Below are 60,948 nucleotides of genomic sequence, written 5' to 3'. Positions count from 1 at the left end.
GCTGTTTCAAACTTGGGAATTGTTGGAATTGCCAACGACTTCTTCGAACACGAATATTTTTTTGTATGGTGGGACGTTTTCTATCCCAAGATACATTGGAATTTGGCTTGGGATAAAAATATACTGCCAATGAAATACAATTTAACTTTTTGTGTGAAAAATTACAAATATTAGCCATTGAATAACAGTTCCTTGTAAACACAACAGGGTAAAGCAGCCAGCCCATCAGTGGTCCTCATTACCAAGGTGAAAACAGAAAATAGCATATCTGTGCCACAACGTCACTTCCAGGGAAAACCATGGTGTTTCCTGACATTCCTAAAGCCACCCGACATCCCTTCCAGGTTTCTCCTGGAAGTAATGCCCTGGTACAGATAATTATGCACACAATCCCCATGTCCCTCCCTTAAAGCTCCTGCTGGTTCCCATTTCAAATATTATGCATTTCTGATCCAGAATGTAACATAATTCAGTTTAACAAATATACTAATAACAATTATATTCAACCATTTTGTGTATTTATTTGTTATTTGCAATCTGCCTCCCTCACATCTACACGCACAAAGAAGTGCAATTAAAGGAATTAAATAACCAATTTGAAATAGCCAATACCAATGGCTTATGAAAATGAAAGCACGAAATGTTTGAAGGTTGAATACCCACCCCAGGGCCACTCCTCCATTGAGTATCCCATCCTCCCAAGTCTCCAGCACAGACAACCCACAAACCAGAGAATTGCAGAGAAGTCACTTTAACTACTCTCTCACCCTGTATCACAGCCAACTCTTGCCATGATCAGTCCTGCTCGAGCCAAAAGGCCCATTCTCCCATTTCCTCCACTCCTGCTTCAACTCGGGCTCAAGAGCTGTTTCAGGCAGAGCCCCTTCCCATGGTCCTTTCCAGCAGTTTCCAGCCACTGCCCCTTTCCTGCACAGGGATGCCTCGAGGAGGCCGGTGTCCCAAGGTCCTTGGAGAGGCTACTGACTGTATATCTGGGCAGGGATCCTACCTCTCAGGTCTCACACAGCTTATACTTCTTTCAGGATGCAAGGACTCCCAGCCTGCCCTGACTGGCTGGTTTACTACAATCCCTCCTGCTCCATCCTTTTATCCTTCCTTTAGTCTAGCAGTTTCCAACTCCTGCCTTCTTTTACTGATTCTGGAGGAGACCCTTTCTCCCAAGGAGTCCTCTACAGCAGATGTGGCTGACAGGGGCATTCAGGCTGGAGAATTCGGGGACTGGGGGAAGCAATTTGGAGCAACTAAGATATTCAACATTGCTTCTGGTGTGAAATAGAAAGTGACATCATTGCGTCAGAGCAGTGTTCTGCAAAACACCCCAAGCCCTATCAAACATCAGCCCGGAACAAGGATTCAAGGCCAGAAAGTCCCCTGCTTTATTCTGTCAAACTTCTTGAGACATTCTGGCTCAATGAAAGAGCCTTCTTGTGCGTGTGTTGTGCCATCAAGTCGCTTCAGACTCATGGTGACCCTATGAATCCATGTCTTCCAAAACGTCCTATTGTTAACAGCCTTGCTCAGGTCTTGCAAATTGAGGGCCACGGCTTCCTTTATAGAGTCAATCCATCTCATCTCATGGGTCTTCCTTTTTTCCTACCTTTAACTTTTCCTAGCATTATTGTCTTTTCCAGTTACTGTTGTCTCCTCATAATGTGACCAAAATACAATAGCCACAGTAGAGTCATTTTAGCTTCTAGGGACAGTTCAGGCTTGATTTGATCTAGAACCTAGAGTGTGATGCAATCGTTAAGAGTGGTGGACTCTAATCTGGAGAATTGGGTTTGATTCCTTGTACCTCCACATGAGCGGCGGACTCTAATCTGGAGGACCAGATTTCATTCCCCACTCCTCCACATGAAGCCTGCTGGGACACCTTGTCCTTTTTTTCAGATGAGGGTCTTCACTGCTCATTAATAAGAATGAAATCACCATTTCTATGTAACGCCTCCGAATCTGTAATAGGGTATTCAAAGCCACAATATGGAAATTTAATCCACAATATGGCACCGCTCCAGTGTTGCAGGCTTTGACATATTAGAGCACATGAACATGGTATTAGTGTTGTACATATGCAGAACCATTCAATGTAAACCTACACATATTCAATGAAAAACCCAAGCTACGCATACACACTGCAAGGTACGCATATACAAACTGCTAAAGGTATAAAGCAGAGGTTTAATTTCCTTTTAGTTTCCTTTTAAAAGTAAGGAGAATAGTCTTTGCTAGAGGCTTCTGCTTTTATTATTCTGTCAAAAGCTGTCAGTAATTTTCCAGTAACACAGTCTGTTTATTTTGTCTAAGACCTTACCCAGCTGCTCTCTCCCAGCTGTTCAATAGAAAGAAACCGTTTCTTAAAATAAGATACCGTTTCTTAAGACACAGAATTGAATGCTTGATTCTTATTCTCACAATACCTTTAAGTATAGATATGCTGACTATGCTATAATGATGTAATGTAAACAATATACTGTATTTTATGATTTAAACATGAACGCGTGATGCTATAAATTCAATCTCATCATATTTTTCGAAGGATGAGAATGATACTAAAATTGAGCATGTAGAGTGCTAGTAAAGCTCAAAACTGATTGTTTATAGTTTAGCAAAGTAGCCTCCAGGAAAAGGATGTCCATATTTGGTAATGCAAAGAGAGGCCACTGAGCATGTGCAGTAAAAAATGCTGACTGCTAGAGAATTACAAATGCTGACTGCATAAGATTTAGTTTCTTCCTTAGCTGAAATTAAAGGTGCCTGAAACAGTATAAATACAGGCACAGAAAGGCTAGAACTTCAGACCTCTCTCAGAGGTTCTCAGAAGAAAGGTGTTGGTATATATGGCTTTGCAAATATATTATTCTAGATATTGTGAATTAGATACTTAGAACTAAATCAAACTTCTTTAACTGTTGTATTTTAAGTGTTGGATTTTAAAACTGAATAGCTTGCTTTACTGTATACATTGTTACTATACATTGTTACTGAATATTAAGACTTTGTAATACTTGCATATACATATATATATATATATATATATATACACACACAATTACACTGGAGTACATCATAAAAAGACTTACTTTTTAAAGTGAGTAAAGTAGTTGAGTCTTCCTTAGCAGGTGACTATCTGAATAAGATAACATACCACTTCTCAGGAAGGAGTCAATTCTAAGAGTATAGTCACACGAAAGGCACTGACCCGCTTCACCAGAATGTTCTAAATCCACGCTGGAAAAGAACATCACTCTTCCATTTTGTAAGAGGTAATATAAGGTATTAATCAATCTCAATTCCTTAATAAGTAACCCATTAACATGACAGGATTTTACAGAGAAAATAGTAGGAGGGTGAAAAAGAGGTAGATGTTGCTCAGTAGGGAGCGCTACATATATTAGGTTAAGGAGAAGGCAGGGGGATAGAAAGGAGGGAAGTGGGCATAGAGATGGGTCTTGTTCAGAGCAGCTACCATAAGATAGGTCAGGTCTACATCCTGGCAGGTCAGCCACTTCAACTGGTATCCTGCATCCTAAGTTTGATTGGATGGCTCTTTGCTTGTGTGACTCTTCTGGTGTAAGATAACACTTCAACTCTGACTGAACCTTTTCCCACACTTCAAGCTTTCATATGGTTTCTCACTTGTGTGAACCTTTTGATGTTTAGCTAGGTGGGCATTTTGAGAGAAGCATTTTCCACATTCCAAGCATTTATATGGCTTCTCCCCTGTATGAACCCTTTCATGTGAAGTTACTTGGCAATTACGAGAGAAGCATTTCGCACAGTCCAAGCATTTATATGACTTCTCCCCTGTATGGATTTTTTTATGGGCAGTCAAGGAGACATTCTGAGAGAAGCACTTTCCACAGTCCAAGAATTTATATGGCTTCTCCCCTGTGTGAACCCTTTGATGTATTCTTAGGTAGGCATTTCGAGAGAAGTACTTTCCACATTCCAAGCAATTATATGGCTTCTCCTCTGTATGGATTTTTTTTATGTACAGTTAAGGAGACATTCTGAGAGAAGCACTTTCCACACTCCAAGAATTTATATGGCTTCTCCCCTGTGTGAATCCTTTGATGTATTCTTAGGTGAGCATTTTGAGAGAAGCACTTTCCACATTCCAAGCAGTTATATGGCTTCCCCTCTGAATGGATTTTTTTATGTACAGTTAAGGAGACATTCTGAGAGAAGCACTTTCCACACTCCAAGCATTTATATGGCTTCTCCCCTGTGTGAACCCTTTGATGTATTTTTAGGTGGGGATGCTGAGCAAAGCATTTTCCACACTCCAAGCATTTATATGGCGTCTCCCCTGTATGGATTTTTTCATGGGCAGTTAAGGAGGCATTCCAAGAGAAGCACTCTCCACAGTCCTGGCATTCAAATGGCTTCTCCCTTGTATGAACCGTTTGATGCGCAGTTAGTTTGCCATTCCTAGAGAAGCACTTTCCACACTGCAAACATTTATATGGCGTCTCCCCTGTGTGAAACTTTTGATGATCAGTTAGGTACTCCAAGCATTTATATGGTTTCTCCCCTGTGTGAACCCTTTGATGTCTAGTTAGGTTGCTATTATTAGAAAAGCACTTTCCACATTCCAAGCATTTATAGGGCTTCTCCCCTGTGTGAACCCTTTGATGTGCAGTTAGGCTGCTATTCCGAGAGAAGCACTTTCCACACGCCAAGCATTTATAGGGCTTCTCCCCTGATTGTATCCTTTCATGTTCTTTTTGTGCACAAATCCTGCTAAAGCTCTTTCTGTATTCCAAGCCTTCACATTTTTTCCAGCAGGTTTTAACATTATATGTTTTAACACTTAATTCGCAGCTGAGTCCTTTCCGATTCATGGGACCAGTATGCCTTCTCTTCCTCTTACATATTACATTTTGGGCTGAGGCCTCAGGTTGATTTCTGCTGTGACAGACAACCAAATCCTTCCTCGCCTTTTTCCCTTCCTTTTCCCTTCTGCGCTCTCGCACTGGTACCGCTTGATCTCCAGATTTTGCTTCCACCTGCAGATTGTTGTCTTTTTCCACAATTCTCCTTCCGGATGCCATCTCACACACCATCTCCCTCACATCTGCAACTGAAAGAGAGAGGCAGAAATCAAATAAGAATGAAAATGTGCAAATACTAGTCAGCACACGGGTGTCAAACATATGGCCCGTGGGCCAGATCTGGCCCACGAGCCAGCTGAGACAGCTCCTCACAACACTGGGCTGGCAAGCATCTCTTGACTCCCACGTTAGCTCCCCACAACACTACAGCCTTGTCACTCTTTGCAGAGGCAATAGTGGTGCCTGCTCATGTGACCACCTCATCTTTTTTCTCCCTCGGTGGGGTCTCTTTGTCTCCCTCCAATCCTGTGTTTCAAAAGCTGCACCTGTACTTCCCACGCATTTAGCTTGGGGTTTCTGCTAGGGCTCTGGCAGGGGCTAGGGATTAAAAGCAGTTGTATTTTTTCCTCTGTATTCCTCAGTGCAATATGCGATTATTAGAGCATTTCTCTTTCTCTCACAATTGCAGGAAGTATCCAAGGAAACTGGAGGGTGGCGGAGTGGCACAGACGGAATCTAAAGCCGCCTCGCACCCTTCCTCTTTTATGGGAACTGGGTTGGACACAAAGGGTTAAGCAGGCCACTTTCCCAATTTCCCACCACGCTTAAGCCACCACAAATCCTGTAGCAACTGAGGAGCTGAAAACACAATTGTTATTCTGGGCCCAGTGAAAGGAAGGAGGTGGTAAAAGAAGGAGTTGAAACAGCTTTTTCCTATCATTCCCTCATTGTTCTGAGGGCTGAAGATGAAACTGCAGAAGACTGAAATTGGTCACTTGCATGGAGATTATGATTTGCATCCACTGCCGTAGAGCCTGTTTGGTAGTGTTTAGATCTGGACAGCAACTTTCCTCCTGGGATTGCCCCAGCTCCCAGTACAATAGTGGGATCATCGTGGCAGGTGTGTAGCTTCCTTGTGCCTTGAAAAGAAAATGCTGAAGTAGGACTTGGCCTTAGTAGGAAGTGAAATATAAAAATGATGTGTCTATTACAAAGCAAAACAAAAACAAAAACCAAGAGCAAGAATGTATGGGACTTACTAAAAGGAATGAAAGGATTTCCCACTGGAAACAATGAGAGAGCCTTAAAGGCCCATTAGAGAGAAGTGGAACCCAGGAATGCCAATTGACTTGAATCTGGGACTAGAATTACAGGTCACAGAGTGGAATGACGGTCCCTAGCAACAGAATCAGGGCTCTGGGACTACAATGACAGGTCACAGAGAGGAATGGGGGTTCCTGGCAATTGGCTCAGTACTGGCCTCACCAAACTTCCACTGCCCCCTTCTTACTATCTTGTGGGGGCTTAGTCGTATGCTCGCCCAGCTGTATTATGCTGCAATCTGGGGGGCACCATCAGACACTTTTTGTCCTTTACTTACTGATTTTATAGGGCTGTTTTAATTGTTGTTTGGAAATGTTTTTATTTTGTCTTACTGTATGTTGTAATACTATGTGAGTCGCTCTGAGCCCGGCCTTGACTGGGGAGGGCAGGGCAGAAATTTAATACATAAAAAAATAGTTATTCTGGGCCCACTGAAAGGGGGGGAGAGGGGGGCCAAACAGCTGTTTCCTATCCTGTCCCCATTGTTCTGAGGGCTGCAGATAGAACTGTGGGAGACTGAGGTTGGTCAGTGGCGAGGAGATGTCTCTTACAGCCCGTTCTTATACAGAATGACTCCAATCGAAGCCCACAATGGGTTTTAGATGGGAGTAACCCTGCATAGGATTGCATCAACTGCAGTGGAGCCTGTTTGGTAGCGTTTAAACCTGGGCAGCCACTTTTCTCCTGGGATTCCCACAGCTCCCAGTGGAATTGGTGGGATTCATGGTGGTAGGCATGTGGCTTCCTTTGCCCTTGTGCCTTGAAAGCAACGTGATTGAAGTAGGACTTGGCATTAGTAGGAAATGGAGTATAGAAATTATGTGCCTATTAAAAAGCAAAACAAAACAACAGAGCAGAATGTATGGGATGTACTAAAAGGAATGACAGGATTGCCAGGATTGGAAACAATTGGAGAAGCTTGAAGGCCCACTAGAGAGAAGGGGAGCCAGGAATGCCAATTGAATTGCATGGGCTCCATTGAAATACATTACAGCACAAAAAAAGTTGGGAAGAAAATGCGGAATGGATTTTTCATTAAGGTGTCTGGAATTGCAACGACAGCCCCCAGAGTGGGATGACAGTCCCTAGCAATAGAATCAGGGCTGCAATGACAGGTCACAGAGAGGAATGGGGGTCCCTGGGAATAGGCTCAGTGCTCTGTGACTGGAATGCAAGGTCAGTGAGTATGCTGGCCCACCAGGGCGTGGTGCTGCTGTAGCAGCCCGGTGCTCTGAAGAGGCCTGCAGCGGGTGGGGCAAAGTTTGGGGTTTCTGAAGCCGAGGCTTCTACAGCTGGCAGCTGTACTAATTGGGAATGGGTGTAGTAGACAAAGTCCAGTAACAGTCGAAAGGTCAGTCAGGGTGAAAGGCAATCTGTCAGAGCAAGAGGCAGAGTCGAGGTCGGGCCGGTCCAAGGTCAGGCAGGGAACATAAGAAAGGCCCTGCTGGATCAGACCAAGGCCCATCACGTCCAGCAGTCTGTTCACACCGTGGCCAACCGGGTGCCTCTAGGAAGCCACAAACAAGACAACTGCAGCAGCAGCATCCTGCCTGTGTTCCTCCACACCCAAAATAATAGGCATGATCCTCTGATACTAGAGAGAATAGGTATGCAGTATGACTAGTATCCATTCTAACTAATGGCCATGATTACCCCTCTCCTCCATGAATATGCCCTCTTAAAGCCCTCCAAGCCAGCAGCAATCACCACATTCTGGGGCAGGGAGTTCCACAATTTAACTATGCGTTGTGTGAAAAAATACTTCCTTTTATCTGTTTTGAATCTCTCACCCTCCAGCTTTAGCAGATGACCCCGTGTTCTAGTATTATGGGAGAGGGAGGAAAACTTCTCCCTGTCCACTCTCTCCAAACCATGCATAATTTTATAGACCTCTATCATGTCTCCCCTCAGCCGCCTTCTTTCCAAGCTAAACAGCCCTAAGCGTCTTAACCGCTCCCCATAGGACAGTTGCTCTAGTCCCCTAATCATTTTGGTTGCTCTTTTCTGCACCTTCTCAAACTCTGACATATCCTTTTTTGGGTGTGGTGACCAGAACTGTACACAGTATTCCAAGTGTGATCTCACCATAGATTTGTACAAGGGCAGTATGCTATCAGCAGTTTGATTCTCTATTCCTCGTCTAATTATGGCCAGCATGGAATTTGCCTTTTTTACAGCAGCCGCACACTGGGTTGACATCTGCATTGAGCCAGGGAGTCCAGAAGAGTCCAGAAGAATTCAAGGTTGAGAAAACAGTCCGAGTCGATACACCATCAGCCAGAGTGGAGTGTCGCAGGTTCTCCATGCGTTGCTTCCACAGCTTCTGCTGACTCAGCCCTCCTAAATACTTGCAGCTGTCAAGGGGAGGCAGCTTCTGTAAAGACTCACTCACTATCTCCATTGCTGTCCTGGTTCCTTCTTTGTTGCTCCAGCCAGCATTGTTCTGCCAGGGCCCAGCCCATTTTCCTCCGACGAGTCCCAGGAGACATCTGTTCCTCATGGTCTCCCGGCTCCCTTGCCAGCTTCCTCGATGTTCCTGGGTCGGCCGGCGTCTCGTTTTCCTTAGGCTGCTCTTTAGCCGGTGACTTTAAGGTTTGTCTTGGCAATACATCCTCATCAGCTGTTTTCTCTGTCAGTGTGGGTGGGGAAGGAGGACTCTGCCCTTGGACCTGGTCTTCTCAGAGTCTGAATCTGTTGTCAGGTAGCCTCTGACAGTGAGTGGAATGACAGCACTGAGGAGTAGCAGAAGTGTTCTCGGAGTGGAATGACAGCCCCTGGGAATAGACTCAGTGTTCTGAGACTGGAATGAAAGCTCCAAAGTGACAGTCCCTAGGAACAGAATCTGGGCTCTGTGCCTGGAATGATAGATCCCTGACCAGGCCCTATGAGAGGAGGGTTCAGCAGGTGCATCCCACTGGGGCCTTGGGGCCCAGAGAAGGTCCAAAGGGAGCCCAAAGGGGCTCAAGAGTTTCCTGGAGTCCATAAGAAGTTTGCACATGAAGACTAGTATTTATATCTTACTTTGGCCTACATAGCATAGTTTTATATATCCTTGTTGTTACATTACATTCGCAAGGTCTTCCATCAGGGGCAGAATGTACCAGTCAGAATGTTTAGGCCGGTGGCCACTGTTGTAGTGGAAGGGCTGGTGCGCTAGTACATTAAAAAACCATCTTTAAAGAGCAAATTTGGACAGTTAAGTGGAAGGTATGTTCTAATCCTTCTCTTTAATCACTTTAGTGACATTAGGCTACATTTTCACAGATTCATTCACTTTAAAATTTTGTAAGATTAGGCTCAGGATTTTTTGAAGCAATATGGCAATGATCAGAGCTGGTCAGGAATAAAATTTTCCTTTTTTAGATATAAAAGAAGAAATTATAAATCATCCATCGAAAATGTCCTCACAAATCAGAAGTTCAGAAAGGAAAAGAAAGAACGAGAGGAACATGAAAAAGGGGGCAATGAAAGATCGTTCAAGTTGGATTAAGGGCGCCTTCAAAAAAATTCTCATTCAAGCCACCTATAGAACTAGAACAAGAAAAAACTCTTGAACATCTTATCTCCAAACAAGGAGCAGCTGATTTGGGTAACAATGAACAGGATTTTGAAAAGGAGACATGCAGAAAATGACAAAAATGAGCTGAAAGAAACAGAAATGCAGTCTCAGGTGGAAGTGAGTTTGGAAAATGAGAAGAATACTCTAGGCCTTGACATTAGTTGCATCACTACTGCGATTCCTTCTCAAAACGAAATAGAAAAGTATGTTACCAATGGTCGCATCTCATTGCCTAAAGTATTCCCAAAGGTTTGTGTCAGTTTACGAATTCTTTTAACAATTCCAGCAACGGTAGCTTTTGCAGAGAAATCATTTAGCAAACTCAAGCTGATTAAGAACTTTTTTAAGGTCTACAGTGTATCAAGAGAGTCTTGTCACTTTGGCCAAGCTGAGTATTGAACCAAACATTGCCAGAACGATTAGTTTTGATGCTGCCATTAGACATTTTTCACAAAAAAAGGCAAGGAAAGCTCATTTTTAAGTAAATACAAAGTCTGCTTTGTTTCTCTTTTGATTTAGAATTCTTTCATCTTATGCACATTGCATAACTGTAGTATAAATAAAAGGATGTTCAAATGTGAATTTTTCTCCTGATCTGCATTGAAGCATCTCAAGATGTTCAAATGTGCATTCTTCTGACTCTCTTTTCACTCTTTATTATGTAGGAGGAAGCATAGGGGCAGAAGGCCTCAAACGTCGAAAATCAGTGACACACTCCATTCTCACCTTGTATAAAAAGGATTTTAAAAAGATGCCTAATGGAGCACCTAATGAGGCACCACCTCATAAAATTCCTCTCAGAGGCCCTGCCCCTGACCTAGAGTGTGTCACGGTCTCTGACATAATTATGGTATTTTGTGTACATGTGCAGAATTAATTCCATGTAGAGCCTGAACACAACATACAAAACTGAACCACAAACTGCAGAGGTTTGTGTAATGAAAAGTCTGGCAACAGCTTACAAAATGCAAATATCCTTAGAACAGGCTGACTGAATTCTCTCAAGGTCTGAATTTTTCAGGAGCTAACTAACTTACCCTGGTCTTGTCCTTGAAGGGAGAAGAACAGAGTCACCCTTCACTATCTTGTCCTTGAAGGGAGAAGAACAGAGTCACCCTTCACTATCTGCCAGAAAGGTGTATCTGAAATTACCCTTTCTGATTCATCTGCCAGCTGTCAGCTGCTCATATCTCAAGAGCAGAAAAGTCCTGCTATTATATAACCTCAGGGCTATAGGTGCAGTAAGGTTCCTGCTCTCTGTAAGTGCAGTAAAATTCTTGCTTTCTGTGACCTTGCTGAAGGTTTCCTACTGACCAGATGGTTACATGTTACAATGTAAGCAATAATTGTGTTTTATGATTTATATAGTTCTATATTGTATTGTAGATTTATAGTCTCATTTAATGTGTATTGTATTGAATATGAGAATGGTATGAAAATTGAGTATGTGGCGTGATCATGGAGCTCAGAAATGATTGTTTATACTTTAAGCAAAATAGACTGAAAGGAAAGGAAGCCCATCTTTGGTCATGGGGAGAAGCTAATAACCTGAACAGCTGCAACTAAGACATTATTGCACTGCTCATGTTATCTGAAAGTGGGGATAAAGATGTCCCTCCTGATGGTAAAATTAACACTCCTTCCAAAGGCTCTCAAGAAAAGGCTGACTGGTATGTATGGCTTAAATACATTATTCTAGCCTTCGACAATACATTATTCTAGACTTGATGAATTAGATACTTTGAACTGAATCAGAATAATTTGACTGTTATATTTTAGAAGTTGGATTTTGAAACTGAATAGTATGTAAGACTTGCTTGCTTTTACTTCATACATTGTAAATACAATGTACTTTGACAAGAGGTTTTATAGAAGTGTTAAAGACTTGATAATCTGCATTTATACATATTGTACTAGAAGTACGTCAATAAAAAGACTTGCTTTTTAAAAGTAAGTAAAGTTGTTGAGTCCTGCTTACTCAATGACTGCCTAAGATTACTTCACTTCTCAGTAAGTGATACATTCTAAGGGCCGGTCATCTGAACAGCATGACCCGCTTCAAGTGCAGGATGGGATTTTCCACAGAGAGACTATGGAGGGGGAGCTCTGGGTCAGCGATCAACAGAGCGGGCAAAAGTGTGCAGAGAACTCCGGCAGGGTGTGACACGTAACGGGAACATGGAAGTCAGGAAGGCAGCAGAACCGGATGGTGGATCTGGAAGGGGGACAAGAGCAAGAACTCAGAAATCAATTCCAAGGAAGGTTTTCGGCCTTCAGAAACCTACACAGAGATTTTGGAATTTTCCATCCTCCATTTTCGGTGGATGTCCATGAGGTTCCAGAGGAGCTCCAGATGGAAATAACTGATGTGCAGTGTGATGCTGTGCTTAAAGATACATTTTCTGAAATTGGCATTAACAAATTTTACTAGTTTTTGGGCCCTAATTACCCCAAGCTTAAGGCTTTTGCTGCTAAAATTCTGTTTATGGTTGGGACAACATCTACGTGTGCACAGCTCTTCTCTGTAATGAACATCAATAAATCAAAAGCACATTTTCTACTTGCAGAGACACACCTGACCAGCATACTCAAAATTGCTACAGCACAGACTTTGACTCCAGATTTTGATGCAGTAGTTCAGACCAAGATGTGTCTGTAAGAGTGTTTTTGTTTTAAGCATGTTTGTATTTTAAGGAAAAAAATAATATTGCCTGGTCCAACCAAATGACCAAAGGAAGAGGGAAGGAATTTCTTGCTTCTGTTGCAGAAAGGTGCTCAAGACCACATTAAGTGTCATACGTTTTCTGGTGTATATGTCGGGAACATACAAAAACAGAATAGGAAAAGAAATGTTTTTTAAAAAACCTTGGATTTTATTAAAATAATTTTTGTTCAAAAATGATTAAAATATGAAGAAGCGTTGGGTTTTATATGCCGACTTTCTCCACCACTTAAGAAATAATATTCCAGCTTGCAATCACCTTCCCCTTCCCACAACAGACACCTTGTGAGGTAGGTGGGGCTGAGACAGCTTGACTAGCCCAAGGTCACCCAGCTGGCTTCATGTGTAGGAGCAGTTTTTTTGGAACTGTTTTTTTCCAACCTCTGGCAAGTGGAATATACTGAAAGTCTCCAAGAAATACCAGTTCATAAAATTGAACAGAACTCGCCTTCTCTTGGTCAAGTCCAATAAAATGAAAAAACAAACCAAAACAACTCCTATTTGATGGTATACTGGGTTCAACAACTGAACTACCTTGCATATGTAACTGCCAACTTCTCTGTATGAATCCTTCCATGTCTACCTAGGTGGCTATTATGAGAGAAGCATTTCCCACACTCCAAGCATTTCTATAGCTTCTCCCCTGTATGAATCCTTCCATGTCTAGTTAGGTGGCAATTACGAGAGAAGCATTTTCCACACTCCAAGCATTTATATGGCTTCTTCCCTGTGTGAACCCTTTGATGTACTCTTAGGTGGGCATTTTGAGAGAAGCATTTCCCACACTCCAAGCATTTATATGGCTTCTCCCCTGTATGGATTTTTTTATGGGCAGTTAAGGAGACATTCCAAGAGAAGCACTTTCCACAGTCCAGGCATTTATATGGCTTCTCCCCTGTATGAACCCTTTCATGTGAAGTTAGGTTGCCATTATGAAAGAAGCATTTCCCACACTCCAAGCATTTATATGGCTTCTCCCCAGTGTGAACCCTTTGATGTATTTTTAGGTGGTCATTTTGAGAGAAGCATTTCCCACACTCCAAACATTTATATGGCTTCTCCCCTGTATGAATCCTTTCATGTTTAGTTAGCTTGCTATTATGACGGAAGCACTTTCCACATTCCAAGCATTTATATGGCTTCTCCCCTGTATGAATCCTTTCATGTGAAGTTAGGTGGCTATTATGAAAGAAGCATTTCCCACACTCCAAGCATTTATATGGCTTCTCCCCAGTGTGAACCCTTTGATGTATTCTTAGGTGGGAATTTTGAGAGAAGCATTTCCCACACTCCAAGCATTTATATGGCTTCTCCCCTGTATGCATCCTTTCATGTGAAGTTAAGTGGCTATTATAAAAGAAGCATTTTCCACATTCCAAGCATTTATATGGCTTCTTCCCTGTATGAATCTTTCCATGTGTAGTTAGGTGGCTATTACGAGTGAAGCATTTCCCACACTCCAAGCATTTATATGGCTTCTCCCCTGTATGAATCCTTTCATGTGAAGTTAGGTCGCTATTTTGAGAGAAACATTTCCCACACTCCAAGCATTTATATGGCTTTTCCCCTGTGTGAACCCTTTGATGTATTCTTAGGTGGGCATTTTGGGAGAAGCATTTCCCACACTCCAAGCATTTATATGGCTTCTCCCCTGTATGGATTTTTTTATGTGCAGTTAAGGAGAAATTCCAAGAGAAGCACTTTCCACAGTCCAGGCATTTACATGGCTTCTCCCCTGTGTGAACCCTTTGATGTATTCTTAGGTGGGCATTTTGAGAGAAGCATTTTCCACATTCCAAGCATTTATATGGCTTTTTGTCTTTTTCCACAATTCTCCTTTCAGATGCCATCTCACACACCATCTCCCTCACATCTGCAACTGAAAGAGAGAGGCAGAAATCAAATAAGAATGAAAATGTGCAAATACTAGTTAGCACATGGGTGTTAAACATATTGACTGTGGGCCAACTCCGGTCCACGAGCCAGCTGAGACAGTTACCCACGACACTGGGCTGGCAAGCGTCCCTGAGTGATGTACTAAAAGGAATGACAGGATTGCCAATTGGAAACAATTGGAGAGGCTTGAAGGCCCGCTAGAGAGAAGAGGAGCCAGGAATGCCAACTGAACTGCATGGGCTCCATTGAAATACATTACAGCACAGGAATCATGTGTAGGAAATAAATCTAGTTCACCAGATTAGCCTCCGTGATTTTAGGAGCAGAAATCACGCATAGGAAACAAATCTAGTTCACCAGATTAGCCACCGCCGCTCATGTGGAGGAGTGGGGAATCAAACCCATTTCTCCAAATCAGAGCCTACTGCTCCATATTGAAGTGTGTTCAGAAATTCAAGAGGGCCAAAGGAAGCTGCCACCCCCTCCGTTCTCTTCTGTGTTCATAATAAAAGGGAAAAAGGTCCTTACCCAGAGAGGCCACTGTCTCGTAATTTTCCTTCATCACATCCCAGTAGAGTTTCCTTTGACCTGGATCCAGGAGAGTCCATTCTTCCTCCGTGAAGAACACGGCTACCTCCGTAAATGACACTGGAGATCTCTGAAAAGAGGGAAATATGGCCTAGTTTATCACTGATTCCTGCCCCCAACATTCAGGAAAGAAAGAAGGATCCCATCAGACACCCAGTTGATTAAAAGAATGCAATACATTAAAGCAAGAGCAAGGCAAATTGCATTCGTTTTTTGAGCCTCTGACAAGTATAATACACTGAAAGTTTCCACGAAAGAGAAATTCAGGAAATTGCAGAGAACTGGGCTTCTCTTGGCCAAGTCCAATTAAATGTTTAAAGAATACCATATTTGACTGACTACCGCTGTTTACTATCTTGCACATTTAACCTCTGAAACACAGAGAAATTATGTTTCCAGAGACGTTTTCTGCTTTGAACATTTTTGTCCGCAGAGGCAGTCCATGTTACTTTAAAGCTTGCCTCCGACTCTCTAAACATAAACTGGTTTAATTAAGGCCATTGTGTCTTTTGCTCTGTTTTGTCCCTAAACGAACCCAAACCCCATTCACTCTGTGGGGCTTGGTGGGGGAAGAGATGCCGGCACGAAACACCCAGCACAAACCTGCAGCCTCAGAGACCTTTCCAGATACCTGTGAATGGTGGAATGGCTGCAGCTTGTACAACACACCCTTCAACTGCAAGCAACCTAAATCATCTAAATGATTTTGGGATTTCACACTCAAGCAATGGTATACAACAACAAAAAATCTTGTAGAAAAATTAGTAAGTGGAAGGATATTTTTATCTATAATAAAATGAAAAGTAGGAGCACCAAAACTGGCATGAGATTCAGGATGACTGTGGGAGTTGTGATGCCAGAAATTATGGAAATCACAATATGCTGGCCCAGATTACCTCCACAATATCCCTGTGTTATTAGGAGCGGAAGCAACACTTGCCAGAAGTCAGGAAGAAGGAGGGCAGAACAGACAGGGAGGGTGAATTAGATCCTCTCCGTTACAAAACAAACCGTCAGATCAGCTGCCTGTTCAGAGGTCTTCTTGAGGATGATGCTTGTGGGAATCACATTCCAGAGGACACAACAATTGGGACTTAAAACGCTTCCACTAGAGGAGTAAAATATGTTTGGGGGTTAGCCTGTGCAGCGTGCAAAAAGCACTATTGTAAGCGTAACGACCTACAGGGGCCAAAAAGAACAGAAAATGAACCCTGCTGGATCAGACCAGGGGACTATCTAGCGATTAACAATCAAATCAACCCAGGCTGGTTGCACAGAACAAATTCAAGGGAGTGAAAACACAAGCACACTCACCATGCACAGATCCTGCCTGGGAAGCCGCTCTCTCAGTGCTCCCTCTTTCTCTTTCCCTCCCATTCACACAGACTTCCCCTCCCCTAGTCATGATGTTGATGAAATCCTCAGCTCACCTTTCTTGCAGAGATGCAGGAGCCAAATTCTCCCTCCAGCCGGAGGAAATGAGAAAGAAGAGAGGCCCCGTGGAACTCCATATTCCACACACTTCTTTCTCTGCCTCCTGGAAAAACCAACCCATGGGTACCTAGGAAAGGCAAGGTTGACTTCTCTGGCGCATGCAAGTCCTTCTGGGAAATGTAGTTCCCTGCAATAAAACCCAAAACGACTAAAAAAACCCAAAGTATCGGGGAAAGCGGAAGAAAAGGTGTCGTTGTACGTTTGTGGCTCTGTAAGGCAGCTTCACATGTATATCAATAAATAAATCTTTGCTGTTTTATGAAACTACCCTGCTGTCCAAGTCCCTGAGGGGAAGGTTTATACCACAAGAACAAAAAGGAAAGAGTGTGGAACAGGGAAGACAGTAATAATGTGCCCTCCCCGCCCCCCCAAAAAGTCAGGACAAACATGGAAGGAACTGGAAAATCCGGGACTACCGAATCCCCAGACCCCACCCCCGGCCAAGTGCTTTTGGCACTGGAAGCGAGGGTTGATGGTGGAGGGCAACACCCATCAGAAAAGAAAGCCAGGAGGGGTCTCCAAACGGGACCCTCGCTTCAGGATGACGATGCGACTTGCAGGGCCAAAAAGGAACGGACTCAGACCATCCTGGCAAAGAGCAGCTCCAGAACATCCCTCCGCTATTTGCCAGGAAAGCAAAGGTTTACTCGCGAGAAGCCAAGAAACTGTCAGTGGTAGAGATGCGAGGGTGGAAAATCTCTACTCTCAGAAAAAACACGGGGAGGGGGGAGGGGGTAAAAATGTCCCTTGGAGCCAGTTAGGTTTAGTGGGTAGACTGTGGGAGAAGGATCTCGGAGGCCCAGGGCCAGATGCCACTTTGCCAATGAAAGCTGCTGGCTGACCTGGGGTCTGGCCCACGTTCTCAGCCTAACCTACCTCACAGGGTTGTGGTGAAGATAAAGTGGATAAAACAACAAATTAAGCCACTCTGGCTAACCACAAGGAGGAAAGGTGGTATGACATTTGTTTTTGTTTTGTTTTGTTATTTTATTTGTATTATAGAGGGTACCGGAAAAAAAAAAGGAAGGGGTAAATGTTATCATTATAAAAACAATACAGTCTTGTTAAATGATTTCTGATAGTGCATAATTACAGAGTATCTTTGGTTTGTCATACTTGCATCAAACTGCTTTCTAATGTTTTAAACATTCTTTTTCTGCTTGGCAGTTGGTTAAAATAGAAAGATATAGTACAAAGTTCGTAGTAATGTTTGAGCTTAGTTCGTTTAAATTAGCCGCATTTCATATGTATAAAAAGATGCCCACTTCTCATCGAATTGCTCAGTAGATTCACTAAGTTTGGGGTTTAATTCAAAAGTCATTTTGGCCATAGTTGCATATTCCAAAAGTTTTTCGTTCCAGTCATCAATTTCAGGTATGTGAGGTTGTTTCCAGGTTCTTGCTAAAGTTGTTCTGGCAGCTGTTGTAGCATATTTGAAGACATCATGCAATTTCAAAGGTAAATTTGACGGCACTATACTGAGTAGATAAAATTTTGAATCAAATGTAAACTTAACATCTAAGATCGTCTGTAATTCCCGATGAATTCTTTTCCAATATAGTTGTAGTTTTGGACACGTCCACCATACATGAAAGTAAGAGCCGTCTGACTCTTGACATTTCCAACATGCACCTTTTTTCCCTGGAGTTGTCATCTGGAAAAGCATATTAGGGGTCAAGTACCATCTGTAGAAGGTTTTATACCAATTTTCTTTCACTTCTTGACAGACAGTATATTTCAATTCGGAAAGACAAAGTTTTTCCCATAGGTCCATGTTGATCATTTCTCCAAAATTTTGCATCCACTTTATCATATTTGTTTTCACTTGTTCTTCTTCTGTATCATATTTCAGGAGAAGCTTGTATATTTTTCCTAAGACGTGTGATTCATTTTTGGATACTAACTGCTCAAATTCTGTTAATTCACGAAATGGTTGTGGGTATAAACAATCTTTTTGCAGATTGGACCTCAATTGTAGATATGTTAGCCGTGGTATGACATTTGTTATACATCTGATTTGGCCTACAGTTTGCCAGGAAAGAGAGCCAGCATGGTGTAATGGTTAAGAGTGATGGTTTGGAGCGATGGAGTCTGATCTGGAGAACCGGGTTTGATTCCTCACTCCTTCCTCATGAGTGGCGGAGGCTAATCTGGTGAACTGGGTTGGTTTCCCCACTCCTCCACACGAAGCCAGCTAGGTGATCTTGGGCTAGTCACAACTCTCTCAGCCCCACCTACCTCACGGGGTGTCTGTTGTGGGGAGGGAAGACAATTGCAAGCCGGTCTGATTCTGCCTTAAGCGGTAGAGAAAGTCGACATATAAAAACCAACTCTTCTTCATCTCTGAGACTGTTCCTTAGTACAGTCTTGCTCCACCTCTTTTGTCGGAAGGCAAAGCGAGACATGTAAACAGCGGGCTGAAAAATTCCTGGAGATCTGAGGTGCAGCCTAGGGAAAGGGGGCAGGGGAGGGGCCTCAGCAGAGTCTTAGGGCGTAGAGTCCAGCTTCCACATCAGCCATTTTTGCCAGGGATAGTGATCTGTGTAGTCTGGAGATCACTGTAATTCAGGATGAGCTCGGAGATCTCCAGGCCTCATCTGGAGGATGGCATCCCTAGAAAGAGCTGCTCAATCAGTATGAAAATTACCATTCAAAATCGCAAGCATGGGTCTAGTAATATAAAATGGTAACTGCAGCGAAATATGAGGTTGGGAAGCGTAGTGAGAAGGGGTGGGTTCCCATCGATACTAACTGGAAACTGGGCAGGGGTTCTTGGGAGGCCACCTGGGCCAGGATAACCTGGCCAGCGAAGAAGTCTTCTTGAGCACGATTGACAGTGGAACCATCCTGTACAGGAAGCATCTCGAGGAGGAAATTGCACTGAAAATACCATTACAGGACAAAAATATAGCTTAGCTAAACAGGACTTCAGCTGTTAACTCACGGAGGGCACAGTGGCCTTTACCCTATGAAGAAATACTGTGAGTGCAGCAAGCTTTGGGTTGGTGAAGGGAGTGAGCGGGTGGGGTCAAGTCTATATCAATAAAGCAGGGGTGGGGAACCTTTTTTCCGCCAGGGCCCATTTGGATATTTATAACATCATTCGCGGGCCATAAAAAATTATCAACTTAAAAATTAGCCGACCAATGCGTTTCTCCATGGCCTGGGTGGGAAAGGGTTAACACAGTTTCTTGGGTGGTCCTAGCAGCTCCATAGCTAATGACTCTTCTGCAAGGGCGGGGGGGAAGGTTCCTTTTCTCGATGAAGAAATACTGCAAGTGCAGCAAGCTTTGGGGTTGGTGAAGGGAGTGAGCGGGTAGGGTCAAGTCTATATCAATGAAGGGAACGGCCTTGCCAGTCTTTTTGTGGCGGCCATACCTCCTCAGGAAACAAGGCTAGGCTCTGGAAACGTGGCCACCAGCTTTGGGATGATTTTGGGAGGACAAAGTTCACTTCCTCTTTCTTCCAAATTTCCAGAGAAAGATTCCCTGAACTGCACAGCTGATATCAGAGAAGGGATCCCCCCCCACAAAAAAAAATCCTCGTTGGTCTCAGTTAACGATATTAAATTGTGGGCCTGATCCATGCCTGAGACTGCTCTGAGCTGGCCAAAGGAGAGCAGAACATTATGAAGAGAAGCATAGAATGATAGAGGTCATCTAGTCATCATACAAGCTATCTAGTCCAACCCCCTGCTCAGTGCAGGATCAGCCTAGAGCAGTTGACTCCCAAGTCCCCAATCATCACCTGGCACTTGGCTGCTTCGTCTTTTGCCTGGCTTCTCTTCTCCCACATACCACCTTCCTTCCTCACCATCTTTCTCACAAAATAGAACTGCTCATGATGACTCCCGTTTTCCCTCTGCCAAGATTTTGCCTGCAACTTTCCAGGAAGCCCAGCCAATTCCACCCCAAAGGGTGGTGCCTCAGGAGGGTCTCAGGCAGGAGCCTTTCCCAGCCCTGCCAACCAACATCTTCCTGCCTTAACCCTAAATGCCAGCACTAAACTCCAGACTTTTGAGATGCAGGACAGGAGCTCTGCCACTGAGCGAGGGCCCCTCCTCTGGCCTAGTCAAATCAACAAGGCCATTCCTCCTCTCCTCCCATTAGCCTCAGCCCCTGAAACATGGAAAAGACAGAGAAGAAAACAGGAGTCATAGAGACGTGTTAGGAGGAACATGACTCTCCCACTCAGAAACCTCTTTATCAACAAATTTCTCTTTACAGTATGAAATGTTGATGCTTTCTTTTTCAGATGCTGTTAAATTCCCAGATGTGGGACCTCTGCCCGTTCCTCTGTGGCAAACACAACTGTGTCCAGAAATTCAAGAGGGCCAAAGGAAGCTGCTACCCCTCCCTTCTCTTATGCGTTCATAGTAAAAAGGAAAAGATCCTTACCCAGAGAGGCCACGGTCTCATAATTTTCCTCCATAACTTCCCAGAAGAGTTTTCTTTGGCCTGGATCAAGCAGAGCCCATTCCTCCTCCGTGAAGAACACGGCCACCTCCTCAAGAGACACTGGGGATCTCTGCAAGAGGAAAAGATGGCCCAGTTGAACATCGATTCCTGTCCCCAAGTACTCAAGAAAGAAGAATCCCATTGGTCAGTCAAACTGAGAGCAATCAAAAGTGGAACCGGTTTTTCCCAACTTCTGGCAAGTGGAATATACTGAAAGTCTCCAAGAAATACCAATTCATAAAATTGCACAGACCTCTCCTTCTCTTGGTCAAGTCCAATAAAATGAAAAAACAAACCCAAACAACTCCTATTTGATGGTATACTGGGTTCAACAACTGAACTACCTTGCATATGCAACGGCCAACTTCAGAAGAGGCGTTCTGTGTTACTCATAAGCTTACATCCAGCTCTGCAAACATAAAATGGCGTAGTGGTTAAGAGCAACTGGTTGGAGCGGTGGATTCTGATCTGGAGAACTGGGTTTGATCTGGAGAACTGGGTTTGATCCCCCATTCCTCCCCGTGAGCGGAGAAGGCTAATCTGGGGAACTGGATTGTTTCCCCACTCCTCCACATGAAGCCGGCTGGGTGACTTTGGGCTAATCACAGCTCTCTCAGCCCCACCTACCTCACAGAGTGTCTGTTGCTAGGAGGGGAAGGGAAGGTGATTGTAAGCCGGTTTGATTCTTCCTTAAGTGGTAGGGAAAGTCCATGTGAGCGGAGGACGCTAATCTAGGGAACTGGAGTTTCCCACTCCTCCACATGAAGCCAGCTGGGTGACCTTGGGCTAGTCACAGCTCTCTCGGCCCCACCTATCTCACAGGGCGTCTGTTGTTAGGAGGGGAAGGGAAGGTGATTGTAAGCCGGTTTGATTCTTCCTTAAGTGGTAGGGAAAGTTGGCATATAAAAACCAACATTTCTTCTAATGAAATCCATCCTGCCTTCTGTTCTCTTTTTCCCCTAACAATCCCAGGCCATGTGATCCTTCAGGGATGGGAAGGGGAAAGATGCAGGGTAAAGAACATCCAGCACAAACTACCTGAGAGACCGTTTCAGATATTTGCGCACTGCGGAATCACTGCCTTTTTTGGAAGGGCACCTTTCAACTGCAAGCCGGTTACTGCATCGTCTCAACAGATTTAGAATTTCATATAACAGAAACAGTTTCAGGCAATGATTACCATACTGCAGAAGATTTACAAAATGGGAGGGGATTACCGGTATTTTTACATATACCAACAAAATGAACATTGGGAATATCAAAATGGCACCAGAATCATATTGATTGTAGGAGTTGCAATGCAAAAACGCAAGGAACGGAAGAAGAACAAGAAGAAAAAGAGTTGGATTTTATATGCCGACTTTCTCTACCACTTAAGGGAGAATCAAACCGGCTTACAATCACCTTCCCTTCCCCTCAACAGACACTCTGTGAGGCAGGTGGGGCTGAGAGAGCCCTAAGAGAGCTGTGACTGGCCCAAGGACACCCAGCTGGCTTCATGTGTAGGAGTGGGGAAACCAACCCGGTTCACCAGATCAGAGTCCACTGCTCCAAACCACCGCTCTTCACCACGACACCAGGCTGGCTCAGAGAAAAGAAAATCCATCCAATACTCTGCAGTGGAGGCGATGGTTGACTCTCCAGAGGCCGGATAGGCAGGGAGCGGGAATTAGATCCACTCTTCTCACAAACCAGCTGCCAGTTCGGAGGTCTCCTGGAGGATGATGCTCGTGGGGATCCTGCACCGGAGAAAGCAACGCTGTGCACGGAAAATGCAATGAGCAAAATATGTTGGCCAAACGCCAGAGCCACCGGGGTGGGGGGCAGTGAGGGTCCAGGAGCCCTGCTGGGTCAGATCCAGGGTCCGTCCAGCTGCTGACCCTGAAATAAACTCAGGCTGGTTGCAGGAAACATCTCCAAGGGGGAGGGAAACTAGACTCCCCCCACCCCATGCCCAGATCCTGCCCGGGGAAGGCTCTCGGTGCTCCCTCCGGCCCCCTCTCCCTCTTTTCCTCCGGTTCACACGTGTCTTCTCTCCCCTCCCTTCTTCTTGCCCAAGATCTTTGATGCATGAAACCCTCCACTGACTCACCTCCCCTGCAGACGTGCAAAAGCCAGATCCTCCCTCCAGCCTGCGGGAGCCAGAAAGGAGAGAGACCCCGAGGGGCTCCATTGCCCACAATGGTCCTCCTCCCTCTCTGAGAAGAGCCGCCCCATCCAACACGTGGGAATGGCAGGGTTGAGATCAATGGTGCTCGCAAGGCCTTGTGGGAAATGTAGTTCCCTGCAACAACCAGACCTAGAGGGAGGAACAGAACAGAAGTCTTTGGAAAGAGGGGGAGCAGCTTCCTCTGACGGCCCCACTGCATAAGAGACCAGCTGGAGAGATGCTGAAATCCTTTCCCCCCCAAAGTCTTTAGGGTTTGTTGCAGCACTTTGTTGCAGCTCTGGCTGGGGGACCCAGGAAGACACACGAAGCTGCCTTCGACTGAATCAGACCCTCTTTGGTCCATCAAAGTCAGCATTGTCTACTACTCAGACTGGCAGCGACTCTCCAGGGTCTCAGGCAGAGAGGGGTCTTTCACATCACCTACTTGCTTCGTCCCTTTGACTGGAGATGCTGGGGATTGAACCTGGGACCTTCTGCATGTCGAGCAGATTCTCTACCACTGAGCCACAGCCCCCCAACCCACCCCCCTGGCTCTTCTGGGGCTGCGTGGGGGGGGGGGAAGGGGGCAGCCGCCTTCTACTGAATCAGACCCTCTTTGGTCCATCAAAGTCAGCGAGACAGCCACGGAAAAGTCTGCTGCAGTCCAAGACTGTGTGTTGAGTCAGTGGGGGGAAAGCCATGGTGAATGGTAAAGGGGACTGGATGGAAGCCCTGTTCTCCTGACTCCGTGAAACGACCAGATCAGCACCGAATGTTGACGCGTGTCATGTCTTAGCATGGAACTACTAGGGTAAAAGTTCATTCCCCAGTCCAATCGGGGCTCAGTCTTTATGCTTGTTAAGGCGGCTGAGCCGCAGCTGCAATAAAACTGTTTTCTCGACTAATGGTCTGGGGTCTCTCTCCTCCACAAACCTCCGCTTTGCTGCAACATCAGCAATGTCTACTCAGACTGGCAGCGGCTCTCCAGGGTCTCAAGCAGAGGTCTTTCACATCACCTACTTGCTTAGTCCCTTTGACTGGAAATGCCGGGGATTGAACATGGGACCTTCTGCATGCCGAACAGATGCTCTATAGCTGAGCCACACACACACGCCCCAAAGATTTGGGGATGGATCCTGAGGATAGGGACATCAATAGGGCAGCCAGGTCCCTCTTCGCTATGGGCAGGAGATTTTTGGGGTGGAACGTGAGGAGGGTGGGGTTTGGCAGGGGAGGGACTTCAATGCCATAGAGTCCAATTGCCAAAGCAGCCTTTTTCTCCAGGTGAGCTGATCTCGATCGGCTGCAGATCAGTTGTAATAGCAGGAGATCTTTTGCTATTACCTGCAGGTTGTAGGGAAAAGGCACCTCTATGCTAGTACCTGAGGTTGGGAAATCTGCATAGATGCAAAGATGTATAAACCAAGTGCAAGCTTTTTTTTATAATGCTACACAATAACACAACACATGACAATTATGAACACAAATATAACACACGCAACAAGAATATGTGCATCACCAACAAGCAGTCCAAGACCAACACATATGATCCAAAAGTTACACAGTCCTTCAAAAGGTAAGTATTCAGCAATTCCTTGAAAAGGTAAATGTATACTGTCCACAGTGGTCCCACGAAGTTTTCCACATCCTGGCAGGTCAGCCACTTCAACTGGTATCCTGCATCCCAAGTTTGATGGGATGGCTCTTTGCTTGTGTGAATCTTCTGGTGTAAAATAACGCTTCAACTCTGACTGAACCTTTTTCCACACTTCACGCTTTCATGTGGTTTCTCACTTGTGTGAACCTTTTGATGTCTAGTTAGGCTGCCATTCTCAGAGAAGTACTTTCAACACACCAAGCATTTATATTGCTTCTCCCCTGTATGAATCCTTTGATGTTTCATTAGGCCGCGATTGTCAGAAAAGCACTTTCCACACTCCAAGCATTTATATGGCTTCTCTCCTGTATGAATCCTTTCATGTGAAGTTAGGTGGCTATTATGAGAGAAGCATTTCCCTCACTCCAAGCATTTATATGGCTTCTCCCCTGTATGAATCCTTTCATGTTCAGTTAGGTGGCTATTATGAGAGAAGCATTTTCCACACACCAAGCATTTATATGGCGTCTCCCGTGTGAACCCTTTGATGTCTAGTTAGTTTGCTATTCTCAGAGAAGCACTTTCCACACTCCAAGCATTTATATGGCTTCTCCCCTGTATGGATTTTTTTATGGGAAGTTAAGGAGAAATTCCTAGAGAAGCACTTTCCACAGTCCAGGCATTTATATGGCTTCTCCCCTGTATGAATCCTTTCATGTGAAGTTAGGTTGCTATTATCAGAGAAGCACTTTCCACACTGCAAACATTTATATGGCTTCTCCCCTGTATGAATCCTTTCATGTGAAGTTAGTTGGCTATTCCAATAGAAGCCCTTTCCACACTCCAAGCATTTATATGGCTTCTCCCCCGTGTGAACCCTTTGATGTCTATTTAGTTTGCTATTATGAAAGAAGCATTTCCCACACTCCAAGCATTTATATGGCTTCTCCCCTGTATGGATTTTTTTATGGCAAGTTAAGGAGACATTCCTAGAGAAGCACTTTCCACAGTCCAGGCATTTATATGGCTTCTCCCCTGTATGAATCCTTTCATGTGAAGTTAGGCTGCTATTATCAGAGAAGCACTTTCCACACTGAAAACATTTATATGGCTTTTCCCCAGTATGAACCCTTTCATGTAAAGTTAGATGGCTATTGCTATAGAAGCACTTTCCACACTCCAAGCATTTATATGGCTTCTCCCCTGTATGGATGTTTTTATGGATAGTTAAGGAGACATTCCAAGAGAAGCACTTTCCACAGTCCAGGCATTTATATGGCTTCTCCCCTGTATGAATCCTTTCATGTGAAGTTAGATGGCTATTCCTATAGAAGCACTTTCCACACTCCAAGCATTTATATGGCTTCTCCCCTGTATGGATTTTTTTATGGTTAGTTAAGGAGACATTCCAAGAGAAGCACTTTCCACAGTCCAGGCATTTATATGGCTTCTCCCCTGTATGAATCCTTTCATGTGAAGTTAGGTGGTTATTATGAGAGAAGCATTTTCCACACTCCAAGCATTTATATGGCTTCTCCCTTGTGTGAACCCTTTGATGTGTAGTTAGGCTGCCATTTCGAGAGAAGCACTTTCCACACTCCAAGCATTTATAGGGCTTCCCCCCGGATTGTATCCTTTCATGTTCTTTTTGTGCACGAATCCTGCTAAAGCTCTTTCTGTATTCCAAGCCTCCACATTTTTTCCAGCAGGTTGCAACATTATGAGAGGTTTTAACACTGAATTCGCAGCTGAGCCCTTTCCGATTCATGGGACCATTATGCCTTCTCTTCTTCTTACATATTACATTTTGGGCTGAGGCCTCAAGTTGATTTTTGCTCTGACAGGCAACCAAATCCTTCCTCGCCTTTTTCCTTCTGCGCTCTCGCACTGGTACTGCTTGATCTCCAGATTTTGCTTCTACCTGCAGATGGTTGTCTTTTTCCACAATTCTCCGTCCGGATGCCATCTCACACACGATCTCCCTCACATCTGCAACTGAAAGAGAGAGGCAGAAATCAAATAAGAATGAAAATGTGCAAATACTAGTTAGCACATGGGTGTTAAACATATGGACCGTGGGCCAGATCCGGCCCACGAACCAGCGGAGACAGTTACCCACAACACTGGGCTGGCAAGCATCTCCTGAGGGATGTACTAAAAGGAATGACAGCATTGCCCATTGGAAACAATCGGAGAGGCTTGAAGGCCGGCTAGAGAGAAGGGGAGCCAGGAATGCCAATTGAACTGATTGCCAATTGATTCCATTCAAATACATTACAGATGCAAAGAAAATGAGGGATGGATTTTTCATTAAGGTGTCTGGGCCCAGATAAGACTACTCTGGGATTGCAATGACAGCCTCCAGAGTGGAATGACAGCCCCAAGCAATCAAATTAGGGCTCTGGAGACTGCAATGAAAGGCCACAGAGAGGAATGTGGGTGCCTGGGAATAGGCTCAGTGCTCTGTGACTGGAATGCAAGGTCAGTGAGTGGAATGACAGCTCTGAGGAGTAGCAGAAGTGTTCTGGGAGTGGAATGACATTCACCCAGGAACAGAATCAGTGCTCTGGGACTGTCATGACAGGTCGCAGAGTGGAATGACAGCCCTAGGAAGAGAATCGGTGCTCTGTGACTGGAATGACAGACCCTTGTCCAGGCCCTATGAGAGGGGGGTTCAGCAGGTGCATCCCATAAGGGCCCCAAAGAAGGCCCAAAGGGAGCCCATTGGGAGTTTCCTGGAGTCAATAAAAAGTTTGCATATGAAGACTACTATTTATATCTTAGGTTGGCCTACATAGCATAGTTATATATATCCTTGTTGTTACATTACATTCGCAAGGTCTTCCATCAGAGGCAGAATGTACCAGTCAGAAGATGACGTGACTCTCCACGCTCCGGCCAGCCCGGCAGAATGTTTAGGCTGGTGGCTACTGTTGTAGTGGAAGGGCTGGTGCGCTAGTATGTTCAAAAACCATCTTTAAAGAGGAAATTTGGACAGTTAAGTGGAAGGTATGTTTTAATCCTTTTCCTTAATCGCTTTAGTGACATTAGGCTACAATTTCACAGATTTATTCACTTTAATATTGTGTAAGATTAGGCTCAGGATTTGTTGAAGCAATATGGCAATGATCAGAGCTGGTCAGGAATTAAATTTTCCTTTTTTAGATATAAAAGAAGAAATTATAAATCATCCATTGAAAATGTATCCTCACAAATCAGAAGCTCAGAAAAGAAAAAAAAGAACGAGAGGAACATGAAAAAGGGGGCAACGAAAGATCGTTCAAGTTGGATTAAGGGCGCCTTCAAAAAAATTCTCATTCAAGCCACCTATAGAACTAGAACGAGGAAAAACTCTTGAAAACCTGATCTCCAAACAAGGAGCAGTTGTTTCGGGTAGTAATGTACAGGATTTTGAAAAGGAGACATGCAGAAAATGACAAAAATGAGCTGAAAGAAACAGAAATGCAGGCTCAGGTGGAAGCGAGCTTGGAAAATGAGAAGAATACCATAGGCCTTGACATTGGTTGCATCACAACTGCGATTCCTTCTCAAAATGAAATAGAAAAGTATGTTACCAATGGTCACATCTCATTGCCAAAAGTATTCCCAAAAGTTTGTGTCAGTTTACGAATTCTTTTAACAATTCCAGCAACAGTAGCTTCTGAAGAGAAATCATTTAGCAAACTCAAGCTGATTAAGAATTTTTTTAAGGTCTACACAGTGTCTCGAGTCTTGTCGATTTGGCCAAGCTGAGTATTTTTTTTTTAATTTTTATAATAATTTTATTGGTTTTTATAATACAAATTTTCCATGATAGTAAACAACAATAAAAGCAATATGAAATTCAAAATTCTAACCCTATGTTGTTATAGTTTCTTAAATTCACAACAACAAAAAACAAATTAGAGGAAAATTTATGACTTCCCCATCACCTCTCTCCGCCTCTTAATAAAATATTCATCCCATCGTAATTGGTCTGATCTTAACTATCATAAATTCATTTAACTTTCATAAAACATCTTCTATTAATATAAACTATTATAACTCTTAATATTAATTGTGTCCTCTAGATCAGATTAATAAGTATTCTTCCATTTTCCCCAGTTTTAATTCATATTCACAATATTTCATCCAATCCTCCCATTCCCCTAAAAATCGAACATTGTCTTTTTCATTTAAAATAGCTGTAAGTTTTGCCATTTCCACCAATTCAAACATTTTCCCAATCCAGTCTTTTTTCTCGGGAATTTCTGCCCCCTTCCATTTTGCTGCATAAAGCAGTCTCGCAGCTGTTGTAGCATAGATCAAAAAAGTTCTTTGTATTAGCAAGTCGTCAGGTATCATACTTAATAGCATCATTTCTGGTGTTTTGGGTATATTTTTTTGTACTATTAGTCTCAGTTCATTGTATATCATATCCCAAAAATCTTTAGCTTTATCACAAGTCCACCACATATGGTAAAAGGAACCAATTTCCTTATTACATTTCCAACATTTAGGGGATGTCACTTTATATATCTTTGCCATCTTCTTGGGTGTTAAATGCCATCTATACATCATTTTATAAATGTTTTCTCGAATTGATTGCGCATTTATTCCTTTCAGATCTTTTGACCAGTCTTTCCCATTTATTTAAAGCAATATCATGTCCGATATTTTGAGCCCAGTCAATCATAGTTGGTTTAATTGTCTCCTGCTCACAATATAATGTTAAAAGTAGATTGTACATTTTAGAAATCAGTTTCAAATTGTTCTCTAGTAACATCTTGTGGAAAGGGGACTTTTCTTTAGAAAATCCATTTTTCATATCTTGTACAAAAACTGATTTAATCTGACAATATTGCAACCATTGTAAATCCTCTTTGAGAAATTGAAATTCCTTTAATGAACATTTTTTCCCCTCCCAATTAATTAATTCCTGGTAAATTATAAATTTGTCCGGTCTAAGTGGACGTAATGTTAACATTTCTTGCGGTGAAATCCACATCGGAGTTGTTGGTTCCAAAATATGTTTATATTTCATCCAGATGCGCAGTAGAGAGGACCTGATTATATGATTCCTAAATGATGCTTGTATCTTAATTTTGTCATACCATAAATAGCCATGCCATCCACTAATATTATTAAAGCCTTCAAGCTCCAGTAAACGTGTATTTGATAAGGTTATCCAGTCTTTTAGCCATGTTAAGGCTACCGCTTCAGCGTATTTGGCCAAGCTGAGTATTGAACCAAACATTGCCAGAACGATTTAATTTCAATGCTGTCATTAGAAATTTTCCACAATAAAGGCAAGGAAAGCTCATTTTTAAGTAAATACAAAGTCTGGTGTTTCTCTTTTGATTAGTAATTCTTTCATATAAATGCATTGCATAATTGTAGTATAAATAAAAGGATGTTCAAATGTGAATATTTTTTCTCCCGATCTGCATTGTAGCATATAAAGATGTTCAAACGTGCATTCTTCTCTCTGACCCCTCTTTTCATTCTTTATTATGTAGGAGGGAGCATAGGGGCAGAAGGCTTCAAATGTAGAAAATCAGTAAAGCGCTCCATTCTCACCTTCTATAAAAGATGGCTAATGGAGCAGGAAAGGGGCCCTGAAGTTTTGGGGGCACCACCTCATACAATTCCTCTCAGAGGCCCCACCCTGACCCAGAGTACAGGATGGGGTTTTCCACAGAGAGCCTACGGAGGGGGTGCTCTGGGTCAGCGATCAACAGAGTGGGCAAAAGTGTGCAGAGAACACATAATGGGAACATGGAGGTCAGGAAGGCAGCAGAACTGGACAGTGGCTCTGGAAGGGGGACAGGAGCAAGAACTCAGAAATCAATTCCAAGGAAGGTTTTCTGCCTTCAGAAACCTACACAGAGATTTTGGAATTTTCCATCCTCCATTTTCGCAGGATGTCCATGAGGTTCCAGAGGCGCTCCAGATGGAAATAACTGATGTGCAGTGTGATGCTGTGCTTAAGGATACATTTTCTGAAATTGGCATTAACAAATTTTACTAGTTTTGGGGCCCTAATTACCCCAAGCTTAAGGCTTTTGCTGCTAAAATTCTGTCTATGGTTGGGACAACATATACGTGTGCACAGCTCTTCTCTGTAATGAACATCAATAAATCAAAAGCACATTTTCTACTTAGAGACACACCTGACCAGCATACTCAAAATTGCTACAGAACAGGCTTTGACTCCAGATTTTGATGCAGTAGTTCAGACCAAGAGGTTTCTGTACGAGTGTTATTGTTTTAAGCACGTTTGTATTTTAAGGAAAAAAATATTATTGCCTGGCCCAACCAAATGACATTTATGTCATATCCAGCACTCCTAACGAATGAGTTCCACACCGCTGAGTTAGCATGTACAGTCAGTGGTCAATGGTATTTTCTACAACAAATGTCTGAGGCCTGGAACAACCTCAGCAATATTTAACCACACACCAGGATCACTTGGAAAAGGAGAAATGGGTGACCAAAGGAAGAGGGAAGGATTTCTGGCTTCTGTTGCACAAAGGTGCTCGAGACCACATGAAGTTTCATACATTTTCTGGTGTTTATGTCGGGAACACACAACAACAGAATAGGAAAAGAAATGCTTGTTAAAAATAATTTTTGTTAAAAATGATTAAAATATGAAATAGAAGAGTTGGTCTTTATACGCCCACTTTCTCCACCACTTGCAATCACCTTCCCCTCCACACAAGAGACACCTTGTGAGGTAGGTGGTCAGAGAGAGTGTGACTAGCCCAAGGTCCCCCAGCTGGCTTCATGCGTTGGAGCAGGGAAAGAAATTTAGTTCACCAGATTAGCCTCCGCCGCTCATGTGGTGGAGTGGGGAATTAAACCCGTTTCTCCAGATGAGAGCGTACCGCTCCAAATGGAGGTGTGTTCTGAAATTCAAGAGGGCCCAAGGAAGCTGCCACCCCCTCCGTTCTCTTCTGTGTTCATAATAAAAGGGGAAAAGGTCCTTACCCAGAGAGGCCACTGTCTCGTAATTTTCCTTCATCACATCCCAGTAGAGTTTCCTTTGACCTGGATCCAGGAGAGTCCATTCTTCCCCCATGAAGAACACGGCTACCTCGGTAAATGACACTGGAGATCTCTGAAAAGAGGGAAATATGGCCTAGTTTATTGGTTCTTGTAGGTTATCCGGGCTGTGTAACCGTGGTCTTGGAATTTTCTTTCCTGACGTTTCGCCAGCAACTGTGGCAGGCATCTTCAGAGGATTAACACTGTCCTTCAGTGTTAATCCTCTGAAGATGCCTGCCACAGTTGCTGGCGAAACGTCGGGAAAGAAAATTCCAAGACCACGGTTACACAGCCCGGATAACCTACAAGAACCAATGAACTCTGACCGTGAAAGCCTTCGACAATATTATGGCCTAGTTTATCACTGATTCCTGCCCCCAACATTCAGGAAAGAAAGAAGGATCCCATCAGACACCCAGTTGATTAAAAGAATGCAATACATTAAAGCAAGAGCAAGGCAAATTGCATTCGTTTTTTGAGCCTCTGACAAGTATAATACACTGAAAGTTTCCACGAAAGAGAAATTCAGGAAATTGCAGAGAACTGGGCTTCTCTTGGCCAAGTCCAATTAAATGTTTAAAGAATACCATATTTGACTGACTACCGCTGTTTACTATCTTGCACATTTAACCTCTGAAACACAGAGAAATTATGTTTCCAGAGACGTTTTCTGCTTTGAACATTTTTGTCTGCAGAGGCAGTCTGTGTTACTTTAAAGCTTGCCTCCGACTCTCTAAACATAAACTGGTTTAATTAAGGCCATTGTGTCTTTTGCTCTGTTTTGTCCCTAAACGAACCCAAACCCCATTCACTCTGTGGGGCTTGGTGGGGGAGAGATGCCGGCACAAAACACCCAGCACAAACCTGCAGTCTCAGAGACCTTTCCAGATACTTGCAGATGGTGGAATGGCTGCAGCTTGTACAACACACAACCCTTCAACTGCAAGCAACCTACTGAATCATCTAACTGATTTTGGGATTTCACATTCAAGCAATGGTATATAACATCAATAAAGTCTTATAGATAAAAATATCCCCCCCGCTTACTAATTTTTCTCCAACAATAAAATGAAAAGTAGGAGCATCAAAACTGGCATGAGATTCAGGATGACTGTGGGAGTTGTGATGCCAGAAATTATGGAAATCTCAATATGCTGGCCCAGATTACCTCCAGAATATCCCTGTGTTATTAGAAGTGGAAGCAAAGTTTCACTTGCAAAAAGCCAGGAAGGTGGAGGGCGACACAGACAGGGAGGGTGAATTAGATCCCCTCGTTACAAAACAAACCGTCAGATCAGCTGCCCATTCAGAGGTCTTCTTGAGGATGATGCTTGTGGGAATCACGTTCCAGAGGACACAACAATTGGGACTTAAAACGCTTCCACTAGAGGAGTAAAATATGTTTGGGGGTTAGCCTGTGCAGCGTGCAAAAAGCACCATTGTAAGCGTAATGACCTACAGGGGCCAAAAAGAACAGAAAATGAACCTTGCTGGATCAGACCAGGGGACTATCTAGCGATTAACAATCAAATCAACCCAGGCTGCTTGCACAGAACAAATTGAAGAGAGTGAACATACAAGCACACCCACCATGCACAGATCCCGCCTGGGAAGCCGCTCTCTCAGTGCTCCCTCTTTCTCTTTCCCTCCCATTCACACAGACTTCCCCTCCCCTATTCATGATGTTGATGAAATCCTCAACTCACCTTTCTTGCAGAGGTGCAGGAGCCAAATTCTCCCTCCAGCCGGAGGAAATGAGAAAGAAGAGAGGCCCCGTGGAACTCCATATTCCACACACTTGCTTCTCTGCCTCCTGGAAAAACAAACCCATGGGTACCTAGGAAAGGCAGGGTTGACTTCTCTGGCGCATGCAAGTCCTTCTGGGAAATGTAGTTCCCTGCAACAAAACCCAAAACGACTAAAAAACCCAAAGTATTGGGGAAAGCGGAAGAAAAGGTATCGTTGTATGTTTGTGGCTCTGTGGGGCAGCTTCACATGTATATCGATAAATAAATCTCTGCTGTTTTATGAAACTACCCTGCTGTCCAAGTTCAATACAAAACTGACCTCACAGCAGCGACCCAACGTCTGCACACTTTCTACCCTAAAAACATCTTGTCACTGTGGGGAAGGTTTATACCACAAGAACAAAAAGGAAAGGGTGTGGAACAGGGGAGAGAGTAATAATGAGCCCTCCCACCCCCAAAAGAAGGCAGGCCAAACATGGAAGGAACCCCAGATCCCACCCCCTGCCAAGTTCTTTTGGCACTGGAAGCGACGGTTGATGGCGGAGGGCAGAACTCATCAGAAAAGGAAGCCAGGAGTCCGGTAGTTGAGCTGATCCCGGCGCTTGTCTCTTGAGAAGCTCTCAAGAGAATCCAAGATATGCTCTAATTGGAGTGATGTATTTCACTCCAACCCAGTCCTAATTAGTGGAGTGGGATACAGGAATTCCTCTGCTGCCTGAAGATAGCAGTTTGACGCCCATACTCTCCAAGGGAGCTTTCTTAAGTCCCCTGGAGGTGTGGAGACAGTCCTGCCTGGCATTGAGGGGAGAAGCATCGCCGTGAGCGTTTTCTTTGGCGTCTGGCCAGGATCTCCACCACCTATTACCAACTTATCAACTAATTAACGAACAAATACCTCACTATCTGAAGTCTATGTGAGTAACAAGAATACTTTCGCTTTTATTGGGAATAGAAGAGCATCCTGGCTGTTAGAAATAATTGGAAACTCCGACCTCTTCCCCCCCCCCAATCAAAAAACTGACTGGCTGAGACAAGACATTGGATAAAGCAGTAAAGAAGTTATAAATTTGGGTAGACTAAACAATTGACTTTTTGATGGACGTGACAAATACCTATTAGACTCTGTGACGGTTGAGGGAAAGGAAGCACTAAAACCCTCCCCTCCCTTGATCACAATACCTTTCCGGGTTAGGAAGATCAGCCTGCCACGTACTCAAAATTGAAATGCCTGTCGACTCTGCAGAAGGGAAGTAGAGAACTACGCATGACCAGAAACTCCTTCGATGCATCCAATAAAAGGCTTATACTAAAAACTACGATAAAGGGGAAGACGGAAGGTCCGTAGCTGCATCATATCTGGCTGACTTCCTGTTCACAGTGATTGTGTTTGATAAAAGTTATCAGTCTACCCATACCCTGGAGAAAATGGAAAAAATCCAAGATCTGTTTGCCCAGCAGTACGAGGCCTCTGCCAGATGGTATCAACAAATGTTAAAAAAACAGGAGCAGCTGGCAAAGCAGATAGAATGGATGGCTGTTACAATGAATGTTGATATCCAGTCACCTACCCAAAAAATAAATGAGGAAGACCTTAATGGTTCTATAGAATTGCCACTTGATGACAAGAGAGAAGAAACACAGAGGATACACTCAGATGAAATGGGAAATTTCAATAAGCAAAGTGTGAAAATCCTGCTACCAACAATGGATTTGACAGTGAAGGACTTGGATTTGTGTCTCTATAACCTGCCTGAGGAAATCTTGAATATACGCTTGGAATACCTAATGAGCAAGACAATTGGAACTGACAAGACTTTTTTATTTGAATGTGGGATGGAGCAGACTGGATCTACTATGAAGACCATCAGTATGCAGAAGAGACTTCAATAATGACCTCCAAGGATGATTTTCGATGCCTATTGCTATTGGAGGCAAGAAGGAAACGCTGGAAATTCCGAGAGAAGAGACTAATACAAAAGAGGGGTCTTTCTTGGTGACATGATTAAAGGGAATGGATTAAAGGGACTGGTTTAAATGGAAAGAGAATCATAATTGATTTTGATTTATTAGAATATTAATGCTTTAAATAAAGAATGGGCGAATCTTGTTGGAAATTATATACTTCTTTTAATGAATAGAAAGATGTTGGGTAAAAAAAAATCTTTTTTTTATTATTATATAAATACCTAGCGATAATCTAGAATTTTTTGGGAGTAAGGAGGTGTGGAGAACTTATTGTGGAAATTATTTTCTGATGGATCAATTTAAAGGATAAATTTTGATTTAATCCCATGTATGTATTTTGTATAATGGCTAACTAGGATACCATAAGATTTGTATTAGATAAAACAGGGAAAGGATAAATTTTTTATATAGATGGGGATTATGCTGTCAGCAAAAGTACTTACAATTTATTTTCAGACGGAAGAAAGTGAACGGGGAGTCATTTTTATTTGTATTAGACATTTTATTAGACTTTAATTTACATTTACTATTTTTTTTAATATTCAGTAGTGATGTATGTATGAGGTATTAAATGAGAAAATAATAAAAATTCTTTAAAAAAAGAAAAAAGAAAAGGAAGCCAGGAGGGGTCTCCAAACGGGCCCCTCACTTCAGGATGACGATGCGACTTGCAGGGCCAAAAAGGAACGGAATCAGACCGTCCTGGCAAAGAGCAGCTCCAGAACATCCCTCCGCTATTTGCCAGGGAAGCAAAGGTTTACTCAGGAGAAGCCAAGAAACTGTCAGTAGTAGAGACACGAGGGTGGAAAATCTCCACTCTCTGGAAAAACACGAGGGGTAGGGGGTGAAAATGTCCCTCGGAGCCAGTTAGGTTCAGTGGGTAGACTGTCAGAGAAGGATCTCGGAGGCCCAGGGCCAAATGGCCACTTTGCCAATGAAAACTGCTGGCTGACCTGGGGCCTGGCCCACGTTCTCAGCCTAACCTTCCTCACAGGATTGTGGTGAAGATAAAGTGGATAAAACAACAAATTAAGCCACTCTGGCTAACCACAAGGAGGAAAGGTGGTATGACATTTGTTATACATCTAATTTGGCCTACAGTTTGCCAGGAAAGAGAGCCAGCGTGGTGTAGTGGTTAAGAGTGATGGTTTGGAGCGATGAAGTCTGATCTGGAGAACCGGGTTTGATTCCTCACTCCTCCCTCATGAGTGGCGAAGGCTAATCTGGTGAACTGGGTTGGTTTCCCCACTCCTCCACACGAAGCCAGCTAGGTGATCTTGGGCTAGTCACAGCTCTCTCAGTCCCACCTACCTCACAGAGTGTCTGTTGTGGGGAGGGGAAGGGAAGGTGATTGCAAGCCATTTTGATTTTGCCTTAAGTGGTAGAGAAAGTGGACAGATAAAAACCAACTCTTCATCATCATTATCTCTGAGACTGTTCCTTAGTACAGTCCTGCTCCAACTCTTTTGTCGGAAGGCAAAGCGAGACGTGCAAACAGCAGGTTGAGAAGTTCCTGGAGATCAGAGATGCCGCCGAAGAAAAGTGAGCAGGAGAGGGCCCTCAGCAGGGTCTCAGGGCGTAGAGTCCACCTTCCATATCAACCATTTTCGCCAGGGATAGTGATCTGCGTAGTCTGGAGATCATTGTAATTCAGGCTGATCTCGGTGATCTCCAGGCCCCACCAGGAGGATGGCATCCCAAGGCAGAGTTGCTCAATCAGTATAAAAATTACCATTTAAAATCGCAAGCATGGGTCTAGTAATATAAAATGGTAATTGCAGCGAAATATGGGGTTGGGATGCGTAGTGAAAAGGGCCGTGGGTTCCCAATGATACTAACTGGAAACTGGGCAGGGGTTCTTGGGAGGTCACCTGGGCCAGGATAACCTGGCCAGTGAAGAAGTCTTCTTGAGCACGATTGACAGTGAACCATCCTGTACAGGAAGCATCTCGAGGAGGAAACTGCATTGAAAATTCCATTACAGGACAAAAATATAGCTTAGCTACACAGAACTTCAGGTGTTAACTCACGGAGGGCACAGTGGCCTTTCCTCGACGAAGAAATACTGCAAGTGCAGCAAGCTTTGTGTGAGGGTCTCTGTCTTTGTGTCTCTGCTTTCCATCACCTGCTGTGTTATCAGTGAACTCGTAAAAGCAGTTCACACCTTCTGGTCTCAGGCGCCAGGCCTGATGGCCCATGTATCTTCCCCCCCCCGCTGTTCTTCCTGCCAGTACTCCCTCAGGCCGATGCGGCCTTGGAAGTGTGATAGCCGCCCAGACTTCCTGGGATCTGTCTGATGTTTTGTATTATGCCAAGCTTGTAACTTCCCATAACAATAAGTGTGAACCCCAGTGCCCCAGTGCCCTGGAGTCAATATATTCTGTAAACCCGTATAGCCCCTCACTTGCAACTTTCTACCTGTGCCTGTCTCATCTCCTGAAGGCTTCAATAAATCGATTGTTTCTGTATCAACGTCTGAGCAACTGATTTGGAGAAGCAAACTCAGAGAGGGGGATCTCTCACATTAAGTTGCAAGTCCTTGCCTCTCGGACTGCAGCTGTACCGCTTTGGACAGAATGTCAGCCGACGAGGACACCACCCCTAACCCCGATGCCCCCAAGGAACCGGACGAGCCGGAGAAGCCGGACCCTAAAGAGGAGGGAGCCAAGCCAAAGAAACCGAAGGGTCGCGCCCCCGACCAAGATCGGGACGGACGTCCCCGGGGGCTCACTTATTGGCTGGACTCTCCCAAGGGCTGGTCGCTCTCGCGGACTGCGGCGAAGGATCGCCGGTTGGCCTTCCCCAGCACGGGACTCGAAGGGGACCCGGCCCGCAAAGAGGCCCTCATGGAGGAAGAACGAAAGCAGTGGCAGGAAGACCGCCGGGCTATGCAGGAACAGATGGAGATCATGCAACGCGTAATGGGTGAGATGGCCACGACCCTAGATGCGCTGAAATTGCAACCTCCAGCCGGTGCTCCCCCAGACGGGGCGCCAGTAGTTCCGCCCGCAACCCCTGCCCCCCCGGCCCGTCGGGACCTGAAAGTCACGTATGACGGGTCGGGAGACCAGTTGACCTTTTTTATGGTCCAAGTAGACATTTTTATGCGGGAACAAGGCCGAACCTTCGTTTCTGAGGAGTCCCGGGTGCAGTACGTGGCTTCCTTACTGCAAGGGGAGGCGGCTGCCTGGATGGTGTTGCAGTATGAACTCCGCTCGCCGGTGCTGCGAACCCTGGACGAGTTCATGGTAGCACTCCGAAACCGTTTTGAGGACCCGACTCTAGGTGAGCGGGCTAAAGCCTCCCTGATGCAACTGCGCCAAGGGACTAAGTCGGTGGCGCAGTATGCAAGTGAGTTCCAGTCACTGGCTAGCCGAATTCTGGACTGGAGTGAGGCTACCTTGGTACAATGTTTCAGGGAGGGTCTCAACCCAGACCTCCAACATTGGGCCTTCATGCAAGGGAACCCCCCGGATGTGGAAGGTTGGGTTCGCCATGCTGCTGACATCGAGAATCGCAAACAACTCCTGAACTTGTCCAAGCAACGGATTGGGCGAGACCCCAGGCCCCGGGGTGACCGTGGCCGGGAACTCCGGCAAGGGGGTGGCGGGGTCCTCTCGGCCGCGGAACGCCGCAAGCGGTTCGAGGCCGGCGTCTGCCTGATCTGCGGGGGAAAGGGTCACTTTGCATCGCAATGCCCCTCTCGCTCAGGCCGTCCGACCCCTCCCCGCCAAACCCAGGCCGAGCCGACGAAACCGGCCGCCGACAGCCAGCCTCGCCGCAGAAGTGGACCACTGAGCCGGCGCTCCGGCGCACCCTCCGCTCTCCACGCACGTCCCCAGGATGGGGCATCCGACTCTACGGTCCCATCGGGGTCCCGGATTACAAATACCGTCTTTGATTCGGACGGCTCCCCGGAGGCCACTACCCCGTCCCCCTCTTCCAGCGAGGAGGAAGAGTGGGAACAGCCGGCAAAAAACGCCGTCGGTCTGCTGTAGAGGGGGCTCCGCAGCAGACCGTCCCTATCGTTGTGCAAGGAGCTCCACCGATGGTAAGCGCCCAAGAGGACAATGTATTTGTGCGTGTCCATCTGTCCCTACCCAAAGGGGGTCCCCCGTTAGAGGTCCCCGCGTTGGTCGACTCGGGGTGTGCCCGCACCATGATAAATGAGGAAACTGCCAAGAAGTTGGGTGTCCGGCGCAAGCGGCTTCCGGGACCCCTCCGTTTTTCCCAAATGGACGGGAGTGACTTTACACGGGGCCCGGTGACCCACAGAACTGCAGCCGTGATTATGTCCGTGGGGGAACATTGGGAACGGTTGTATTTCACTATCGCCCCTATTGTAACCCCTGTGGTGTTAGGGATGAACTGGTTAAGGGGGCACAATCCCTCCATTGATTGGGTTAAACGGGTGCTTTCCTTCCCCGAAAACCCCTGTGGGTTGCATGACAAGGAACGGGTACTCAGGACTCCAGCCGCCGCACTGGTAGGGTCCCCCGCCCCAGTCTCTCCTCAATTACCCTCTGAGTACTCGCAGTTTACTGATGTTTTTGATGTTAGAGAGTGCGACGAACTGCCTCCCCACAGAGAAACGGACTGTGCCATCGAGATTGTAGGGGAAGGCAAACTGTCTAAGGGAAAGGTTTACCCCATGAGCCCTAGTGAAAAGACAGTGTTGCGAGACTATCTGGATGTCAATCTGGCGAGGGGTTTCATACGCCCCTCCAAGGCTCCTTATTCAGCCCCAGCTTTCTTTGTAAAGAAAAAGACGGGAGATTTAAGACTGTGTATTGACTTTCGCAGACTGAACGCAGTCACCCAGTCTAATGCTTACCCCCTCCCTCTTATTCCTGACCTTCTAGCACAATTAAAGGAGGGCCGAATCTTCACCAAACTGGACTTGGTAGAAGCCTACCACCGCATTCGCATCAAAGAAGGAGACGAACCCAAAACGGCCTTTTCCAGTTGTTTTGGGATGTTTGAGTACCTAGTCATGCCGTTCGGACTTTCGGGGGCTCCGAGTGTCTTTATGCAATTAATTAATGAGGTTTTGCATGATTTGCTGTTTCGGGGGGTGGTGGTATTTCTCGATGACATCCTTATTTACTCTGAAACCATGGAAGACCATGTGCGCCTAGTGCGAGAGGTGCTCCAGCGGCTGCGGGAGCACAAACTGTATGCTAAGGTGTCCAAATGTGAATTCCACCAACCCTCCATTACATTTCTGGGGTATGTGATCTCTCACCAAGGGTTGGAAATGGACCCCGCCAAGGTCCAGGCAGTGCGGGACTGGGAACCCCCCACTACCCGCCGCCAACTTCAGCAGTTTTTGGGGTTTGCCAATTTTTACCGGAACTTCATTCCTAACTTTGCCCAAGTTGCGCTTCCCCTCACTGCCCTGTTGCGTACCAAGGACAAGGGGGCTAGCGCCGCGCTTCCCTCAGCCCGTTTGCAATGGTCCCCCCAGTGCCAGCTAGCTTTTGAACGTTTGAAGCTACTTTTTTCATCCGAACCCGTTTTGGCTCACCCAGATTGCACCAAGCCTTTTGTGGTGCAAGTGGATGCCTCGGATGTAGCCATGGGCGGGGCCCTATTGCAGAGGGATGAGGGGGGACGGTTGAGACCATGCGCCTACTTCTCCAAGAAGTTTTCCCAGTCTGAAATCAACTGGGCCATTTGGGAGAAGGAGGCAGCAGCGGTCAAACATGCCCTTACCATATGGCGACACTTCTTGGAAGGGGCCGAACTGCCATTCGAAGTGTGTACCGATCACAAGAATCTTGAGGCCCTCAAGGGGGCTAGAAAACTCAATGCCAAACAGGTTCGGTGGGCCCAATTTTTCGCTAAGTTCCGGTTCACTCTCAGACATGTCCCTGGCAAAGAAAATGCCCTAGCCGACGCTTTGTCACGACTTCCCCAGTATCGCAACGATTTCGATCGCCCAGTCGACTCCCTGTTCACTCCCGAGCAGCGAGGGGAAGTTCCTAGCTTAGCCGTCACCACCCGGTCCCAAGCCCGACCACCGGAGACCCCCCCTACACTCAAAGGCATCCCGGAAGCCTTCCAACAGCGACTCCGGGACGCCTCCTTGCAGGAGGAGGAGCATCATCTCCTCCCCACTGGTCTGGAACGTACCAACACTTGGTGGGTGCAAGGGGGGAAACTGTACGTCCCCTCCTCTCTTCGCAAGGAAGTATTGGGACTTGTACATGGTGCCAGGCTAGCGGGTCATTTTGGTTTCATAAAAACGCTTCACCTGGTTCGAAGACAATTCTGGTGGCCCGGTATGAGATCTGATGTAGAGTTGTATGTGCGCAGCTGCCCCACCTGCGCCACAGCCAAGAAACGGATGGGAAAACCCCCAGGGCTTCTCAAACCGCTTGAGAGCCCCTCCCGTCCCTGGGAAGTCATCGCCATGGATTTTATCACCGACCTACCTCCGAGTCGGGGAAAAACGGTTCTTTGGGTTATCACAGACCTCTTTTCCAAACAGGTTCACTTCGTTCCATGTGCAGGCCTTCCTTCAGCCCAGGGCTTAGCTAAACTGTTCATCACACACGTCCTCAGGCTACACTCGATCCCGAGGAAGGTCCTCTCCGACCGGGGGGTCCAGTTTGTTGCCAAATTCTGGCGGGCCTTCCTAAAGTTAATGGGAGTGGAAGAGCAGGGCCTTTCTTCCGCCTATCACCCCCAAACGGATGGTCAAACAGAACGAGTAAATGCGGTGGTAGAATGTTATTTGCGTTGCTATGTAAATTTCCACCAGGACGACTGGGTCGACCTGCTGCCATTTGCCGAATATGCGTATAACAATGCGCCTCATTCCTCTACCGGCTTTAGTCCCTTCCAAGTTATATACGGGACGGATTTCGGCCCTTTCGGTTCTGCCCCCGTCTCGCCAGAGCTCCAGTCTACCCCTGACCTTCAGGAGTGGATTCAGGTGGTTAAATCCACCTGGCCATGGTTGCTCAAAAATCTGGAAAGGGCAAAAAGCAAGTACAAGGAACAAGCAGACAAACACCGGTCTCCGGGATGGGAACTCAAGGTGGGGGAGCAAGTCTATCTGTCCACCAAAAACCTCCGCTCTCTTCGCCCCTGCAAAAAACTGAGCGACCGTTATGTGGGACCTTTCCCCATTACCAGAGTAATCAACGAGGTTACTGTGGAACTGGACCTCCCAAAAACTCTGAAAGGAGTCCATCCAGTCTTTCATATAAGCCTCCTCAAACCCTATGTGGCAGCCCCCCAGTTCCACCCCCCTCCCGCACACGAGATTCCTACCGTAGTAGGAGGGGACACCCATTTGGAAATATCCAAGGTTTTAGACTCCAAATGGAAGAAAGGGAAACTGTTTTACTTTGTTCGCTGGAAAAACCTTGGCTCCGCTCATGACGAATGGGTGGCCGCACCCCACATGGCGGCTCCTCGCTTAGTCCGGGAATTCCACCTTGCTTATCCCGATAAGCCTCGTCCTCTCGGGGACCCCGGGGGGGGGCCTTAAGGGGGGCAGAATGTGAGGGTCTCTGTCTTTGTGTCTCTGCTTTCCATCACCTGCTGTGTTATCAGTGAACTCGTAAAAGCAGTTCACACCTTCTGGTCTCAGGCGCCAGGCCTGATGGCCCATGTATCTTCCCCCCCCCGCTGTTCTTCCTGCCAGTACTCCCTCAGGCCGATGCGGCCTTGGAAGTGTGATAGCCGCCCAGACTTCCTGGGATCTGTCTGATGTTTTGTATTATGCCAAGCTTGTAACTTCCCATAACAATAAGTGTGAACCCCAGTGCCCCAGTGCCCTGGAGTCAATATATTCTGTAAACCCGTATAGCCCCTCACTTGCAACTTTCTACCTGTGCCTGTCTCATCTCCTGAAGGCTTCAATAAATCGATTGTTTCTGTATCAACGTCTGAGCAACTGATTTGGAGAAGCAAACTCAGAGAGGGGGATCTCTCACACTTTGGGTTGGTGAAGGGAGTGAGCGGGTGGGGTCAAGTCTATATCAATGAAGGGAAAGGCCTTGCCAGTCTTTTTGTGGCAACCATACCTCCTCAGGAAACAAGGCTAGGCTCTGGAAACGTGGCCATCAGCTTTGGGATGATTTTGGGAGGACAAAGTTCACTTCCTCTTTCTTCCAAACTTCCAGAGAGAGATTCCCTGAACTGCACAGCTGTTATCAGAGAAGGGATCCCCCCCAAAAAAAAATCCTCGTTGGTCTCAGTTAACGATATTAAATTGTGGGCCTGATCCATGCCTGAGACTGCTCTGAGCTGGCCAAAGGAGAGCAGAACATTATGAAGAGAAGCATAGAATGATAGAGGTCACCTAGTCATCATACAAGCTATCTAGTCCAACCCCCTGCTCAGTGCAGGATCAGCCTAGAGCAGTTGACTCCCAAGTCCCCAATCATCACCTGGCACTTGGCTGCTTCGTCTTTTGCCTGACTTCTCTTCTCCCACATACCACCTTCCTTCCTCACCATCTTTCTCACAAAACAGAACTGCTCATGATGACTCCCGTTTTCCCTCTGCCAAGATTTTGCCTGCAACTTTCCAGGAAGCCCAGCCAATTCCACCCCAAGGGGTGGTGCCTCAAGAGGGTCTCAGGCAGGGGCCTTTCCCAGCCCTGCCAACCAACATCTTCCTGCCTTAACCCTAAATGCCAGCACTAAACTCCAGACTTTTGAGATGCAGGACAGGAGCTCTGCCACTGAGCGAGGGCCCCTCCTCTGGCCTAGTCAAATCAACAAGGCCATCCCTCCTCTCCTCCCATCAGCCTCAGCCACTCCAACATGGAAAAGACAGAGAAGAAAACAGGAGTCATGGAGACGTGTTAGGAGGAACATGACTGGATATAGCCCGTCTCTCCCACTCAGAACCCTCTTTATCAGCAAATTTCTCTTTACAGCATGAAATGTTGATGCTTTCTTTTTCAGATGCTGTTAAATTCCCAGATGTGGGACCTCTGCCCGTTCCTCTGTGGCAAATACAACTGTGTCCAGAAATTCAAGAGGGCCAAAGGAAGCTGCCACCCCTCCCTTCTCTTATGCGTTCATAGTAAAAAGGAAAAGATCGTTACCCAGAGAGGCCACGGTCTCATAATTTTCCTCCATAACTTCCCAGAAGAGTTTTCTTTGGCCTGGATCCAGCAGAGCCCATTCCTCCTCTGTGAAGAACACAGCGACCTCCTCCAAAGACACTGGGGATCTCTGCAAGAGGAAAAGATGGCCCAGTTGAACATCGATTCCTGTCCCCGAGTACTCAAGAAAGAAGAATCCCATTGGTCAGTCAAACTGAGAGCAATAAAAATTTGAACCAGTTTTTTCCAACCTCTGGCAAGTGGAATATACTGAAAGTCTCCAAGAAATACCAATTCATAAAATTGCACAGAACTCGCCTTCTCTTGGTCAAGTCCAATAAAATGAAAAAAAACAAAAACTCCTATTTGATGGTATACTGGGTTCAACAACTGAACTACCTTGCATATGTAACTGCCAACTTCTGAAGAGGCATTCTGTGTTACTCTTAAGCTTACATCCAGCTCTGCAAATATAAACTGGGAGCCAGCATGGCGTAGTGAAGAGCAACTGGTTGGAGCGGTGGGCTCTGATCTGGAGAACTGGGTTCGATTCCCCACTCCTCCATGTGAGCAGAGGACGCTAATCTGGGGAACTGGATTGTTCCCCACTCCTCCACATGAAGCCAGCTGGGTGACCTTGGGCTAGTCACAGCTCTCTCGGCCCCACCTATCTCACAGGGCGTCTGTTGTTAGGAGGGGAAGGGAAGGTGATTGTAAGCCGGTTTGATTCTTCTTTAAGTGGTAGGGAAATCTGTATATAAAAACCAACATTTCTTCTAATGAAATCCATCCTGCCTTCTGTTCTCTTTTTCCCCTAACAATCCCAGACCATGTGATCCTTCAGGGATGGGAAGGGGAAAGATGCAGGGTAAAGAACATCCAGCACAAACTACCTGAGAGACCGTTTCAGATATTTGCGCACTGCGAAATCACTGCCTTTTGTAGAAGGCACCTTTCAACTGCAAGCCGGTTACTGCATCGTCTCAACAGATTTAGAATTTCATATAACAGAAACAGTTTCAGGCAATGATTACCATACTGCAGAAGATTTACAAAATGGGAGGGGATTACCGGTATTTTTACATATACCAACAAAATGAACATTGGGAATATCAAAATGGCACAAGAATCATATTGATTGTAGGAGCTGCAATGCAAAAACGCAAGGAACGGAAAAGAACAAGAAGAAAAAGAGTTGGATTTTATATGCCGACTTTCTCTACCACTTAAGGGAGAATCAAACCGGCTTACAATCACCTTCCCTTCCCTACAACTACCAGAAAATATTTTTGTTAGTCTTTAAGGTGCTACTGGACTCTTGCCCTTTTTGACTTCCCCACAACAGACGCCCTGTGAGGCAGCTGGGGCTGAGAGAGCCCTAAGAGAGCTGTGACTAGCCCAAGGACACCCAGCTGGCTTCATGTGTAGGAGTGGGGAAACCAACCCAGTTCACCAGATCACAGTCCACTGCTCCAAACCACCGCTCTTCACCACGACACCACGCTGGCTCCCATCCTTCTCAGAGAAGAGAAAGTCCATCCAATACTCTGCAATGGAGGCGATGGTTGACTCTACAGAGGCCGGATAGGCAGGGAGCGGGAATTAGATCCCCCCTTTTCACAAACCAGCGGCCAGTTTGGAGGTCTTCTGGAGGATGATGCTCGTGGGGATCCTGCACCGGAGAAAGAAACGCTGGGCACAGAAAATGCAATGAGCAAAATATGTTGGCCAAACGGGGGGGTGGCAGTGAGGGTCCAGGAGCCCTGCTGGGTCAGATCAAAGGTCTGTCCAGCTGCTGACCCTGAAATAAACTCAGGCTGGTTGCAGGAAACATCTCCAAGGGGGGGGGGAAAGACCCCCACCCCGCCCCCCATGCCCAGATCCTGCCCGGGGAAGACTCTCTTATCCCTCGGTGCTCCCTCCGGCCCCCTCTCCCTCTTCTCCCCCGGTTCACACGTGTCTTCTCTCCCCTTCTTCTTGCCCAAGATCTGCTGCATGAAACCCTCACCTCCCCTGCAGACGAGCAAAAGCCAGATCCTCCCTCCAGCCGGGGGGAGCCAGAAAGGAGAGAGGCCCCGAGGGGCTCCATTGCCCACAATCGTCCTTCTCCCTCTCTGAGAAGAGCCGCCCCATCCAACACGTGGGAAAGGCAGGGCTGAGATCAATGCTTCTCGCAAGGCCTTCTGGGAAAGGTAGTTCCCTGCAACAACCAGACTCAGAGGGAGGAACAGAAGTCTTTGGAAAGAGGGGGTTTCTTGGCTCTTCTGGGGCTGCGTGGGGGGGGGGAGCAGCTTCCTCTGATGGCCCCACTGCATGAAGAGAGACCAGCTGGAGAGATGCTGAAAACCTTTTTCCCCCCAAAGTCTTTAGGGTTTGTTGCAGCACTTTGTTGCAGCTCTGGCTGGGGGACCCAGGAAGACACACGAAGCTGCCTTCTACTGAATCAGACCCTCTTTGGTCCATCAAAGTCAGCATTGTCTACTGAGACCTGCAGCGGCTCTCCAGGGTCTCAGGCAGAGGTCTTTCACATCATGCTTCGTCCCTTTGACTGGAGATGCTGGGGATTGAACCTGGGACCTTCTGCATGTCGAGCAGATGCTCTACCGCTGAGCCACAGCCCCCCCCCTCCCGGAGATTTGGGGATGGATCCGGAGGATAGGGACATCAGTAGTGTTGCCAGGTACCTCTTACCAGCAAGACTAAAGAAATCTAAGCCTAGAGATGTTATGATCACCTTCTATGACATCAGAGTGAAGGATGCTATTATGCAGTTACATTATGATTCTCCAATGTCTATAGGTGGTGTCCATCTTATAATTTTAAAAGACATTCCTCGACATCTGATGTCAAAGAGAAATATCTACAAAGATTTCACAGCAACGTTAAGAAAAAATGGAATAAAATACCGCTGGATATTACCTTTTTGTAATTTTGGGATATGATATATAATGAAATTAGGTTGATTCTACAGAATAACATTCCAAAGACACCTGAAATGATGCTACTAAGTATGATACCGGACACTATAATTACCCAAAGATCATTTTTGATGTATGCCACTACTGCAGCAAGACATATGCAGCTAAATGGAAACTGACTGAAATACCAGATAAAAAAAGACTGGATACAAAAAATGATGGACCTGATGGAAATGGCGAAACTTACAGCTCTAATAAATCAAAAAGACAATATGCAATTTTCGGAGGAATGGGGGGCATGGAAAACTTACTGTGAAACTGAATTTCAAATGGGGTCGTTTAGAAGGTATTCATTAAACTAATCTTTTTATACATATAAGTAAAAATAGCTTTTTATCATCTGTTAAATTTATAATAACGGCAAAATGTTATGCTATAATTAGCTTACGAAGTAATTAAATATTAGTGAATGTAATGAAATGTAAGATTAGTAACTATTTACAAAAGAGAAATAATTTTATTTCTAGATGGAAGGAGGTGGAGGGAGGTCAAATGCAACTTAAATTTATTGTTATAATACATCGACAAAGTTTTGTTTTTCTGTTATTGTAATTTAGATGATTTTTTAATATATATTTTTATTTTTTCAAAATCATTTTATATTCCATTACATTTAGATGACAATGGACTTTTAAACTTGTTGAAAAGTTAAGTTAAGATTCTAAATTATAGTTGCTTAACATGAATGCGGCCTTATCACTGGAAAGTTTCTTATTATTGATACTCTTCCTAGTGGCCTGTTTCGTGTGCTGCTGCCTCTCAACTCCTCCATTCCAATCACAATTTCCCCTTTTGTTTCTCTGGCTATTTTGAAATTGAGTCAGGGAGTGGGAATATTTTTGAGAATTTCCCTGTCTACATTCGAAGGATTTGTGCCCATTTCTTCCACACTGAAAACATCTTACAGGTATTGAACGGTTTAACCTTAGCACAGACATTCCTCTGTTTAATTCATCCTTTCTATTTTCTTCTTCCTCAGAATCTGTCAAGGCATTCATTACTTGAATTAGATTAAGATTTTCTCTTGCCATCAACCCTCTTTTCTCAGTCCTGTATCTAGGGTGCAAGCTTGCTAGAAATATTGTCAGAAATTCCTTCTCAGATAGAGGTTCTGCATTCAAAATATTGTCGAAGGCTTTCACGGTCAGAGTTCATTGGTTCTTGTAGGTTATCCGGGCTGTGTAACCGTGGTCTTGGTATTTTCTTTCCTGATGTTTCGCCAGCAGCTGTGGCCGGCATCTTCAGAGGAGTAACACTGAAGGACAGTGTCTCTCAGTGCCAAGTGTGTAGGAAGAGTAATATATAGTCAGAAAGGGGTTGGGTTTGAGCTGAATCATAGTCCTGCAAAAAGTATCAAAGGTAATGTGCTAATCATTGTCCGGTAAGTATCAAGATAATGTGCTAATGAGGGTGTGGTATGTTAATATGAAACCATTGTATCCTGAAGTGATCTGTTAATGTGTGAAATCCAAAGCTAATCTGCATGGCTATTGTTGACTGTAGTCTTTGTTAGTCTGGAGGTTTTCAGGACAGGAAGCCAAGCCTTTTTCATTCTTAAACTCTCTTCTTTTCTGTTAAAGTTGTGCTGATGTTTATGAATTTCAATGGCTTCTCTGTGCAATTGCCTGAAGATGCCTGCCACAGCTGCTGGCGAAACGTCAGGAAAGACAATACCAAGACCACGGTAACACAGTTCTGCATTCAATTTAATCTCAGTTGCCAAATCTTGCATATATTTTAAATGTTCAGTCAAACTTATATTGGATCCCATTCTGGCAGAATACAGTGTAGCTTTTAATGATCTGATCTGCCCACCACTTGTCTTTCCATACTTCTTGTTCAAAGTTTCCCATATTCTTTTTGCAGATGAATTACTTAGTATTGTAGAGGCTTCATTCTCCCCAATGGAGTTAATAAAGAGAAATATTGCTTGGGATTCATTCTTTATGAAATCTTTATAATCTTTATCATTCTGTCCTGGCTTGTCCCTTGTAAGAACCTCCTTTATGCCCAGGATTTCAAATGCATTCTCTACTGTGCATTTCCATAGCACAAATGGCATCTGATTTAGTTTAGGAAGAGAAATTGCTGGGGTGCTTGAAATGTGTAACTCACGTGACCTTTGCACAAACTTGTTCTTCTGAATCGCTGGCCATGGCTTGAAGATTACTTTGCTTCAAAGCTGATGCTGATTTTCTCTCAGTCCCCTAGATTTTTCCCAGAAGCGCTGAAGAGAGTTAGCTGAGCTCTGAACTTATTTGTAATCCAGCTCCTTGAGGCAAAAAGAAAACTTCCCAGTTTCTTCCGTTTTAAAATAAAAGGTGTGTGTGTGTATCCACAAGTCTCATCCAGTGTACAACCATCGACCTCGCTACCAAATTTATTGAGTTTAAATTCTAAATCGATCGTGATCTTGTGGATTATTGTACACACACACAAAATAAAGGACTCTGAACTTGTAGCTTTCTTTTAACTGAACAAATGTTTACTTATTATAGGGAGGGTAAACATGGGATACATAATAAAAGCTGTCATGTCGCTTGTAGTTTGAGGAATATGTCCTCTTTCATAGCCAGTCTTTCTCAACCACTTAAAACGGCAGTTTAACTGCAGCCCCTCAGAACGCAGCAGAATGTCACATGACGAACTGATCAAGCAACACTGACTATGTGCTGCAGCCCTGTTCCCTGAGATCATTCAAATAAATAAATACATTTAACTAGCATTCCTGATCCAGACAAAACTCGTCGTCCAATTCCCAACAGCAACATAGTAAGATTTTGGCCAAAGCCACATAGCCAGTAGCAAACTTAAGATGGATCGAGATCTATCTATCTATCTATCTATCTATCTATCTATCTATCTATCTATCTATCTATCTATCTATCTATCTATCTTTCTTTCTTTCTTTCTTTCTTTCTTTCTTTCTTTCTTTCTTTCTTTCTTTCTTTCTTTCTTTCTTTCTTTCCTCTCCCTTTTCTTGTAAGCAAAGAACAGAGCAGCTTCGTTCCGTGAAACCTTGTCTTTGGCAACTACCGAGCAAGAAGCTGGCGCAGCCAAAAGGTCAACCGGAAGCCTAGCTTTGTAGAGTCCAACCACAGAGCAACAGACAGGTGCAGCAGAATGCTCCATAGGAAACCACAGTAAGGGCATGCACAGATAGATATTTTATTAAGTTAACCTATAGCTCATTAAAGTTAGAATATTCATAAGTGCATATAATTGTGCTCTCATTATGAAGAACATGCGATGTATGAAGAAATATGTTGTAGGCGGATGGTGGTTTAGAATGGAGCCAGACCCTCTCCACCAATGGGAGGTGAAGGAGGGACGGGGGAAGGCGCTCGGGAGAGGATAAAAGAGAGGACTGCCCTCTCAACAGATTGAATCGCTTAGATGTGGCTCCCACTTGCTTCAGCAACTGTAATAAGGCTTCTTTGAACCAATTCCTCTCGCCTCGTTGGAGTCTATGTCTGTAAGGCGATTTTTCCTACAGTGCCATAGAGCCCCACCTCCCAAAGCATCCGTTCTTTCCAGGGGAACCGATCTCTGTCGCCTGGAGATCAGTTGCAATAGTGGGAGATCTCCAGGCCCCACCTCAAGGTTACTAAGAACAAAACAGCACTGATGGCTAAGTATACCAGGTAAGTATAGGTAGTTCAATAATACAATACATAATGTTCTACAATAAAGCCTTCTCAAAACAACGATCTCAAGTGTGACTATTTCAAAATATATTATTTCAAAATAATCACACTTGAGATCATTTGGGGAAGGCTTTATTGTAGAACGTTGTGTACTGTATTGTTGAACTACCTATACTTACCTGGTATACTACCTATCCATCGGTGCTGACTTGTTCTCAGTGTCCTTGGAGCTTCAGCTTGGAGGTGTCCTTTGAATTCTAATTCCCACCTGAAGGTTGGGCAACCACACCCGTCACCTAACTTTTGTATTGGTAAATAAGCAGATATTGGAAAAGCCTTGCCTGTTAACCCTCTGCACAAAGAAGCTGCTGTGTAAAGAAGGATGAGAAAAACATTACTCAGCTGTGGGGAGCTGGGGGGGTTGCCACCTCTGGGGTGGGAAACACCTGGAGATTTGGGGGGGGGGTAAAGCCTGGGGAGGGTGGCGTTTGGCGAGGGGCTTTAATGGGGTATAATGTCATGAAGTCCCCCTCCAAAAGAAACATTTTTTTCCAGGGGAACTAATCTCCATATCCTGGAGATATTTTAATAGCAGATCTCCAGTGTCCCCCCCCCCCCAATAGCTTGGCAACCCCAGATGGGGACTGAAATGTCCCCCACATCTTGTCAGTGGGATGAGAAGTTCTCTGTTGGTTTCATGCTTGGTGTTCACTCCTAAGTCGCCTGGCATCGTATTGGCCCGGGCCAGGCTGACCTCAAAAGCAGCCCTGGGAGTTGGGGTGACTGAAGCAGGATTCAAGCAAGATCGAGGCAAACACCTTTTCTTCCAACGTTGCCTCCTTCACAGGCAGTGGAGAGGTGCTGCTGAGCCGTGGTCTTTGCAGAGGAGTGGAAACGGCTGCTGCCCCCCTGGAGCAGGTGGGGGAGTTGGGGGGGGGTGCCCACTAACTCCACCTTTTCAGAATGGAGCTGTTTCATGGGGTCCAAGTGACATGCGGTCAGGGAGGAGCTAACATCTCCTCTAACATCTTGTTACTGCAAGGACCCCTCGGTACATGCTCTGGAACCTCTTATAGCCAAGATCACGTGAACTGCTTAGCTGATGTAGTTCAGCTGTATTGCTTTTTAGTTTGGAATTCTGTGCGCTGTGTTCTTGGGTGTTACTTTTCTGTATTTTGTTCTGCCTTTTCCCCAGCCCCTTTTCAACCCAACCTCCCATTTCTTTTCTCTCTAATAAACCTTTTAAAATCTATAAAGCAATTTTTGGCTTCGCTTCACACAATCTGTTTCTCTGAATCTCTTCCCCACACGCTGTACGGCATGGGCCCTCCAAAGTTGATTATAAAGGTATTTCATAATGTTTCTTCCCTGTCACTTTCTTATTGATCCAGCACTGCACTAGAAGGATGCCTTCTCAGCAGGCCAAGTCTAGATGTCTGCAGGAGGTCCCAAAGTGGTGGCGGCTGCTGACCAGGGTGCTTTCCAAGGAACCTTAAGACTATGGGAGTTTCCCAGCAAGCCAGGACACCATTCCCCACTGTCAGGGACAGACCGGGCTTTCCAACCCTCCTGGATGATTCAATCGCCCTGTCCTGAACCTGGGACCCTGGGATTAATCCCCTTTAAGGTACCTCAACAGAGACTGGGTAAGACTCTTGCATACACAGTAAACCATACCACTAAAAAGCATTAGGCTGTATTAAAAGGAATATCAAAAGGTTCAGGTACAAACATGAGAGATACGAGTAGATGCAATAAAATAAAAACGTCTAACTTCCTAGCGTACACTGACGAAGATAGGAAGATCAGCATAAGTGAAGCGTTAGGAGGGCGATCCTAGCAAGATGGTTCCCATCTTTGGCTCTTCACGATCACGCTACGGATCAGGTTAAAACCCCTTCCCAGAGGTTTTTTTTACTCGGTAGTATTTTCCATCTTCCCTTTCTGTGCTGCTGACGCTTTCCTGGCTTCTCATCATAGAATCATAGAGTTGGAAGGAACCACCAGGGTCATCAAGTCCAACCCCCTGCACTATACAGGAAATTCACAACTACCTCCCCCCCCCACACCCCTAGTGACCAGAAGATGGCCAAGATGCCCTCCCTCTCATCATCTGCCTAAGGTCACAGAATCAGCATTGCTGACAGATGGCCATCTAACCTCGTCTTAAAAACCTCCAGGGAAGGAGAGCTTACCACTTCCTGAGGAAACCTGTTCCACTGACAAACCGCTCTGTTAGAAAATTCTTCCGAATGTCTAGACGGAAACTCTTTTGATTTAATTTCAACCCGTTGGTTCTGGTTCGACCTTCTTGGGCAACAGAAAACAACTCGGCACCATCCTCTATATCTGCACCAGGGTGTTACTTCTGGGGGAAACCTGGAATCACAGAATCACCATCCTCTGTATCAGTAAACCTTTACTTCCATGGCAAACACCAAAAGGATCTTGTGCAGTTAATCTGTGCCAGGAAGGTCCGATTCCCTTCATGGTTGGTACTATGCATCTCACCATCACCCTGGCCAATGCTGAGGTTCCTAGCTTTAGTTTTGGAGGAGTTATGCCAGCCACAGAAAACCTTAGCTTCCATGATAAAAGGGGGGGGGGGTCTGGAAGTAATCTTGGCTAGGATGGTCCATTTTGGAGGCAGCATCTCTCGTCATCATCCTGAGATGAGAGGCCACTTTTGAGGAGTTACACCTGCTCAGACAGATGGACGGACAGACTGATCCTTTCATTCATGCAGATCAGTGGTTCCCAAACTATTCGGGCCACCGCCCCCTTGGTTCCATGAACTCAACCCCAGGGCCTCCTACCCTCTCCAACACCACAGTCGAAGGGGCCCACCTCTAGCGCCCCCTGCTGCCCCCTTGCCTCTTAGTGCCCCCCTAGGTAATCCCACTGCCCCCCAAGGGCACCCCCACTGCCCATTTGGGAACCACTGATGTATGTGGGTGCAAAAACGGGAGCAGTATGTCTTCTAAAAAAAAAACAACACCTTCTGCCTCATGTTAGTGTTATTTTCAGACTTGGGATCTGTCAACATTGCCAATGACTTCTGCCAACACATACATTTTTGGAATGGAGTGACATTTTCCATCCCAAGATACCTTGGAATTTGGCTTGGGATAGAAATAAACTGCACAGGAATTACTTTTCATTTCTTTGTGGGATGGTTTCAAATTACAAATATTAGCTATCAAATAGCAACTACTTGCAAACACGCCAGGGTAGGGCTCCCAGCCCACCAGCAACCTTCATTACCCAGGAGAAAACACAAAACAGCGTCCTCTGTGCCACGTCACTTCCGGTGGAAAACCATAGCTTCCCTGCAATTCCTAGAGCTACCCAACATACGCTCCAGGTTCCCCCCGGAAGTAACACCCTGGTGCAGATAATGCTGCCCACAATCCCATGCCCCTTCCCCTGAAGCTCCCAAATATTGTGCATTTCTGCTATAGAATGTAACAAAGCAATTCAGTGTAACAACATATAGTCATAACAATTACTTTCAACCATTTTATTTATTTGTCATTTACAGTCCACCTTTCTCACATCTACATGCAGCAAGAATCGTAAGTAAAGTAATTAAATTAGCAGTAGGAATCAGCAAATACCAATGGTTGATGGAAATGAAAGAGCAAAATAACGATTGAGGGGAGCATACCCATCCCAGGGCCCTTTGGGTATCCCACCCTCCCAAGTCCTCCAGCACAGATAACCCACAAACCAGAGAATTGCAGAGAAGCCGCTTTAGCTGCTCTCTCATCTGGCACCACAGCCAACTCTTGCCGTGCTCCAGCCAGAAAACCCATTCTCCCATTTCCTCCTCTCCTTGCTTCAAGGGCTGCTTCAGGCAGGGGCCCTTCCGGTGCTCCTTTTAGGTGCAGTTTCCAGCCGTTGCCCCCTTCCTGCAGAGAGAAGCCTTGAGGAGGCTGGGGTCTCAAGGTCCCGGATGGGCTACCGACCGTATTCCTGGGCAGGGATCCTGCCTGTCAGGTCTCACTGGGTTTATAATTCTTTCAGGGTGCAAGGGCTCCCGGCTCAAAACAGTGGAATTAATGAAAAGGAAGGGAAAAACCTCAATCTTAGCAAGACAGACAGAGAACCTAAAAGCTGAGCTGCAAATTTATACAAAATACTGATATTATTTATTATGAAGTGTACACTCAAAAACACTAGGCCTAAAAATTAGACTGGTCAATTAAAAGACTCTAAAAAGATAATTGCTAATTTACAAACATGGTTGATGATCATAAATATATGCAAATGACCAATAGACACCAAACACGTTTCAGCCTATGGGGCCTTCTTCAGCGGTCATACATGCATTTCCACACATTAGAAACACTTCCTGAAATACATATAAAGGTATGCTGAAAAGTAACTGTTTTCTGTATTGTGCGGCCTGTTTCACTTATTGGTGTAAAGCCTGGAATATTCACCGTTTAAATTGCCTCACACTCAGGTCTAAACATCAAAAGATGTCCATCAGTAAGGTTTTATTATCAGTTCTAAAAGCATAAATATTTCCCCACAAGAAACTTAAACTAAAGTCCATATTTTAAAAGCCAAAAGCCCAGGTAATATACATTAATGTAGGATGATGCAATACAGTCCATGTGATACTTCTTATCAGGAAAAAGGGGGGAATGGCAAGTAAGTTTTACTAGGCTTGTTTGGTGTTACACAGTTGTTCAAATACAGCACATTCAATTTGCTGCAAGGATTCCCAGCCCATGTTGAATCTTCTTTTCCTACTGCCTTTAACTTTTAATTGTCTTTTAACTGTATTTTCCAGATCCATTTCTTAAAAGCCAAATAAAAAGCATACCTTGTAATGTATTTCCTATTTCGTCAGGATGTGTCTATCATCAATCAATGATAAAGCATATTGGCAACAACATTCAGAAAATCCAGCTAATATACATTATTGTAGAATGGTGCAATACAATCCATGTAATACTTCTCATCAGGAAAAAAGAGGGGGAGGAACTGTGATTGGTTGGCTCTTTGCCTGTGTGAATCTTGTGCTGTAAGGTAACATTTCGACTCTGACAGAACCCCTTTCCACACTCCCAAGTATTGATATATTTTCTCCCGTGAATCTTTTGATGTTTCGTTAGGGAGTCATTCCAAGAGAAGCCCCTTCCACACTCCAAGCATTTCTATGGCTTCTCCCCTGTGTGATTTTTTTTATGTTCAGTTATGTGGTTATTCGAAGAGAAGCACTTTCCACACTCCAAGCATTTATATGGCTTCTCCCCTGTGTGAATCTTTTCATGTTTAGTTAGGGTGCTAGTCTGAGAGAAGCACTTTCCACACTCCAAGCATTTATATGGCTTCTGTCCCGTGTGAACCCTTTGATGTTGTGTTAGGGTGCAATTCTGAGAGAAGCACTTTCCACACTCCAAGCACTGATAAGGCTTCTCCCCTGTGTGAACCCTTTGATGTATAGTTAGGGCAGTATTCCAAGAGAAGCACTTTCCACACTCCGAGCATTTATATGGCTTCTCCCCTGTGTGAATTTTTTTATGTTCAGTTAGGTGGTTATTCGAAGAGAAGCACTTTCCACACTCCGAGCATTTATATGGCTTCTCCCCTGTGTGAATTTTTTTATGTTCAGTTAGGTGGTTATTCTGAGAGAAGCACTTTCCACACTCCGAGCATTTATATGGCTTCTCCCCTGTGTGAATCTTTTCATGTTTAGTTAGGGTGCTAGTCTGAGAGAAGCACTTTCCACACTCCAAGCATTTATATGGCTTCTGTCCCGTGTGAACCCTTTGATGTTGTGTTAGGGCAGAATTCCAAAAGAAGCACTTTCCACATTCCAAGCATTTATATGGCTTCTCTCCTGTGTGAACCCTTTGATGTGCAGTAAGGTTGCAATTCAGAGAGAAGCACTTTCCACACTCCAAGCATTTATATGGCTTCTCTCCTGTGTGAATATTTTGATGGCTAGTTAGGGCAGAATTCCAAAAGAAGCACTTTCCACACTGCAAGCATTTATATCGCTCCTCTCCTGTGTGAATCTTTTGATGTTCAGTTAGGAGGCTATTCCGAGAAAAGGACTTTCCACACTCCAAGCATTTAAATGGCTTCTCCCCTGTGTGAACCCTTTGATGTCTAGTTAAGCTAGTATTCCGAGAGAAGAGCTTTCCACACTCGAAGCACTGATATGGCTTCTCTCCTGTATGAACACTTTGATGTGCACTAAGGTCGCCATTCAGAGAGAAGCACTTTCCACACTCCAAGCATTTATATGGCTTCTCTCCTGTGTGAACCCTTTGATGTTGTGTTAGGGCACCATTCTGAAGGAAGCACTTTCCACACTCCAAGCATTTATATGGTTTCCGCCCTGCATGAATCTTTTGATGTTCAGTTAGGATGCTATTCCGAGAGAAGCACTTTCCACACTCCAAGCATTTATATGGCTTCTCCCCTGTGTGAACCCTTTGATGTATAGTTAGGGCAGTATTCCGAGAGAAGCACTTTCCACACTCCAAGCATTTATATGGCTTATCCCTTATGTGAATCTTCTGATTTGCAGTAAGGTGGCCATTTTGACAGAAGTACTTTCCACACTCCAAGCATTTATATGGCTTCTGTATTGCTTCCCCTTTCCTTCTGCAGCCTCGCTTTGGAACTGCTTGATCCCTAGATTTTCCTTCCACCTGCCAACCATAGTTTTTTTTCACAACTATCCTTCCAGATTCAGTTTCAAGCACCTTATCTTTCACATCTGCAACTGCAAAAGAGAGGCAGATATCAAAATAGAATGAAAAAATACTAATACCAGTTAGCAGGTACAGTCCGTGGTCAATGGGTTTTTCTACAATCAAAGTGTGGGGCCTGGAAAAACCTCAGCAATATTTACCCAAGCACCAGGATTTCTTGGAAAAGGAGAAATGGGTAACCAAAGGAAGAGGGGGGAGTCTTGTTTCTGTTGCAGAAAGGTGCTTGAGACCACATTAAGGTTAATATGTTTTTTGGTATTTATTCAGCGAACACAGAAACAGAACAGGGAAAGAATTTTTTTTAAATCTTGAATGTTATTGAAATAATTATTGTTAAAATAAAATTAATAAATAATAAACTATGGACACAAATCTAGAGATTGGCGACTTGGACAGACAATACAGAGCTTTCTAAAAACCTGTAATTTGACCCAGGCTTGCAGAAAATCTGGGGGGAAAGTACATTGGGCAGTTCTAACACCCCGCAATAATAAAAGCAGTGCCTGTAACATCAGAAACAAATGCCTTCAGTGGCCATTGTTGGGCCACAACACAGTATTCTCAGCCTTCAAGCCTTGGTTTCTGCATGTTTGAGGCAGAGTCAGGCAACAGTGACTTTTGAAGGCTGCTTTGGTCTTCTTCATCAACACATTTCTCAAAACAGCATAGAAATAAGTAATGGTTTCATTTTCAGGCATTGTAATATCCATATCTGTGGGAGTTCCGTTCTTTCGTCTGTGGTGAATTAAAGTGTGTTCTGAAATTCAAGAGGCTCAAAGGAAGATGCACCTCCTCCCTTCTCTTCCCAATTTATAATAAAAGGGGAAAGATCCTTACCCAGAGAGGCCACCGTCTCATAATTTTCCCTCATCACTTCCCAGAAAAGTTTTCGTTGGCCTGGATCCAGCAGAACCCATTCCTCCTCCGTGAAGAACGCGGCTACCTCCTCAAAGGATACTGGGGATCTCTGAAAGAAAAATATATGGCCTAGTTGACCATTGATTCCTTTCCCGGAGCATTCAAGAAAGAAAGGAGGATCCCATCAGACAGTCACCTGATTAAAATAATGCAATACATTAAACCAACAGCAAGGAATATTGCATTCTTTTTTGAGTCTCTGACATGTATAATATACTGAATGTTTCCAACAAATACATATTCCGAAAACTGCAGAGAACTGTTGTTCTCTTGGTTGAGTCCCATCAAATGTTTAAAAAGGTTCCCCTATTGTCGATCTACCATTGTCTACTATGCCATTTTGCACATTTAACCCCAGGACTACACAGAAAGTATGTTTCCAGACAAGGTTTCTGCTTTCAACATTTTTGTCTGCAGAGGCATTCTGTGTCGTTACTCTAAAGCTTGCCTCCAGCTCTCTAAGCATAAACTGTCCTAATTAAGGCCATCGTGTCTTTTGTTCTATTTTTTCCTAATGAACCCAAGGCCTATTCACCCCAAGCCGTATCTCAGGTTCTGATATGGGTCCCAGCTTTGCATCTATAAAGACAGGCATTCACTGGAAATGATTCAGTCTAAGTTCCTGCGAAAGATACTTGGAGTTCTGCGATGAATCCCGAATGCCCTCCTTAGATTAGAAACCAGCTTGGAGACCCATATGTGGATCCGTGCATCCCATTACTGTCTAAAACTCAAGTTTTACCCTACCAGCCTAGCGCCTCTGACTCTTGCTGATAACCATCCCTCAACCTGGAAATGCACAATCAATAAGAAACTTCACAAATATGGCCTCTCTCACCAAGGTAATACAAACATCAGCATAAATGGCTAGATAAATACAAACATAATGGAAAACATCCAGACAATGGCTACTAATAATAATGATTTTACTAGTAACTCATAACACCCTTGCACATTTCAATGTTCTACCTTCAGCCCTCCTGGATGGCAGATTCCACCTCATTCCTCTTTCCCACTGGTCGGCAAACTCATTAGTCAACAGAGCCAAATATTAACAGTACAACGATTGAGATTTCTTTTGAGAGCCAAATTTCTTAAACTTAAACTATATAGGTAGGTACACTGTTTATTAACTTAATAAACTTTAATTAAAGCTTATTAAGTCTTAATTAAACCATAGGTACACTGAATAAAACTTGATATCATACTTAATAATGACCTTATTTATTTCCTCAACGCCTTTTAACAACCATTCATGCACGGGAGATGTCAGGCTGTTATCTCGGTTCAGTTGTTTTCTTTCGTTTCTCTGCTGAACCGTCCAGACCTCAAGGACGGCTTCACATACCAAAGCCTGGGAACGCCATTCCTGGGAAATAACGCTATGTTTATGCTTTGTAATCTCCCGCCGTTTCTCTGCCTTATATTGCTGAATACTGAGCAAGACAGCTCATAGCTGTCATCTTATCCTTGATGCACTGTAATGCCTATTTGATCAGTAAAGCCATCTGCTTGGATTCTGACTGTCTCTGTGGTGATTTCTGGTTCAATGGGTCAAGAGCTCACATTGATGTCAGGCTGTTATCTCGGTTCAGTTGTTTTCTTTCGTTTCTCTGCTGAACCGTCCAGACCTCAAGGACGGCTTCACATACCAAAGCCTGGGAACGCCATTCCTGGGAAATAACGCTATGTTTATGCTTTGTAATCTCCCGCCGTTTCTCTGCCTTATATTGCTGAATACTGAGCAAGACAGCTCATAGCTGTCATCTTATCCTTGATGCACTGTAATGCCTATTTGATCAGTAAAGCCATCTGCTTGGATTCTGACTGTCTCTGTGGTGATTTCTGGTTCAATGGGTCAAGAGCTCACATTATGACAGCTATCACCTTTCCATCAATCAGGCTGGAGCCCAGGGGGGTTCGCCTGCCACTCGGATGGGAGCTAAGTGAAAGCTCTTCGAGTGAGTTTACCGTGGCTGGAGCCCCGTGTGGCTCGCCTGTCACTCGGATGGGAGCTACGACGGAGCTCTCCGAGTGAGCCCGGTGTGGTTCGCCCCGATCCCGGTGGATCTGTCCCCCGGAGCCGGGTTAAAAGCACTGGCGAAACGGATGGTTGCGCTCTTCCACAGAATGACCTCGACCACCGCTTCAATGACCGGAATTGCTAAGCTGTCGACCCCCGTCTTTGGTGTCAGCGCAGCGACCTTAGCGGTTC

At 44.9% G+C, this 60,948-nt stretch overlaps 1 protein-coding gene and 1 pseudogene across 1 annotated transcript; both read right to left on the bottom strand.

Annotated features, from left to right (window-relative positions):
- Positions 1-13,089: 13,089 nt before the first annotated feature.
- On the bottom strand, positions 13,090-14,265 carry LOC130493252 (zinc finger protein 665-like; the record flags this gene model as incomplete). Its single annotated transcript, XM_056866954.1, has 1 exon — positions 13,090-14,265. A coding segment is annotated over one exon (1,176 nt), but the record flags the coding sequence as incomplete, so codon positions are not given.
- Positions 14,266-24,890: 10,625 nt separating this feature from the next.
- On the bottom strand, positions 24,891-33,457 carry LOC130488438 (zinc finger protein 665-like; annotated as a pseudogene).
- Between the last annotated feature and the right edge of the window lie 27,491 nt (positions 33,458-60,948).

This window comes from Euleptes europaea, chromosome 1 (genome assembly GCF_029931775.1).
Source record: "Euleptes europaea isolate rEulEur1 chromosome 1, rEulEur1.hap1, whole genome shotgun sequence".
In the NCBI taxonomy this organism is placed as follows: Eukaryota; Metazoa; Chordata; class Lepidosauria; order Squamata; family Sphaerodactylidae; genus Euleptes; species Euleptes europaea.
The sequence above is the reverse complement of the archived record's forward strand: the minus strand, read 5'-3'. Positions and strand labels throughout refer to the sequence as shown.